A 72089-nucleotide genomic window follows, 5' to 3' on the forward strand; every position below is an offset into this window, starting at 1 on the left:
GACTTCCTCCCGCGCTGAGCAGGGGAAGGGCACGCTGTGTTCCGGGTCTGGGGGTCGGCTGGTGAAGCAAAGGCCTCCCACCGGCCGCGGCCCCTACCCCTGCCCCACCGCCGCCGCGGCGACCATGCGCTGCCAGGCCCGCAGCAGGCTGAGGGGGTGGTGCCGCTCCGCGCATGCGCCAGAGGCCTCCGCTGAAGGGCGGGGACACCCGACGACGCCCGCCGGCGGACCGTACCACACCACTGCGCGGCGTAGGGGTAGGCGAGGAAAGCGCTTCCGCCAAGAATTCGCTTATGAGGATTCCTTGCTGGCTCCTTCCCTGACTGTGTGTTTGAATGAGAGTTAAGGGCCAGGAGAAGCAGGATAGAGCCGGGTCTCGCTCGCACGCCTCCTCTCACTCTTCTCTCTCCCGCGCCGAACCCCGGCGGCGGCGGCGGATTAGGCACGTCCGGCTTGCTTCCCCCCCCCGCCTCGCTGCCGATGGTAGGGCCCGCTCGCGCTGCCCGTGGCCCGGCGTCGCGAGTTCCCGCTCTCCCGCGTCCGCCTTCTCCCGCCCCTTCCCTCCTCCGCCTCCTCCCTCCGTGCCGGCTCGGCGGTCGCCTCGGCCTCCCGTTCCCTCCCCCCGGCTCCGGCTCGGCCCCGGCGGCGGCCCTATGGCGTACAGTCAGGGCGGCGGCAAGAAGAAAGTCTGCTACTATTATGACGGTGAGCGGGAGTGCGCGGGCGCGTGTGTGCGGAGCCCTTCTAACGGCTGCCCGGGGCGGCCTGACCCCGTCCCCCGCCATTACGGCCCACCCCCCCTCACGGTACCGTGGCGGTCCCGGTTTGGGGTGGGGGGGTCCCCGCCGCCTCCACCTGCGGCGCCGCCGCCGCGCCCCGCTCCTGCCATCGGCCCTGCGCGCTCCCGCCCCGCCGCGGGGCTGAGCCCCGGGGGGCCGAGCCCTGGGGGGCCGCCGGGCGAAGGGGGAAGCGGCGGCGGGAGTGGGGGGTTGGGGGGGTGGCGGTGGGGTTGGAGCCAGGGGAGGTTGAGGTCGCGGAGCTGCCTGCAAGGCCCAGCGGGGTGAATGCGGTGTCTATTGTTCCCCCTTCCCCCCCCCCCCAACACCACCAAAAAAATAAAGAAAAAAGAAGAAAAGTTGAGACACTCCCCTCCATCCGCTAAGCACAGAGGCGTTTGGAGTCGCTGCCGCGTCTGGCTCCTCCCCTGCAAAAAAAAAAAAAAAAAGTCTAGGCCATGTGTAGCTTCGGCACCTGGTGGTCCTCGGCGCTGGGGCCTTGCCCTACTGCTGCCTCCCCTCCGGGGGGCTGAGGGCTCTGCCTCCCCAAGCCTCCCCCAACACGTATCAGAGCGGAGGTTCGGCTTCCACCGGCCCCTCCGCCCGCCAAACACGAAAGTTGTGTGCGTGGGTGTTTAATAACAGTGAAATGGGAGTCGCTGCGTGCAGGCCGCCCGAGTTCGCCCGCTCCTCCGGCGGGGACGCGGCGAGTCGCGATCTGCGTTGTCAGCCGCGGCGGAAAACAGTGCATCGAGCCCCCTGCTTACTTTCAGATATTTGCAGCGACTTGTTTGTGGTTCTCTCTGGCCACAGGCAGCAGCGAGAACTTTTGGTTTTCTTCTTGAGTTTGCGTTTGGTTTTCTTTTTTTTTTTTTTAATTGGGAGGGTAAGCTCATTGGTCAGATTAGTTAAGAGCTTTTATATATTTTTTTAAATTGCCTCGGTGGTGTTTTAGACTGGTATTGGTAGTATCCAGGAAAGAGTGAGGTTGAGGCTGTTCTGATGTAGGGTTTTGGTGTGTTCACCATTTTGGAAATGAAGATGAATGGTTAAACCCGCTAAGATATCAAAGGTGTCCGCTGCTGTAGCAAATCTGCCATTCTTTAGAAATGGCAGATCTTGTGGGGCCTGTCTTGGTTTGGTTTTTTTTACTACACTAAAGAAGGCCGAGTCGTGGTTGCCGCCCCCTTCTCTTTGTTGCTAGCTCTGGTTCTTTGTTCAGCCTAAAGGGGAAAGGAGGCCCCTGTTAGGGAGAGTTTTGGTGAGGCTGGAATCTTACTTTTCTTTGGGAAGAAGGATGACTTTTTGCTTTGTTGAAAGGAAGACTGCAGTGATAGTTCAGAAGCTTTCTCTCTGCAAATGTTTGCCTGAGTTTTTTTAATCAATAAGCTTTTTCTTTTTTTTATTTATTATTTTAAATAAAGTCACGTGGTTATAGTTTACTAGGTATCAATATCTTCAGTTTTTCTGTGGTCCCTTTATTTTCATGCTCAGTGCTAGTGTCAGAGTCTCCCTTAACAGCCAAAAAGCTATGCCAGTGAAGAGGGGGGAGAAACTGGAGAGGGAAGAAGTTTTCAGGTGGCAGAATAATGGCGACTTAAAAGCAGTTGTAGCTCCTATCTTGCTTGAATATGTAGACTAGGATAAATGTGGTTAAGAATAGTGTAGAGAAAGGAGTATCTGTTGTAAAAGCGATTTTTAAAAAAGTGCTTTCTCTGTGGCAGAAATTTAGCAGCTTTGGAATGGTTTTGATGCCTTTTTTTTTGTTGCGAAATACAACAGTTATTTTACACTTATTTTGTAAATAGCGCTATTAGAATACTTCTGTATTTCTATAGTAGGTAACACTGATTTGTGGTTCATCTGGCAATTCTAAGTATCTTGTAACTGTGTTGTACCGGCAAAGTCTTGAGTCAAGGTGAGGGGAGTGTTTGAAACCTTAAATAACTCAAACCAAAAAATACAATGATACCTCAAGCACACAACTGAGGCAGTGGTGTATCTCCAAGTATGTCGTAACTGAAGTAAATTACCATTTATTGTCATAATTTTCCCTCCACACGTACTTTCACTTTGTTTCTTTAAAAGTATACACTAAAAAGTGTTGAAAAGTGCTAGAAGGCATATATGCATATCTTTGGGATGCAATAAATTCCTACATGCTTTTTGGGAAACTTGGTGTGATTGTCATCTAAAGTTGCATTTTTAAAGTAGCCTGTAACTTACAAAGTTTTTTCAGCGTGTATTGCTTGTTAATGCTTTCTGATAATTAAAAGCTTTAATAACCTTCACACTGTACCTGGAACCAATAAACTTTGGGTAGAAGAAGCTTGATTTAATTTTCTGCAGTTTGTTTGTAATAGACTGTCAGCCATATCTGGTTTGCAGAATTTGCATTGCTCGTGATCATGCTCAGGTCAGGAATTTTTTTTTAATTTGAGACAGTATACTATAGGAAGAACTAAAACCTCACAAATTAAGACATTTTAGCCATCTTACCTAAAATATTTTTAGCAACTGCTTCTAGTCTTAATATATATGACCGTAGCTTACCAAAGTCTGTTGTTCATGCTCCTTACAACCATGCTAGATATGGAAAGATATTGTAGCATTTGTTTTAGCCTTTTACCATGTATCTTCAGGTTGTTGCCACGGTCTTGCAACAGACTTGGGTGGCTTGGGTACTTCAGTGGCCTCTTCCAAAATAGGTACATGTTGTACAGTTGCCCACAGCAATGAGGACAGGACCCAGAGGGTCTTTCCAACTGTGCTCCTGTACATCTAGGCACAGATCTAGAGAATCGTGCAGCAGCTAGCATGGCTACAGTTAATAAGTGTACTTATTCCATGCCAGTGCACTAGCAGTAGTGTATAGGTTGCTTCTTGTGCATAATTTAATGTGGGTGTTCAAAAGGCTCTACCTTCATGAAAAATGTCAGAGATCTGCATCAGAGTGTGGTTGGTTCCACCCATAACGGCGAGACGAAACCTGTTTTAATAGGGCAGTATGCAGCTATATTCAGATAGTTTTTAAGTACATTAACACGTACAGTTTAAGTTCATCTCTGCAGATATAAGCTTTACCTGAAGAGTGTTTCATGGAGACTCATCAATGTTTTGTGCAGTGGCTTCTGAACATGGTGGTGGTGTCCAACCTCTGCTCAGGGGTCAAAAGTCAGAACTTTGCTAGTCTTGTGATGACTGCTTAATTTTAAAAACCAGAACAAAACCCCCAACCCTTCAGATGATAGTGCAGTAATTCTAGGCCTGTTTGAACAGCTGTTTGTTAGACTGATCAAACATTGGCATACAAGTATCTAAAGGGTGGGTTGAAGGAGGATGGTGCCAGACTCTTTTTAAATGGTTCCCAGTGACAGGACGAGGGGCAATGGCCACAAGTTGGAACATAGGAAGTTCTGTTCAAATACACGGAAAAACTTCTTTACGGTTAGGGTGACAGAGCACTGGAACAGGCTGCCCAGGGAGGTTGTGGGGTCCCCTTCTCTGGAGATTTTCAAGACTCGCCTGGATGCAGTCCTGAGTAATGTGCTCTAGGCAATCCTGCTTTAGCAGGGGAGTTGGACTAGATGATGTCTAGAGGTCCCTTCCAACTCTGAAGATTCTGTGATTCTGTGATTGATGATCCTTTTCTGGATTAATCTTTACATGAGTTCACCTGTTTGTATTGCAGAAGTCAATCCAAATGTAACTACTGCTATTAAGATTTTTTTCATGTGGTTTCCATTGTAGTGGTTATGTTTCTGCACTTAGTACAGTTCTGAAATACCTCATGATTTCATGTTAACCGTACTTTAAATAAGCAGAGATATGGTCGGTGTATATCACAATTTATCTGTATCAAAGTTACAAAGTAATGTAACTTACAAGTTACAAAGTATCAAAAAAGATAAGTAAATGTCATATCTTGCCTCTTTGTTCAGGCTGTTAAGACTGTTTTGTAGTGGGTTAATTTAAAGATGCTATTTTTCTATCTATTTTAGTAACTAGAGAGACTAAGGGACATAGCAGCTTTTGTTACTCAGTTGTGTGTTTGTCAGATGTAATTGAAGTTCCTTTAGGGCGTGTAGCCTCTTGTATTTTTCTATGTATTAGAATATTTAACATCTGTAGACCTTGCAGAAGTCTCAGATAAAGAAGTTGAGTGTCTAAAACTTATGTTCACCAAAGGAATCACATGAGTTTATCTTTATTTTATAGCTTTCAGAATTTAGGTGAGAAACTTTTATGAATTGAGAAGTATTCCCCCCCCCCCCATATATGTATTTTAACCCAAAACGTAATAGTGTATTTGAAAACTTAATTTTCAGATAGGTCTTCTAGTCATTTGTTGGTATCACATTTTGCATCATGTGGTGAACAGTGCAGGACAATAAACTTGTGCTAGCATTAAACTGGTATTTGACTTGTCTCATTTTAGTTAAGGACTCAACTTTTCAGAGATTATGTTGTTACTTCTCTATGGGAGCCATTTATCTGATATTTTTACTGGTATAAAAGAGTAAATTTCGGTCTTTGAAGCCTTGCTGTGAAAGATAAGTATATTTGCCAACTTTCTGCATATACTACTTTGCATTTTTTCCCTCTGCTTCCTCTTTTCAGTTGCGTTCTGTTCTTTTGCACTTTCTGTGCGCACCCACGCTGGTGAGTGATACAAAATACACCTACAAGACTTCTGTATGATTTTTACCTTTGTATTGGCAAGTTTAGGATCAAGTACTCATACTGCCTGCAATACTAGTCTTGTGCACTTGGCCTCGCTGTACCTGTTTTTCGTATGTATGCGTACTGTTGTCAGAGTCAGTCTGGCACTAAGTGCAGAGCTTTTTAGCTCCATCACTGGGGGAGATGTCCCATCCCTGCACACATTAGCTCTTGGTACACCTTGCTTTTCTCCCCAAAGTACTCCAATAAGGCTGTAATATATTGGAGAAGAGGTTTCAGGATCAATGGATGAAGAGGTTTCAGGACCAGCGGAAGAAGCCTTTGTACCAGGAAGGGCACCTTCTCCTTCACTGGGTAAAGGAAGAGAGACTTTTGACACCTTTGCCTTCACCGGAGGATAATGTCTCCAAGATGGGTCCCCTTTGTGATGTGATGTTGGCTGGAAATCAGGGTGCTAATGAAGAAAGAGGAACCTCTTGCGTACCTTTTCCTTCCCACACCCCTGCCAAGATACACATTGCAGCAGTCCCTTGAAATTTAGTGGGCTTTTTTGTCCATATGATTGACTTTATTATTTTTTTTTATGATGCTAATGACAATACCCTTTTTTGTTTGTGATGCTAAGACCTGAAGGATGTAAATGGTATTGCCTATTGCTAAAGTGTATTATATTGATATCAGTTGTTAAGTCGTTATTGCTGACCTCTAATACTTATCCACAGATCTTCTGTTTGATTAAATAAACTCCCATTAAATTTACTGACATGCCAGTTCTTTTAAAAGTTTTCCTTTCTGGTAAAAAAATAAAGTGAAAGTTAAAAGGTGTGCTTAAGTTATTGATTTATTATTTTTTTTAAGTGTACACTGCAGTGTATGTATGGTTTGTAGAGTGCTTAATTTTGAATCTGTTTAATTGATTAATTACAATATATTGAAGGATATGTTGCAAGTATATATGGGAAACTCTTTTTTCTTTTACGTGAGGGAAAATAAGAGATCTTTCGTAAGAGAGAAAATCATTCTTAATTGTCCGCTTCCTTACCCATCGGCATTATGACTGTCAGGGACAATGACTGTACAAGCTGAAGTAGTTAAAATTAAAACAAAAGGTATGAAATATATACATGTTCTTTAAGCCACAAATGCATTTATAATGAAGTTTCCTCAAAAGTATCATGTTACTGAAAGTTACTATTGTCTTAAAAATTTCAAAATTTTAAGCTCTTACTAGCTTGAAGCTTTGTAAATCTGTGACTTAACAGTAACTTCACAAAACGAAGTAGGGCTAGTAAATGGTTGGTTTCCATCTTCCAGTCATTAGTTTCAAAGAGACGTGATAGGTCTTTCCTAAACACCAAATTTATAAGGTAGTGTTTTGTAAAATGTTTGGAACTGTTTTTGCTGACAGGGGTCAGCAGGGGTGTGGGTGTACTCTCAGTACCTTTTGCTCTTGACCTGCATGTGATCAAAAGTGCAGGCTTGCAATAAGTATCTGCAAGACTCCATGTAACTGCAAGACTCCTTAGTAACTGACAAGAAGTGCTAATCTTCGAGTTAAATACCTAAGTTAAGAGTAGGTCCAGGTTCTTCAAAGTTCTTGACTTAATGTTAAAACTTGGTATTTTCATTGCTGTGGGATAGCTAAGAGCTAGGTGTTGAGCGATTGTTTTTCTAGGTAACCTCATCTTGCAATACATGAGGTTATATCTGTTTTTCTTAAGTGTCCTCACTCTCCCTTTGAAAGCTGGATTTTAGAATGCTTTGAGACTTAGAATCTTACTGTAATGGCTGCTTTTCGTGGTAGTTGGAGATACTACTGCAACCTGACATTTTTCCTTCCTCCTGAGCTGGAGCTTGTGTTGAAGAAGCGAAACTGAAGTTGTTTTGTAGCAGTGCTGCTTCTTACCTCTGACTACCAGAATTTGTAAAATAGTACGACGTTTTGAAAATAGTATTGTTCCAAGTGGACAAGGCAGACCATGTTGGAGGATGTGAAAGAAAAGTAAAAATTTGGTCAAAAAGAAAAGAGATGCTCTTGCAAAGAATTGTTATGGAACTCTCCAGATGAAAGCCATTCGACAACTGGACATACCTTTTAGGCTTGTCTACGTTTCCAGAAACATATGGATTGCTAGTTCTGTTTAAAATGGTTTGTGTCTTGGGAATGTCAGTATTCAAAGTAGAGGTGTGTATGTTCTAACAGTACCTGAGCCGGGGAGAAAGCTTAACTAGCCCGTGATAGCAGCCATTCTTTTCTTGGAAGCGAGCGTCAAATTTGTTCACTTAATTGTGTGTCTAGTTGTTCTCCAATTAGATTACAAGGTTCTGTTAAACTACTGTGGATCCCTAGCAGCAGGTGGCTGGGGAATGTTAGTCTGTGTGGTTGCAGCAATGGATCTGAAGCTAACTTCTGGAATGTAACTGCTAGGGTTAGTAGTTAAGGGCAGGCTGACAATGGTATTCTAAAATCAGCTCCTGCAAAACGGCAAGTTTTACTACAGCCTCTGTTATGGTACAACGTGGCTACATCATCACTAATTTCTGCTCACCTCTTTATTCCAGTTTTGTTTCACATTACTTTATTCTTCAGTTCCTGCATGCTGTTTTCATCACTCTTGATTTGAAACCACTTATTGTGGGCTGCTTTGCTCACCCGCTACTGTCTGCTTGTAGTAAAGGTGTTAGATTTGACCTCCTTTTTGCCCTCTTGCTTCTGATGTATGACCTTTATGCACCATTTGTTTTCCTCATGGCCTTTTTGAAATAGACAGTAGTCGCTTTATCGGTTTGTGGGGTTGTTCTGTTTTCATTTGTTTTTTTGAATCATTGTACCTGTTTTCTTCTGGGAATGATTCTTTTAAGTAACAATGAAAAGTTGCTTTGTAATATGAATAGTTACTCATTTGTGTAATATTAACAGGTGATATCGGAAACTATTACTATGGACAAGGACATCCAATGAAACCTCATAGGATCCGAATGACCCACAACTTGCTGCTAAATTATGGCTTGTATAGAAAAATGGAAATTTACGTGAGTATAAGCAATAGAGAGTGTCAACTGAAGCATTATAAGTTATTTTTAAAGGGCTTCAAGTATTCTCACACAGATAAATGGAAAGAAGCAGAAGTGGAAATAAAAAAATACTTAAATAGTGTATTCAGAGCTTTCTTACTTGGAAATGAAGCAGTATTTTGTAGCTGGTGAGGGCTGCAGATTGTTGTCCATGTCTGGAAAAAGTGAGGTAGAGCCCCAGTAGAGACTTCTCACCAGTATTTCTATGACTGGGGGGGCTGGGCTATTGGGGGTACATTGGGGTAACTGCACAAAGAATTAACTAAGTTGTCTACTAACAACAGAGTAGTTCCTGCTTTCTGTAAAACAGCACTATTCTCAGTTTCACTGTTCTCCTTTTAGGGTAGATTAGATTTCTCTCAAGTTGTCTGTTTTAGACAATTGTTAGCTGATTTTGCAGAGCACTGATTATTTCTATAATTTATTCTTTGTTATCAGCGACCCCACAAAGCTACTGCTGAGGAAATGACCAAGTATCATAGTGATGAATACATCAAATTTCTCCGATCGATAAGGCCTGATAATATGTCTGAGTACAGCAAGCAAATGCAGAGATGTAAGTGTCAACGTTGGCTACTAAATCTCTATGTATGTGCTTTGATGGTTAGCATTGTTTAAAGCTAAGAATTCAGGAATACAGAGGTATGAATGTGACTTAATGGTGTTTGGAGGTTAGAGAAATACTGTAACAAAAGTAACATGTGCCTGCCTTTAGCTACACTAATTTTGGGGCTTTTCTATAAAAAGCAGCCATCTTGGCAAAAATGTTCTTTAAGCTTATGGAAGGATTTTTGCCTCCCCTTTCACAGGGTGTATTCTAGATGTGAAATAATACTTTCTGTAAGCTTAAGTTGTGAGCTGTTTGCAAAACTGTCTTAAGATCTGTTCTAATGCAAAATCTTCCTGAAAAAGAATAGCTTTTAGAAGAGTAGAGAAGTAAAAATCAATGTGTGAAAATGTGTTTAAGTCAAGAAGAGGAGTTGCTCATTCCTGTTGGAGGGAGATAGTAAAAAAATGTGTATTATTCACTGTTCACCCTTTCTGTTAATTTATTTCTTTAATTATAGGGATAAGCTCACAGTACTGTTAGGAATGCTGTTTGACAGCTATTATATCAATTTAAAAGGCAGTATTGTAACCTCTTTATGGTGCCTTATTCTCAGCAAGTTATCTTTCTAAGTAATTGTGCATTTCTTACCATGACCTATGTTAATCAGTACTTCTTCAAAAATCTGAAAATTATCTAATGTCTTGTTAATGAGGAGACAAAGTTTCCTGGGGAAACTAAAATAATTAAATAAATAAATTAGTTTGAAGTCATATTAGATTATAAAGACCTCACATTGTTTTTACTGCTTAAAATTTAGCCTGACAAAAATGTGGCAGGGGAGGTGGAAGTAGTTAAAGTGCTGAATGAGCTATGCATTGCATGTGTGTTATCCATGCGTATGACGATGCTGTTGGAATGATGTTTTTGAAAAGTATTGCATTTCTTACACAGTTAATGTTGGAGAAGATTGTCCTGTATTTGATGGCCTGTTTGAGTTTTGTCAGCTGTCAACTGGAGGCTCTGTTGGTAAGTATAGGACAGCCTTTTTGTAGCTTTATTACATTTATGTCGGCAACTTAAAACTTTGGTAGTATATTTAAAACTGAAGCAAATATAAGTGGTTTTTGTAAAGAAATGATTGTGTATCGGTTACTTGATATATCTCGTAATTGACAGTCTGTATTGGTAAGAGATCAGATCTAGGATCAACTTACTTAAAAAATACAGTACTATTTCACGTAACAGATTTAAAGGCCCTCAGAAGTTTCTGACTGCGTTTCTTCTCGTTTTTGTGTGTCTTTTTGCAGCTGGGGCGGTAAAATTGAACAGACAACAGACAGACATGGCTGTTAATTGGGCTGGAGGACTTCACCATGCCAAGAAATCGGAGGCATCTGGTTTCTGTTATGTCAATGATATTGTGCTTGCCATCCTTGAGTTACTGAAGTAAGTTCAGTACAGGGGATAAAGATAAAATTATAGAAACTGTCAAATTCAAGTATTTAAATGTTTGACAATATGAATTGTAATTATTTCAGTGAGTTTTCATAGCCGATGTTGAACTTGCACAGTTTCAATTAAGAAAACTGGCTTCCGCAAGAAGTTTAAAATAAAATACAGGAAAGCTGAAAAGATAAGGAATAGGAGACTCAGCCTGCAGAAGGCTCCAGGGAGACCTTATTGCAGCCTTTCAGTGCTTAAAGGGGGCCTGCAGGAAAGATGAGGACAAACTTTTTAGCAGGGCCTTTTGGTTAGGACAAGGGGTAATGGCTTGATGGAAGATTTAGACTAGATAGAAGTATTTTTTTTACATAAGCCTGGTGAAACACTGTAACAGATTGCCTAGAGATGTGGTAGATGCCCCATCCCTGGAAGCATTCAAGATCAGGTAGGATTGGGCTCTGAGCAACGTGATGTAGGTGGAGGTGGGGGGCTGTTGGACTAGATGACCTTTAAAGGTCTCTTCCAGCCCAAACTATTCTATGATTATATTCTGTGATTATATTCTATGATTCTATGAGATAGGTTTAAAAAAGATATTTAGAAGTACTTCTTTACACAGAGGATAGTGAACTTCTGGAACTTGCTGCTACAGGAGGCTGAAGGAAGCAGACAGCAACAGCAGTTTCAAAAAAAGAGATTAGACATAATCGTGGACAAGAGGTCTGTAAATAGATGTTAAAGACCTGAGCAACAATGCACCCTGTAAAACACCATATGCTGTAATTCTGGATGGTGGGGAAGTACTAGGGTAGCAGACTTCAGAAAATGGACAGGTTTACATGCTTTTTGTAAATGTTAATCTCCAGTTGCCACTCATGGGGACAAGATAGTGGGCTAGATGGACCACTGCCCTGACCCCTTAGGACAGTCATTATGCTCACAATCATACACCCATTTAGTTTCTCGATATGCCTGCTTATTTACTATCGTTTCAGTTGTTACTAAAGCAAACAGGAATATTTAGGGAAGATCATGCGCTGAGCTTCCTTGGATTGCTACATGAATTAATGTGGCTGTTATGAATAAACAATGAAATAACAGCTGTGCTGCTGTGACTGCAAAATAAAAAAATGAGAGGAGTAATAAAAAAGTGATGATAGAATTAACTTTTGAGCAGTAATGCTTCACTAAAATTTCAAATCCTGAGTGTTAACTTGTGCTGCTTCAGGGGACTGTATTCCTCCTAATAGCATACAAATCTCATTTTTTTTTACAAAAAAATATTTTAGGTATTTAACACTTGTGAATGGAGCAGCTGAGTCTGCTGGTGAGGGAAGGGAGAAGCAGCTGTAATTGGGAAGTGTTTTTTAAAGATGGAAAAAGTTTTGGAAAGACGCTAACAAATAGTTAATATTAACATATTAATTAAGACATTCATTTTAATGTACAGTGTGTATTTGGGATCTGTCTGCAGTCCAAGAAAAGCGATATGATTTTCTATGGTTGAATCTTGAAGTTTTTAGGTTAACGTGCATGTGAAGGAAGGAAACTTTCAGATAATTATGGGTTATTAACCATAGGAAACCATCCAGTTCAGTGTTTTGTTAAGTGAAAAATCTTAGCCCATCTGAAATTACGGCTTCTCAGACTCACTTTCTGTCACACTGTGCAAAGCATCATAAAAATGCATCTTCTGATGTTGATAGACTTTGTTCTTTACTGAACAAGGGATACAAAGGGATACTTACTGTTGTTTCCAGTGCTCTGAGGCTTCAAACAGCTGGTTTCTCTATCCATCTCAAATAAACTGATCTGAAACTTGCAATAGTTAAGGAAATACTAAGCAGTAACATAATAAATACATTCATGCTAATAGTAAGCGTGATACAATTGGAAATAAGAATGTGCCTATTTTTACAAGTTGCAGAGGTGAAGAAGAAAAGTTGATGGAAAAGAAGTATTTAAAATTATTTTTTGCGGGCTTATGGAACAGGGGTTATTCCTGCTCATGGCACTATGCTGTTTGAAGTGTGCACTAAGAGATGTTTTAGTGCAGGCTGTGCTGGTAATTACTGAGAAGGCAGAAAGAAATGCCCTGTGAAAGGAGCGAATTCAGCGGATGTGAACAGCAAAGTGGTGTGAACAGAAACAAGGTATAGCTTCTATGGAGTGAGACAACTTGATGTAACTACTGAATACATTACATAGTTTACTTATTTTTATGAATATAAGCTTATTTTCGTTATTATCCAAACTGTACTGAGAATTCTAAGAGCATATCGTTACTTCAACTAAAATCATCAAAATGTTCATAATCTTGGATTTTAGTGTTTGGTTGGGTTTTTTCATTAGGTTTTTCCTTGTTAGGCATCAGTATATTATGAACGTAACAGATAATGATGATTTCTCATACGTGATTTTCTTTCTAGGTATCACCAAAGAGTGTTGTATATTGATATTGATATCCATCATGGTGATGGTGTTGAAGAAGCATTTTATACCACAGATCGTGTCATGACAGTATCATTCCATAAGTATGGTGAATATTTTCCGGGCACAGGGGATCTTAGGGTAAGGTTGAACATGAAATTTCATTAGGTGATAAATTCCCTCTTAATCTCTTCCTTGTAGATACTGTTTTAGTAGTAGGTTACAATAACTGTATCCAGTAATACAATACAGCAACAAGTTTTCAGCAATTAGGTTAGTTTGGAGTGATAGATTTTTTGAAGAACCTTAGGAAAAAAAAACATCAAAAACAATCAGGATAGTGGGGAAGTGAATTATTCACTTCTACACAAAATCAACACCTGCACTTTTGTATAAATTGTCTCAGATTTTAATTAAAATGTATAATTAGTTTAGTTCACTCAGATTTTGGAAATGTCTCTAGGAAGATAAACATTATAAATAAACTACATTATCTGTACATTTCAATTCTGCATATACAGTGAAAAGTAGCTGTTTGGAGATCATCTGGCTTCAAAACTTATTTCAAATCATAGAATAACTTTATGTGCCAGAGCTTTAATAGTTGCAAAGCTTCAGCTGCAACTTGAATTTACTGTGTTTTATTTGCCTAGTAATACAGTTGGCTTGTTTTTTGGAATATTTCTTATGTTGTAAAGTGTTTTCAGTTCTCATGATGCTCACTGCTGAAGAACTTCAGTAAGTCCCACAGACAATTGTGTTCTAATCCTTATAGCTAGCTTGAAGGAGGGAGCATTGGCCTGTGAAGAATTATCATTTAAGCTGTTGTAGAATCTCTGACAAAGCTGAGAATGGCAACTAATTTTCTTGTCCCTTCATATTAATTCTAAGTTAGTCATTCCTCATGTTAGGCCATTAGAACAGGAAATTGTTCCACTTCATAACTTGAAAGAATATTTGAAGTATTAGGATTAATCTATTCCTCGTTTCAAACTCTTACATCACACCTCTTGTTTCTCAGAGGCACTCCCCAGATAAGTCAATCCTCTGGTATTAGCAAGTTTGCACATTAGTTTGTACACAAAGTTAATAATTTTTTTTAAAAAATTGTAAACACTTCTAAAGAGTTGACCTATAAAAATGCTGTGTTGGGAAAGAATTCACTGTGCTCCTACTATCTTTAAATTGATTCGAGAGATGCAGATATTTGTGTTTCTACTAATTTCTGGAATGCGTGCTCCCCAGTGTGCTAGTGATACGCAGAGGACACAAGAGCAAATGAAAGTTAAGCTTTAAATCAGTGGGGGGCTAAGCATTCATTTCAGTGTGGTTATTGGAGTTGAATGCTATTATGGTTGTTAGATTTTGTTAAACTGCATTCTAAATTGATTTAGGTAGAAATCAGATTAGGTATTGTTTTCATCCATGTGGTTTAACTTGACTGTCCACAAGGTGGTAGTGGTGCTTCAAACAAAAAGCAGCTCGGACCCGAATGTTTATAAAGACAAGCTGTTGTTGCTGAATTTGGCTAAAATTTTTTTGAAGGGTTAGATATCTTGGCTTTTTAGAAACGGCACTTCCCGTTGACAGAGAAGTTTATGGATTCTTCACCTCACCACACCCAGGACAAAGTTTAAAGATACACAGTTGAAATAAATAGAATATTGTATGTTATTGGGATTTTTTTAGCACAGTGTAAGTGACAAACAGTACCTCAGGCACGGTAACTTTTATTCTGTGTTGCTAGCTAGTATTTTGAAATTAGTATTGTCTGCATACAGACTTCAGCAGGCTTTATTGCAATTATTATATCCCCCATAGGATAAAAAAACCCACAACATTAACTTCTTCCTGCCTCCAGAGCTTGCAAAGCTAATTGAACTAAAGGGAGAACTAATTCTCTGAAAAGTCAGCGTTCCTTCTGGAGACCAGTGTTGTGCTGCTTGCTTCTGCTCAGCTTGATCTGCCATAGCTGATTTTGTACATCAACTTTAACAGTCAAATCTTATCTTTGTTTTTGTCGGTGCGTTCCATTCAAGCTTGTTTCTGTAATTCTTTAGTTAGTTGGTCTAGTTTGCTGATCAGGTTACACTTGCTTGATGTGGGAACAAATCGTGCATCAGCCGGTGATTTTGTGATTGCAGCTCCATCGATGTAGCTGAATCTTACAGAGGTTGTCTAGTTCAGCTGCATTCATCCATTTTCTGCTGAAGCTATTGTGCAGTCTTAACTTCCGGTGTCCTTAGTAAGTTATTTGACTTTCTACGCATCTTAGATGGTAGCACTAATCTTGTTTTAGATACACACAGGTAGGTCAGTTGAGACTGTAGAGCTACATAGAGGCCCAGGTTCCCTGAGGAAATTTGATCCGTTGATGAATGGGCAACTACCAGAATGCTATATTGTTTCTTTAGTGTTTATAACTGATGCAAGTATCAGTTACAAAAAACATCCCTTGAGTAGCTCAGGCTGGAAAGCAATTGCCCTGTTTAGTGGGAAGTAGCGTGAACATGTGTCTTTGCTATGGTTTAGGATAAGATTGATTTAATGCCTTCCCCCCTTCCAATCTGGAAAGCAAGGCACTATCACCTTAGAAAAATGAGCATCTGAAAGCCTAGGTGATTCACTTGAGAGATTCTGGATAATTGTCATGCCCCAAATCAGCCAGAGTTGAGTTCAGCGCAGGGGTCTTCAGTATCACTAATCTTGCAAAACTATGAAATGTTAATAATGTGTTGGAGGAAGAAAAAAACCCTTAGCTGTTAACATTGTGCCTATGCTACATTGGCCATTTACGTCCATGTTTCTTGCGCACACACCTACAATAAAAGCTAGTTACTGGAAGCGGGATATTGCTGTTGCATTCACTGCTAAGGAGGCCCCACTGTACCTTTATCAGTGGGAGGGAACTGCTCTGTAAACTGGATCAGTTTCTGTCTTAGTGGTGAGCTAAAGGGAAGTAACAGGAATGTGTGGCAAATCTTTAGGTTTTGAGCTGATCATCAGAACAATAATGGATGGATTCAGGGTTTATTCTCTTGATTTTTTTTTTTTTTGCAAAGAGTTTTTTCTTTTAATGCATATGTTGTCCAGGAAAGATGGTAAGATAGACTGATACAGTTCCTGCCTTGTCACCTGATGGAACTGGAAATAATCTACAATTCTTTTTTTTTTTTTTTTTTGTTTGAAGAGTCTCGATTTCTTCAAGAGCACCTATAAGTAGCCTCTGATTTTCTTGTCTCCCTTTTGCTGCAGCTTGTTCTTCATCCTATGTTCAGAGCAAAGAATATGGTTTTTAAAACCTCCTTAAATCCAAATCTTTTGTACAGAGCCAAAGACGTGGATATCACTTTGCTGCTTCTCAGTTTTCTTTCTTGATTTCACCCAAGTATTTTTACCAGGCTGAACTAATCAGTTATGTTTTCTCTTTTTGTCTTAAGTCTTTGAATTAAAAAAAGCAAGTGTACTTCCTGCAAATTTAGTCTCGGTGTACAATTCCTACACTCCAAAATGATTTTATGGGAGAATGGGAATCAAGTAAGATACTTTGCCTCTTTTCCCCTTGCAGACGTGAATATACAAAATAGCGCATCAGACTTGTGTATACTTTTTTCTGTGATACTTTCATGTGCTTCTGTATTTGGAATAAATCATTTTTCATCTTTGTTCTTAGGACATTGGTGCTGGAAAAGGTAAATACTATGCTGTCAACTTTCCAATGAGGGATGGTATAGATGATGAATCATATGGACAGATATTCAAACCAGTGAGTACTTTTTTTCTTTAAGTTCTCTGGAAAGGTACTGATTTCATTTTGTGTATCTATTTTCATAATGTGAATTAACAACTTGCTGTTTTCTACTGATTATAGATTATATCCAAAGTAATGGAGATGTACCAGCCCAGTGCTGTGGTATTACAGTGTGGAGCAGATTCACTGTCTGGTGACAGGCTGGGATGCTTTAATCTTACTGTTAAAGGTAAGCAGAAAAGTTCGTGTTTGTAACTCTTTATTTAATAGAAACCTCTATCCTTCATACTATTTTTCAAGACACTTGCATGATGAGGACTGGAGTCACAAAGATTTTGTTCATTACTATGATTAATCACCTCTTTCTTTGCTATACAGGGATGGCCAAAAGAAACCCAGAAGTTGCCTCTTTCTTTCTGTCCATCTAAAAAAGTTAAGAAGCTTGGTTTTCCATGTTCTTCCTAGCCACTCAAGTGATTCCCTTTCTTCTATGCACAGGCTTTCTGTAGCTTAAAAGCGATGTTCTGGAATGACAGGACGTCAGCAGTTGTCCTACTGCAGCACTTACTATGATGGACAAATAACAAAACTAGTGGTTCACTTAGTACGACTACAGATACTAAACATCAAACACCTTGTTGGGCGTAAAATAGGTATTACTGAACTGAGAATACTCACTGCATTGTTAAATTTATAGTGGTGTGTGTTATACCGAGCTTTATGTTAACATTCATTTTTATTAACTTGTATAGAATTAGTTTATTTTGGTATTATTTACATTTCTACCCAAAACAGTGATTCTCATATGTGAGATGAGATGTTAATTTATCAAACGTTATTATTATATTATTATTTTTTAATTATAATTATATGTTTTTTAATTAATATTATTTATTTAAGTGACAAAATGTTAAATGTATGTTGAACTCTTGTTAAGCCTTGAGTCCAGCCTGTTTGAATCATTAATTTTCTGGGTTTTCTTGTTTTTGTGTTTTCTTAATGAGGCAATTAGAGTTTTGTAGGCAACAAAATGCAGTATAGTGTCTGTTGGGTCTGCAGTGTTTCAGGGTTCTTTTCTTGATTTGCACCAGGTGGCAAAGCTACTTCAGTTGCCCATACAGCTCAGATTTTTTTCCATCTTACATATCTTGGAAACCAAGAGAGCTGCTGCCTCCTACAGATGCCTTTCAGTATGCTGTATCTCCCTGGAGTGTGTACTGTCTTGGCACCAGTTCACTCTGTAAGCAAGACTTAGCAACCTCTAATACAGGTTCAAATTTAGAAGTAGAAAGGACCAAGTACTGATTTACTGTTTTCCCTTTTTCCCTCCTTGCTTTTGACTGAGAAATTGTCCCTAGATTTGTCACTGTATATTGACATCAGTTACGAAAGAACGAAACACTAAACATTCTAAGAGCATTTCAGAACAGCAGCAATAGAGCATCATGCAAAGTCTCTGAAGACTGGGGTGGATAATATTCGATGTATTTTGTACGTTTCTTATCCGTAGATCTTGATTTCTTGTGAAGTTGTGCTTAGCTTTTGGGGGAGACAGTTCTGTTTTACTTGAATCAATTCAGTTCTCACTTGATAAGTGTGGCTGCATATATCTGATTAAATACTTCATTATACATTTTTCTATTTAGATATTTTGCATGTATTGTCAATTCTTTTTGTGTTTGACAGGTCATGCTAAATGTGTGGAAGTTGTAAAGACTTTTAACTTGCCATTGCTGATGTTAGGAGGAGGAGGATACACTATTCGTAATGTTGCTCGATGCTGGACGTATGAAACTGCTGTTGCCTTAGATTGTGAAATTCCTAATGGTAAATATTAATACCTAAATTAATATTTTATTAAGAAATAATCATGGGAGGGTTTAAGTGAACAGATAGCAAATATTTCTATAGCTAACTGTAATGCATCAGTTCAGGATAAGCTGCATAGAAAGCTATTGGTAGGATTTAGCCAATAAATTTTCAGTAGTTTATGCACTAAAATTTAAGCATTTGGGGCTTTTTTATGTCTTAGCAAATGCTTTGAATGATTGGATCATTTTAGGAAAATTCAAAACATGTAAAACTTGCAGAACCTTAATTGTAACTATTTTTAATATGAAGGTCATCAGTGTGATAAAATATATACTGCATTTTGATAATAACAGTGTAGACCTGTGTAGGTTGGGCACCACAGACATGGTATTCATAAGAAATTAATGAGCATGCAAGTGTACATTTTATGTAGTAAAATGTAACTCTTCTTCATTGTATCTATGACTCAAAAGTAAGTGAAAGTATATTGACGACTTTGCTTCCATTTGACTCAATTTTGACTATACAAGCTATCATAAAAAAACCATGAAAATAAAAAAAAGCAACAGTAGACTTCTTTCAAATAGTTGAATAGTGAAGTAATTTCTTTGAAGAAGATCCCCAGTGATCCTTCACTCCATTTACTTCTGGCCAATTATACTTCTGGACATGTTTTTGGAATGCCTTTTTATAAAATTGGTATTTGGACTGGTTTGTTGCACATCAGTCATTGGCAGTTTCCACATTGGACTGCAACTTTTGCTGATAACCTTTTGCTATTCATGTATGTCTTGCTGGATTCATAGTGTTTCCATCTGATTTCAGTGGAATGCTGCTGTCAGTGAGAAAAGAATATTTGGACTGTACCTTTCAAGATGTATATTTTCCATCTTGCATGCCAATATATATTCTTTGTCAGCCAAAGCTTTTGAAGAGACAGTAATATTTCTTTATCTTGTGACTTTTTTTTTTCCACTAGCATGTCCGATTAAATGTACATATATCAAGTTTTTTGGATATTTTTTTAACATTCTTCTCAAGTTTGTGTGTCCCTGTCATCTTTAATCTATTCTGAGAAAGAACAGTGCATTTCTAAATGTTGCAATAGCAAGTTAATCTTCCTGTCTCTTTTCTGTCCACCTAACAACATTGCATATCCTGTAAAAATTAGAAATGAAGAAACAAAACAAAGGGTTCAATTGGAGGTGGATTTCAGTGTCTTTTCTTAAGGGCTTCTGAGTTTTCTAGTTTTCTGTTACTTTATCTGTGAAGATACAGTCATATTACGTATAAAATACTACTGTTTTTCTGCATATGAAGTCTTTGTTGACTTCATTTTGGGGATTCGATGTTTCAGTCAGGGGACCATTATCTGTGAAAATGCAAAAAAGCAGGGGAAGGAGAGGAACGGACCGCCATGGTGGGCATCACTGAGCCACTGTACAGCGCTTACTGTGAATAATGAACTAGCTGTGATCTTCAGCCTAATGATACGTATTATATGTTTAACTGAAGAAATATTTTGAATAGCTCACTTAAACCTTTCAAGCTGGACTAACTTTGAAAACAGCTATAATAAATCATCAGCTGATCTTCTCTTTTCTGCAGAAGTATCATTTTTAGTTGTTATACCAAATTTGTTACTGGTGTTGTTCCAATGTATATTCTAACATGATTACAGTAGAATTTTCTCTTGCTCTTTATATTTTGCCAATATATTTAAATTCATCTATTGAATAATTTAGAGGAAAAACACTGAACGGTTCAGGCAGTACTTAAGTATTACTGCTTACCTGAATGCTTCAGGTTTGATAGTTCTCTAGCTAAAATCCTGTCAAAACTACTGCTGTATTTAAAATCTTTAAAATCTTCTTTTGGGTCACAAAGTTGTCTTTTATGTTTTGTTTATAGAGTTGCCATACAATGACTACTTTGAGTATTTCGGACCAGACTTCAAGCTTCATATTAGTCCTTCAAATATGACTAATCAGAATACGCCAGAATATATGGAGAAGATCAAGTAAGTAGTGATTAACTTACCTGTCAAGTAGGTCACGTGGATCACATTTCTCCAGAATTTTGTTAGGCAGTTTTGAAAACTGTACACCTTTTTGTTACACACTAAAAATGAGTACTGAATCCATCGCACATATTTTTCATTTCTCTCAGAAGAGATACTTTTAAAAAGTCTGTTCCTATAACAGTATGTATGCTTATGAAGTTCTATGACTATAAATATGAAAATTTAAGACCCAGCCTGGGTTTTTACTTTTTCCAGCAGCCAAAGAGATGACTGTTTTACTTGGCTTCCCATTCTAATTTTGCAGAAAGTTTATCCCGTCAGGAAAAAAGCTGGTATGCTGCGTTGATTAGGATTTCTAATTCTCAGCTCCACGTCTAAGCATGAATTGAGATTGTCTTTGTAGCAGTCAGCTGTGAAAATAAGTCACATGTGAGCTTGGACATCCAAAATTGTGGAAAGATAGTGATCCATATGCAGGCAATTGAGTGACTGTGGCTTGACAAATTCACAAGGTTTGAGACGCTCTCGTTGCCAAGCTTTAGCTATGTGTTTTTAGCCTGTGCTGCTTCTGATACTTAGTTTATTCCTCCTCACATCCTGAAGGTTTGATTGTAAACAAATGTTTTACTTCAGGGATGGAGTAATGCGTGCATACAATCAATTCTGTACTCAACTGATAAGAGATAATTTGTTATCCTGAAGTACTTTTTGCTTACTGAGGCTTGTCCCTGCTCTGGGTTTAAAAGAATAAACCCCTGCCCCAAGTTTAACAGGCTGTTAACAGTGCACAGGAATTCTTTTGGTTACTAAAAATAGCTGAATAAAGATGTGAAACTAGCTGTGTAAGTTTGCCAGTACTGCTATAACCTGTAAAATTGTCAAAGAGCAAAATTCACCAAAGCGGTAAAAATACTAATTTTTGAAGTGGTTGGTGTATAGACTGTGATTGGTGCTCCTAACACAAAGATATAAATCACAATCAGATGAAAGGGTTTTAGTTTTTAATAATGTGCAAGGGGAGGAAAAAAACTGCCTGTTTTTCACTGATGTAATTCTGCACCACTACTCTGCAGTAATAGTGCTCCAGCTGGTGGTCTGCCAGGCTGCTTGCTGTATATTGAGTGTTGCTGAGTTTTCATGGTGCGAGTAGGCTGCAAAACTTGCTTGCTCTTTAACACATCTCTGGGCGCGGATTCTGAGTGTTCTGTTGACAATCTCACATCCTCATACTAGCACCCACAAAAAGAGCAATGACCCATCATTTCAGAGAATCGTCCTTCAGTTGTTTGCTTTCACAGAGACCTAACTCAGGGGACTCCCTGGATTGGCAAAACTGGTTTCCCAGGTCGCACAGAATCACAGGTCATGTGATTTGAACAGAGACAGAGTCTGTAAGGATTCCAAAAAAGAAGCAGTTGCCATTTATCTCTTCAAATTGGGCAGAATGATACTGAGATAGTTGTTACAAGTGCTAATATTTGATGCTTGCCACACCTTTCTCTCTACTTGGACTTGTCCGCAGTGATAGTTTTAAGTCCCAAGAGAAGTCCATTGTCCTTCCTTCTCCTGCACGTGGTGCTTTGGAGTTGGGGGTCCATCGAATCAGGTTGCTCAGACAGGAAGGAACTTCTCTCTGTTCTCCCTGAAACATCCAATAAGGAATCTTATCCAGATGGATCACTTTTGACCCTGAAGTCAATGCTGCACACAGTGTGGAAATCTTCATGCTTTTAAGTGTTTGGTTTGCTTTCTAAGAAACTAGACCATAGTTTATTATCCTACTTAATACTCTAGCTTATTATAAACAGAGCAATGCTGTCACTTGATTCAGCCCAAGTGAGTAGTTGTGCTGACCCTGTGGGGAATTGGAGATTTAAGTTGATTGAAAGAAGTGTTTAAAAAGTTCAAAGAAAATGATGTTCAAGTACACTGTTGGATACTAATGATCTGTTAGGGATGTAACTATTTCTGAACTTGGCATGCTTTTTTTTTTTTAAGTGAAACTGACTCTAAAGCAAAGCAGGTTAACTTTGAATGCAGAGTTTTCAGAATTAAGTACAAAATCCAAGGAAATACTGCTTCTGTGTAGTTAAAACGTCCCTTGTCTGTTACTTGCAGGCAACGTTTATTTGAAAACTTGCGCATGTTACCTCACGCACCTGGTGTACAGATGCAGGCCATTCCTGAAGATGCTGTTCATGAAGACAGTGGAGATGAGGATGGAGAAGATCCAGACAAACGCATTTCTAGTAAGAAATACCTCTTCATGATAGAGCACGTCCAAGTGGAGTCTTTTTAGATTTAATTGTTCAGAACCTTAGTCCTAGTAGTGCAGTGTTGGAAGATTGGCAGTTTTCTTTCCTGAGTAAAAAACTTTGCCACTGCGCTGCCAGTTTTGCTGTCCTCAAGGGGGAATCTCTGCACAAATCTGAACCTGTTAAAGGGGTTTAAAGAAGTGCTGAAAGAACGTGGTTTTTTGCATCTTATGAAACAGTCTGGCTATTTCAAATCTAAGAATTCCAGAAGTCTCACATGAACTGTAACTAAAGGAACACGGGACTTAGCTTCTGTGTTTTGCTATTAATAAAAAATAATGTTCCAAATCAATGTAAAGTGAGATACTCTGTTTTTAAGAAAAATAATCTTTTGTTTGGGTTTTGTTCTGTGTTTTTTGGGGGTTTTTGTTTGTTTGGTTGTTGTTGTTGTGACAGATAGGTTTTCCATACTTGTGACACTGCCCTTAACTTTATTACCGTCAGCCCTTGTAGTAACAATGAGTTGTTCTCCAGCTATAGCTTAGGGTTTCCTGCTACACTTAACGCTTTTTGATGGTGGAGTAATTCTATAACCTCTTATTGGTGCACTGTCCATTTTCTGAACTGCTGAAACCATGTTTTCTCCTGGGATTTTAGTTTCCAGTATTTTAAATTCATTTGATATATGTTAAAATACTCCCACCCTCCTCCTGTGTCTCTGTAAAGCTCTTTGCGGAAGTCATTGTGAGAGTCCCAGAGTATCTTGAAAAGATAGTGGGTTTATCCATAATTAGTTCATCAACATTAAATGATTATAGTATATTATTACTCATCCTTAACTTGATAGTTCTCTTTTATTAGACCTATTGTAGTTCACTTTATGCTTAATTAATTTCATGAATCTAAATCCTAGTTCGAGCATCTGATAAGCGCATAGCCTGTGATGAAGAATTTTCAGATTCTGAAGATGAAGGGGAAGGTGGACGACGAAATGTTGCAGATCATAAGAAAGGAGCAAAGAAAGCCAGGATAGAGGAAGACAAAAAAGAGACGGAGGACAAGAAAGCAGGTGGGACTCTGGTGTGGTTTCGTCCTATATTTTATAACTGCAGATATCAGTTCTGTGAGGAGAAAGATGCATTTTCTGCTAACAGCTAATTAGCTGTTGAGATGATGATTTATTTTTTCCATCAAATTTAAAGCATCTATTTTAAATTAATCAGTTTCAATATACAGCTATTCACACTAGAACAGTATTTTCGGCCAAGGGTTATTGTTGCTTCCCCACAAGTTTGAAATCTTAGAGCCAGGGATTTGTATAGCTTAATGAAAATAAGGATAAAAAACGGTTCTTGACTTAAATACGTTAGACAAAGAGTTTTTTCTTGCTTTTTTTTTTTTTTGGTGAAGTAGAGCCAACTAGTTTTCTCTGAAACAGGAGCTGGATGTGGTTCTGGGCATAGTGTAATTTCAAGGACTCTTGACTTTTCCAAGAACAGACTACATCTTAGGGCCAGAGGGCACTCAGGGGATACCCAGGTCTTGTTACGGCATACCATACCATCGTTATGGCCATTCAAGAGAGGCCTGCCCTGAGGTATTTTGAATCACTGGGCTTTGTGCCCAGATCACTCCTTTGAATGGATGCATTTAACACTGTATGTTAATGTGTAACCAACCACTTCTTTTAAAAGCTAGTTCCCTCTGGCTAGGAGCATATACAAAAAAATGTGACTTGGTCATGCTTTTTTCTTCTGAAGTCTTTTAAGGTTTTTCATGCATCTCTTGGTATACTTAAAATCTTGTTATTTTTCAGATGTTAAGGAGGAGGATAAATCCAAGGACAGCAGTGGTGAAAAGACAGATGCCAAAGGGTAAACCCTAATTAATTAATAATGAATGTCACCTTTTTGAAAAGTGTTTATTAATTTAAAATATTATAAAGTATTGATTTCTGTAGAGATCACTTTCACTTCCTCATAATACTAAATGTTTTAGATTAATGACAGTAGTAATTCAAAATTGCATTTCTGAAACAGTGAATTGAAAGAACGAAACAACTTAACAGTTTAATTTTTGCCTTTGTACAGAGCAAAATCAGAACAGCTCAGCAATCCTTGAACAAAAGATAGCCTCTCATCAATTGCAGAACATAATACTAGAGTTGGAGAATACCTAAAAGAAGAAAAGTTTTCGTATCAAGAGAGACTGCTGATTTCATTTTGTACTATTTGGCATGGACCGTATTTATTTTCAAACGGCTTTGTTCTGGTTTTTTGGCAAGTTGTATTGTGAGTTTTCTAATTATGAGGCAGAAATTCCTTTCTTCACCATGCTTTATGTAATAGTATTTAAAAATGGATGTGAGTTATTATGTTAAATGTCTAAACTGATCTATTAAAGTAATTTGCCTTTCCTGAGCTGATTTTACCTTTTTTGTAATTTTATCTTTATTAAAAAAAAAAAATTGTACTTGGTTGTCTTTTGTCCATCATTGAACTACGTAGAGGGAAAACTCCAGGTAAATCAAGCAGACTTATGTTTGAGTAGCTAGTGGATTTAAATGGACAGCTGGTGAACACACAAGTTGAACTGTGTTGCTTTCATCGACTCCACGCATTTCAGTGGCTTCTGCATGGGGTGCAAACAAACGTACTGGAATACAAGTACGTGAGGTTTGAACAGGCTGAATAAATGGCTGAAGAGATGTTGGAATAAGGTGGTTGTATGAAGTGACATTTTAATGTAAAGCTTTAAAACTCTGTATTCATATGCTTTGTATTGTCCAAGAACCTTTTCCAGTGTCAGAATCTACCCAAAGACTGATTAGTTTGCTGTTCATTAAACTTGTATATGGTCGTTTTTCAAAGGTTGCAAGATAGGAAGTGAAAGTTTGGATTTTAACTTACAAGCCATTCTGACTTTTTACAACTATGAGCAACGCAAAACTTTGTCCCCCTTAAAAAGAAAGGTTTTTACTGCCTTTCTTCTTGATTCATTAGTTAGTTCTGGTGCCTGAATTGAAACAAAGACCTGGGTGCACACATTCCTTTTTTTTTCTTAATCTACAATAATTGTCTTATAGGTTGACATTTAATGAAACGTGCAAGCTTTGGTATCAAGACTTCAAAACAGTGAGGACAGAAGTTTGCAGAACTGCATTGCTAAACAATCTTTTTCTTTATTTTTTTTTAAATGAAAATCTTACTACTTTTTTCTTTTAAAACTATTCTCACTCCTTTACATAAAATTCTGGGATTGTCATCTTGGGCTAATTGATTCATTCATGCTAAAATTCCAATTCTGAATTACTTGTGCTTTTGTTTTGTCCAAATGGTATATTCACCGAAGGCTCTTCTGAAGGTGTGTCATGTGTTGACTAATTTTACTCTCTTTTCCAATTAGAATAACTTTCACTAAAAATAGGACTACTTGATATGTAGGAGGGGAAAAGTTTTGTTTTCTTAATGCCTTTCCAGTATGCGTGTGTGTGTATATATATTTCTTTTTTTAAACCTTTAATCTTCCTGAATATTCCGTCTGTCTTGGAGTCCTCCATTTGGACATTTAGACTCTTGGGTGAACTTTGTAAGGCTTATATTCTTAAAGGTGTGGGGAGAGATACAGTGGGATTTTTTCAGCACCCGTGTACTAGTGCTGTGTTCTTCCTTCTAGGAAAGTACCCATCAGACTGAAAATTAATTTATTTGAACTTTTGGTAGATCATAAATGCTCTCTGGACACCTCTTTGAGCATCTGGAACTTCAGCGATGCTTTTTGTAACCTGAAGAGATTTGGGGAGGACTTGCTGCATTTTTTTTTTTTTTTGTGCTTGATTGAGCCCTAGATTTGGAGGCAACATCTGGGAGCAGGCGTGCAGTCTCCCATGTAGATCTTAATAGCTGCCTGCTCCCTAGGCTGAAGAGGATAAAAGTTGGATTTGGGGAACTGGTAGAAGGGTTGTAGGATTGTACTAACAGGGTGGGAAGAGGTCAGTGGCATCGCAAGTGTCCACTGGTATTTGTAAAGAGTTTGGCACTCTACATTCTGTTACAGAAGTTTTGACTCTATAGAACTGAAGATAACATATATTTCTATATTCACTGTGTGTATACATCTATTCTTTTTAAAAAGTTGTTCCATACCTTGTTCATGTCTCTTACAGAGTTCTTGTTCAAGTAACCCATAATCTCTTCCAGCATTACACGTAGATCAAGAACTATCCTTCATTAGCCGGATTTCCCAGACGCAGGTATTGAAAAGATCCAAGCTTGTGACTTTGGCTCACTTCAGCCCAAAGCAGTAAAATGTAGTGACTTTAATATATGAATTAAATCCAAGAATATGCATAAGTGAAACTAAACCCTCAACTAACTCAAGATAAGCAAAAAGGTTAACTCTTTTGCTTCATCCTTAATCATTTATTGAAAATTACAGTGCTACTCATATCCAGTCAAAGTTTGATGAATATCCCTTCTATTATTAAAGGGAGGCGTAATATATAACTTTATGTCTGTATGTAGCCACAGGAGGGAATTTTCCTTCCTTTGTCCTTAAAAAAATGATCCATATTTCAAGCGTAATTTGCTTTTAGCTTTATCTGGCCAAGGAAAAGATTTTTGCTTATTCCAACCACTGACAGTCCCCATCCAATTTTTAAAAACCCGAAAGTTAAGAATAACAATATAGACTTCATTTGAACGTTCATGCTGGCTATCAATGCTGAAGGTTTTCTGATTATTATTTTCTTATATTTCATTTATTACTACCTTCTCCATTCTTTCATGAAGGACTTTGTAAAACATCTGATGTTGTCACTTCACAAGGACCTTGTGAGTGGTTTGTCATGGGAAGAGAATGGAAATACTCAAGAGTATTCTCGAAATGCAGTGTTCAGGTATTTTGCAGGCTGGTTTTTGCCGTAAACTACTACTTTCTGCTCACGTAGGAATAGGAGATGTTCCTGTTTCAAGAGCTGCAGTACCTGTAGCAAGACATTCTTTGAAACACTTGCTGCAGAACTGCGTACAGACTAGAAGCAGATTTAGCCAAATTTTAGCTGAATTTTCAGTGGGATTTAGAAATCTGTGTATTGAACCGTATTAGAGAGGATTTTTATGTATGGTTAATAGATGTTGCAAAGGTACCAAAGACACAGCCTGTAAGATAATGTTCAGAACACGTCAGCAGAAATAGTATGTATTATCAATACAGTTACCAACCATGAGGTGTTTGATTTTTTTTTATTTTTTTTTTTTAAAGAATGTAATAATTACCTACTCGTGAGGCGAAGACATCAAAAGAAGACTAATGTGTGATCATGTTTGGTCATGTTATCGTTCACTCCAATGGATTGAAAGTTGATTTCAAGAAATATAATTATAAATGCAAACGTACGCAGCTGTTCTTGGGTATGGTTGAAGCACAGGCGAGAATGATGGGTTTGCAGAGGGAGGGGATTAGGTCAGCTACGGCCGTTGCCCCCTTTCCCTCTGCTCAGCACTACGAAATACCTTATTTCTTCCTCATCCCGTGGCAAGAGAGAAGCTCTAACATTTTGCCCCTCTGCGGCTGTATCTTGATTTGACCAGCTCTCTTTTAGTCTCTCTTTTTTTTGTTACAATGAGATAGTTTTGCACTTGAAATTAGTTTTTTAGCTCACTGAAACTATGAATGGTTGCAGCCATCTGAAAATGTCTTCTAAGTGACGGTTTTGCTACTTTTTTGCTAGTAAAAGAACCCTTCAAAATCTTTACTTTTTTCTTTCTGGCTCACTTGTGTCATTCTGTTTAGTTATATCACCTCTGTATAAGAGTACCTGCAAATGGAATAGGGAATTATGAGCTTAATTAAGAAGAGGTTATATACGACAGTCAGCAGCAAATTTAGTGAAGTGTTTAATGCTTTTCAACTTACCTGAGAGAGTACCGTATCTTTTTGAAATGGCATTTGTTGTAAATAGATGAGCTGGCAAAAATAGCTATTGAAGCTGGATAGCAGCAGGCAGAAATAAAGAATAACTTCCTAGGTTATAAACTTGTATTAATAATAGTTTAGGTCTAATGTTTTCCATGATCATGCTGCCAGAAGAAGGAGGGAAAAAAAAAAAAAGAAAAAAGCTGTGGGCAAGCTTTAAGTAATTCCATGTTGCAGTTGCCAAACCAGCTCCACATGGATAATGTGTATGCTGAATTGCTCTTTTGTTTTTTAAATCTATTTTAAAAACTTTCTTTATGTGATGCTGCTTTTGACAATATTTGATTCCATAAAATGCCCCAGAGACTTAGCTGGTGGAGGAAAAAATTCGGTATCACTGCAGATGGTATCATGCTGCTGTATTAAGCCTAGGACAAAATTGACTCAATATTTTAAAAGCAGTTACTCTTTTCTTTTTCAGGCTAGCGAGCAATTGAAGACAGACAAATCGGCAATCGGGCCTGAAGGAAGGGGAAGATCAGAGTGACAAGAAGGGTTATGAGTCAGAAAACCACGCTATTGTGTGGCTGACTGAGACCCCGTTCGGTCGGGAAGGTTTTTAAACACAATAGCAACATTCTTTTAAAGTTTGTACTTAGTACCTTTCTGTGGAGACTGAAATTATGAGGGAGATTTCTGACAGCTCAGATGGGAAGAAAGAGACTTAAACGCTACGGATTTTTAAATGGAATCTTTTTCTGTGCTAACAGTCTTCATGTTAACCTTTTCATTATGCCAATGAATGGGGCATGCTTCCCTACTTGCATCACTGTGCAGGGTTTTTTTGGTTGTTTCCCTTCCCTCCTTTTTTTTTTTTTTTTTTTCCTTTTTTTGGCACTGTTTTTTCATTCCATGGTCAGTGAGTGGTAACACACTAAAGGAATCTGAACGGACAGTGCTGCTGTAACTGCAGATACGTATGTAAAGAGTCTAAAAAAAAATTGTTCTATGCACCTTGAGCATCAAAAACCCAGATACTCTCATTTTCTTTCCTTTTTTTTCTTTTTTTCTTTTTTAAGGAAAGAAAAAAGCCACATATTCCTAGAATTGCCCTGCAGAATCTTATATGCTTCTTCCATCTAAAGGGAAATATTTAAGACCAGTAAAGGTGGCATTTTCTCATCAGACCAGGGGCTGGTCTAAACTATTGGCAGCACAGGAACGAAACGTAAATGCCTGTTCCCTCTGCCCACAACCAGCGGGAGCCCGTGAGTCCGTGGGCGCACAGAGCACGAGAAGAACAGTGCCTTGGTCACTGGTGCTGAGATCACAGCTCTGGGTTTTGCACAAGTAAGGGCTTGTGCCATACGTGTTCAACGTACGGGATGAGGAAGGAGCACCACTACAAGGCTGAGGTGCTCTGCAAACCCTAGTGAAGGTCTCTTGTGGGTGGTACCCTTAAAAGAGTTTGCTCCGCTTTCGGCAGCTGTCTGAGGGGGATAATATGGGTCTCTTTAGCCTGATTTAAACTTTCTCTTGTTGACCCCTTGTAGGCTGATGTTCCTTACCCTGGACCACATGCAGGGCACAGCTCTAAGACTCCCATAAGCTCCTAAACTGGTTGTTTGGAAACTCGCTTTGTTCTTCACACCTATGCCTAAAGCTATGTTTTCTGTGTCAGAGGGAAAGGAGAAGAAATCTAACTGTGGAGCGGGCTTGGAGGCAGGAAAAAAAAATCCCTTGGTATCTGTAAACTTTGACGAGAGTTTTCCGTTCTGTTTACTTTAGTAGATGTTTCCTATTCCCAGATGAATGGTGCCTTAAATCTTAAAATGATGGGTTAAATTTAAGATATGAGTTATTTTGGGTGCCTAATCTGAAAGAGCCATTTGGGATTTGATGTTGAGAGGCAGATAAACAGCAGTTCTGCAAACCAGTACCTCCAAACTAAAGTTGCTATGGAGAACGCGAATATCTTGTAGTTTCTAAATTGATGAACCGAAATTTTGGAATGTGAGTTAAGCCTTTATGTGGCAGCAACAATGATTAGTTACCACATACATGCCTCTTCTGCTTTCTCTGTGCTACATGATGACATGAAAAGTTTCTTTACAAATTTCTATTTTTAATGCTAAAAACATTTCCAGTGCTGTTACCAACCCACTTTGGTATGGCTTCGTTGTTTGTTTGCTTTTCTCGGATTGCCAAGTTCTCTTCAGAAAGCAGGCTAGGAGAATTGTAATGCAGGTCTTGGCATGTCCCTATAGTCTCCACTGTTAGTGTGTGGTAAGCATGTCTAGGCACGCTACAAAAGAGCAACAGTGCATGATACCATGACTGGTTTGGCTCTTTGAAGCCCGGAGCAATACAAACCTTGACAAACGGTTGGGGCAGCTCCTGCAGGAGCAAGCGTTGAGAGACACCGCAGCTAAAGGTGCATCTCTTATAACACGCTGGCTTGAAAGGACCTTGCTCAGCTTTCAGTAGCAGTTTTGCCAGGACAGAGTTCAGCTCAGGTTGATTTAAAATTGGGTCTCAGGTAGGCCGAGCTTGTGTATAACTGAAACAATGCTTTTGAGGTGCTGCCTGAGCACATTCCAGCAGCGGGGAGTTGAACTCTAACGTTAAGGCTGAAACTAAGATATGCGATAGAGAGGAGAGAGATAGAAGGGAAACTTGTTGTTGTTGCTGATCACATCAGAGGGTGCAACAACAGGACTGGAGACCTTGTCTCACCGGAGCCTCCCTCTGTCCCCCAGCAGTCTCATCTGCGCTCGTTTTAAAACAAGCAGATCCTGCCTGTGCAGTCCCAACCGTGGCATTTCCTACTTGAGCTCTCCAAGGAGAGGATATGGGAGTTCCCAGGAGCACTGAACCCTGCAAGAGGGGCCTTTGGGTAAGGTATTTACAGAGTTTCGGGTGTTGCGAGGTTAGCTAGGGTGCGCTCCTCTGTTCCCTTTCTTTCGGTTGATCACTTCTGTTTGTGGGCAGCACGCAGCTTCGTTCTGCATGTGCTGTACAAGCTGGTGGGCACGACTAGTTGATTGTGCCCAACCAGAACCTGGACCTCACTTCTGGGAAGCACGAATCCATGGCCCTGAGGGGGTGGGAGCCAGAGAAAGAGGAATTGGGGGCTCCACCTCTTCCCTCCTCCCCATGCAGGAAGTTATGTGGGAGTTTGTTGGGCTGTCACCCTCCCTGGGACACTGCCTCCAGGACAAACAGAGGAGGTATGACCTCACTCAGCTCTGCTCCCTCCCAGTGAAACGCCATAAACAAGGGCTGCTTGCACATGATAGTTCTCGTTAATCTAAACACAACTAATACAAAAGATGTGCAAGGCCCTCCAGAAACTGTTCAGCAAAACATCAGAGCTGAAAGCCTCATTAGCAAGCACTTAACTGACATACTTCTGATTTTGAAAAGAAGCTCAGAAAATACCCGGTGAGCTCCCGCAGCCTCTTTCCTGAACTCCTGAACAGTCATTAAACCCGGTGTTGTCCCATCTAAAAAATTCGAACTGTGCTTCTTAAGGCTAAAGTGTGTTCATTCCAGTGAAATAAAACCAGATCCAAGACTAAGAGCACTGGATGAGCTTTACTGTCCGTAGTGTCACCTCAAGTATTGCTTGTGTTCCTTTTCTCTTGCCCTCCAGCCCCTCACCTGTGCCAGTAACCCAGCCAAAGGTGACACAACAGGCTGGGTTGGGGAATCGATCTGGCACTTGGGATAACCCAGCCAAAAAGGTCCTGCGGGGTCATTCCTTCATGAGGTGGCACCACTGTGGGGCTTGTGTGGTGGGGATGGTAGGCGGGAAGAGGCAAACATTAGTTAATGCAGTATGAGAACTGCGAGAAGGGCTTATCAAACAGTTTTTCTTTGGTGTTCTTTCTCCTTGTTACTTGTAGGGCTTATTTTTCAGGGTACAAATTACATTGTTTTAAAAAAAGTATTTTGGAAGTATTCATAATATGGAAGGTGCCCCATCTTTTCAGTATTAATGTTCAAGTAGTGAGTAAATTAGTCCTTGATTAATAAGACAACTGGAAAATATTATCTGATTTTTAAAAGAACAGTTCCTAATTAAAAGCAAACTTGAGCATTTGACGCTTAACTCCCGTTGAGTTCCGAGGCTGCTGCTCTAGCAAGGACATCCTGTTAAGTCAGTGATTCAAAACGTGACTGCTTTTTCAGGGTAAAACCTTAAGTGCTACGTTAAAGAAAGCAAACAACAAAACTGAGGTATCTGCAAAATACCATGTCTGGTTTGATCTCTTCACTATTTCAGCTCTTTTTTCCTTCTGTCCACGTTCCCCGACCCCAGGCAGTGAGGCCAGTGAAATGCTGGTGTCTGTTACCTGTGTGCGTTGATGAACTTGGCACTGAAGAGCTGTCACAAACCACTGTTGTGGTCCTGCCACTACGCCTAGTCTTATTTATTGTTTCACTTCTGCCTGAAGTTTTGTTATGGATGGAGGGTTTGTTTGTATATTCCTTTGGAGTTTCTCAGCTTGGTGAGATCTGTAGGGGGTGGGGGTTTAATGCGTTACTTCTCTGCCAAAAATACTTGGACGCATTCTTCAAATGTTCTATTGTCTTAGGCTTCTTGCAGCTGCTTTAAAATTTTGTTGTTATTTTTTTTTAAATTCTTTCTTACTATCCCTATTTTCACAGTTTGCTGAGGTTTTTTTTCAGATTCATCATGAAATCCCAATTTAAGAGTCATGGAGACTGTGCAGAATTATTTACCTACTAATGTAAAGTCCCTTCTTAAACACATTGTTGCTTTATAAGGCTTGATGGGATGACCTGGCACTTGGCAAACTTCTCAGAGAGCCCTTGTGAGTTAGGTGAGCTCTATTGCTTCCTTCTATTAATAGGAACAGGGAGGCAACAATTAGCAAGTTCTAACCCAGTGCAAATTAAAGACAGTCTTTTGTTTGGTTTTTTTTCTTCTTTTTTTTTTTTTTCCCCTCTCCTCCCATCTCTTTAAGTTTTCATACCACCACTCAGTCTCCTTTCTATGGTCTGAAGCAGACAATAGATAAAGATCCTAATGAAAATAGCTGTGGGCAAGACAAATGCCAGATATTGAAAGAGCATGTGTAGCACAGGGTAAAATATTAGCAACTCATACATTCATGTTGATCTTTGTCCTTTAATGCCAGAATACTTGTGCTACTTGAAAGCAGTGTATTGAGAAATAAATGACTTCTTATTAACCCCACCCTCATAAAACAAATCAGGCAGTTGTAGCACACTGTCACTGTCCTGAAATGGAAGAAAAAGCCCTTGTTACAGACATGGCTAGGAATGCTTTTTTTTTTTTTTTAAAGGCCTGATTTAGGCAATCTGAGCCCTCCTCCCAAGCCCCTAAGATCACTAGTCTTCTGGAAAAGTCCTATTCAAATAGCTGTCAAATAACCCGATGTGGAATAGCGATCACAGAATCCCAGAACGGTAGGGGTTGGAAGGGACCTCTGGAGACCATCCAGTCCAACCCCCCTGCCAGAGCAGGGTCACCCAGGGCAGGTTGCAGAGGAACGCGTCCAGGTGGGTTTGGAATGTCTCCAGAGACGGAGACTCCACCACCTCTCTGGGCAGCCTGTTCCAGTGCTCTGCCACCCTCAAAGGAAAGAAGTTCCTCCTCATGTTTAGGTGGAACTTCCTGAGCTCAAGTTTGTGCCTGTTACCTCTTGTCCTTTCACTGGGCACCACTGAAAAGAGCCTGGCCCCATCCTGTTTGTGTGGCTTGGGTCCCTCATTTGGAATGCTCTAGTGAAGAAGTAATTCCCTTAAAATTGTATGGATGCTATAAAAAAAAAAAAAGCTTTAGAAAGATTTTGCTCTTTTAACTCTGTAGACTTTTATCAGGTAAACTTTTCCTTTCTACTCAGAAGACAAGAAACTCTGCTCTGCACAGGGTAGCTGGGGGTTATATGGGTAAATTGGATCTAAGTGTTGTGAATGTTAGCATCCCTGTACCTAAGTTTTGGTTGCCTGGAAGAATGCAGATTCTTTAGTGTTTTTCCTAAATTTTCTGCAACATAAGTGAGGCAATTACACTGTAAGCCTACTGAAGACATAGCTTCTTAATGTAGGCCTTAATAAAAGCTGATGTATGTTTTTAAACTACCTCTCAAACACTCCTTGGCAGATGCAGACTGAGCAGTGCTCCATTTCCCTCCAGTTTCTCTACTCTGGACCTTCTGAAAGTAAATACCTGAGTCTTGAATTTTAAAAAAGCAAGAAATTTACTTTTCTTCCCTCTCTGCAAATCATAGTTGGTCAAAGGCTAATGCTGCTTCTTGCACAAGTCACTTTAGCTTTGGAGCTGTGATTATATCATGCTTTCTTTGAGGCTGGCTCTTCTACAAGTCAGAAACTGTGTGGGGTTGAATTCTCTCAGGAAGAAGAAAAAGAGCTAAAGTTTCTTGCATCTTGGGCGAGTTTCCTAACTGCTGATCCATAAAAGAAGACACAGCCTGTAGGTGTCCTCATGGGATGCATACAGAAGAACACTGGGCAGGCTCCTGGGTGTTCACCTTACCTGGATGCACTCCATGGATCCAAATTCCAAAACCCAGTGTGCTTCTGCTACTGCAGTGTTTTCAAGACTGGATAGTATGTTAGCATTGACTTGGAAGATCATGGGATGCATAAATTCCTACATTGATATGATTTTCATTCTCCAGTGTATTGGATAGCAACAGAGTCTATGACAAAACACTTTATTCCATACATCTGTGTCTGTATTATTGCCTTTACCTCCCCTGCCAGCCCGTGACATGATACCTTATCATAAGGCTTACTAGATGAAGCTCCTGTGTATGGTAGTGATGTATTGGCAATGCAGAGAATGGATAGGTGCTCATGGTATTCTCCAGTATCTTCAGGCACTGCGTATAAAGCAAACGTGCTGGCTGTGCTGCATTTCAGAAAGTAAATCTGCTTAGAAGTTGAAAAGGGATAGGACTGGAAACATGGAAATTCTTGAAGGGTCTCTAGTTCAAGAAAAAAGTTTAGGATATGTCAGCATGACGTCCTGGAGCGAGGACGAGGACACTCCTGAGCTGTCTTTGGAACTAGATGTGGCATAATCGCATTGGATGGTGTTCCCCTGAATTAAGTTCTGCTGAAGGACAGGACCTTTCAGTGTAGAACCATATGGACATGGCTGGTCTCTATTTAGCTGAAAAAAACACTGTCTCCATGCAGTGCTGTAGCTGCACATCTCTGTTGTCACTCCATTGCACAGCTGATAGGATCTTTCAGTTCATGTTTTAGACCAGAAATATAGGTATTAACTGCTTAACGCACTTAAACAGTCACCTTTAAAAGCCAGTTTCTGAAAATCATTGTAGCAGTTTGATTGATAAAGTCCTTAATCCTCTTTTCTCATCCCAGGAATGGCCATGCTGAAGAAGATTCTAAATCTCTTGTCAGATCAAGACGGAGCAACCAGTTAATTAAATTATCTGTGCCGCTCTGACACTCAAGTTAAATCCACCCAAAGGGCACACATATTATTTTAGCATACAGGATGTTCTGCATTAACAGATCACACTGTTTCCAGGTAACTATCCGTAAAAAAGGGACAAATCATTCAAAATTAAGTAGCTGGGCAATACAGAAACTGCAGCAAAACATCTTTTAAAAGGTCAACCACAGACGATGAGGAAGTGCCTCATTCAGGAAGCAGTGGTAAAAGTGCATCGAACAAACGACATTGTGGAAAACTCTCAGCTGATGTACACAAATGTGGCGATACTGACATCAGCCCTGTTGAATCCTTGCTATTACTATACAGCATTCACAAAAGAAGAAAATGTATTGACACATTTGCTCGCTAAATAGTTATTCACTAGCTACATTCAAATATACAGGTCTTTTCCACTTCGATAGCGGAGTTTGGATGCATTGTTTTCCGTAGAAGACAGCAAAGCTGCATTATTCAAGGTTTTCTATAGGCAGAGAATATTCTCCACCTACGTGTTTCAAAGTTGGGTTGAATGTGTTGGGTTTTTTTCTTCCTCTTGATGCACCATGTGCTAATTCCTCTCCATCAGTCAGCAGATGCGTTTGATTCTAGGTATCAGTTCTGGTCTCTGGATTAGCTCAGGATTATTTCATTAAGACTTCTTTTTCTTCCATGTGGAAATTCCGTGGGTGTCTTTGCTCACTTCATCTTGAATTCAGTGGGAATGGCTTTGAAAGATTACTGTAGGTCAGGGTTTTAAAGGACTGGATAAAAGCTTTCATTATTTTATCAATCCATCCACCAGTGGTCTGGTTTAGCAGAATGCACAATAAGCTGCATTTTTTCTGACAAGATTGAAAAGTTTTGTTTGTTGTTTTTTTTTTCTTTTCTTTTCTTTGTAAGGCCACAGCAGACCATTATTTTTTTTTGGGAAAAATGCTTTTTCTTAACACAAGACTGTATTTTGATGCAAATACTTTTTGAGATGCTCTCAGGATGTTTTAGCTCTTCTGGGACTGATGTTTTTTTCCAAGAAAAACTCAGTACCTGGAATGGCTTGTATGTACAGACTGCATTTTCCTGTTGTGGGAAAATAAGGCCGTGAGGCTGCATACACGTGTGTTGGTCACAAAGAGTACCTCGCAATTATCTTCAGTCTGTTTTACACACAAGCTTGAGCTAGGTAGGTCCTGAAGAAATATTCGTCAGTCTGTAGAACTAGTATACCCTCTGTTTTAAGGAAGAATGATCTACGTATGGTTTGAGGCTACTGGTTAACATGGAAATCAACATATCTGTGGACAGCATCTCCTCTCACGCTAGGAGTCTTTACACATAACTCAAGGCTCTGAAGATGCCAAAGTCCTACTTCTAGCCTTCCCCTCCATTTGCAAAACATGTTTCTCCCTCTTCAAAACCAATTTATGTTAGCAAATCTTAAGGTCCTGGCACAATCCTGAAAAACATCGCTTTCCTTTTCCATTATTTTTCTCCTTTGGCTGAAAGTTGTAATTCTTTCAACCTTTGGCATTCAGTGCTTTGCCAATCTATCTGAGGCTCTCTGTTGTTCTCTGCCAAACAAAACACAATATCCTTCTTTATTGCCTGGCGACTTAGCACACGCTGTATATTACCTTCTGCAGCCTTGCATGGGAAATGAGGATTTGTACATTTTTGGAAGACGCAAGTTTTTTGTAACTGCATAACTATATATATATGTGTGTGTGTGTATAAATATATTTGTAGCCTGTTAATCATGCTATGGCATTACTGAAGCAGCACATCTTTGATCAAGTTACAGAATTCTCTATCAATTATTCTATATTAGCATGAGGAAGCTTGATTCTATAAGAATTTCAAGGAGGATCCTTAAAATGATGGCTTTGCTTTTTGGGTCATCTGAACATCTTCACGACTGTTTCTTCCTGTTGTTATAGTGTTTGTTCTTGAAAGGAAAAGCATGAGTGCTGTGAAACTGTTTGATGTATTAAAACGTGTGAACTGTGTGTTTTCTATGGGATGCTTTCTGTTTGACAGTTGATTTATTTGCAGAGCACATCACGTGCTGCAATTGCAATTTTCCGATATCTGTGTTTATAATCTCCACTTAAGCAGCAGAGTCCAGAATTCTGTGTTATGAAAAGTTTTGTGTTCTCTTTCATTTTTATTTGTAAAATCAAAAATGTTTTGCAGTCCCTTACTGCTTTGGAGCCAAATCTTTTCAGGCTTTCTGCACTCTCAGCAGCCTTCTGCTTGCTATTTCAAGTGGATGGGTTAGACATGCAAAAGTTACAGATTTCAGACCTCTGTACACAGCAAAGCTGTTCCCTTTTTCTCACTGCAGATATCATGGCCTGCTAGACTTATCCAGTCTCCCAGTCCTTACTTAAGCTCTTAGACTTGTCAACTGTTTCCAGATTTTATTTTTTTTTTTTTAATCCTGGTTCTAACTGTAAAGTAGATCATTCAGAGTTAGAGTAAGATTAATTTTTTCAGATCTTATTCCCAAAATGTCACTTACGATTGACTGAAAACATTTTGAGCACTTCCAAAAGCTAAAACTATGCAGAATAATCAAATATTTCATTAAAAAATATTTCCTTTTATTTCTTAAATCTTTTTCCTAGCAAGCTAACTTGCACAGCTCTGGTGCTGGAGGCTGTAGACTTGTCTCCCTTTTCCCTGCAGCGCTGGGGTCATTTCTGCTTCTGTTCTCTTAGTCAAGATTTGAACACATTAGGCATATGGGGATCTATATAAGGGTAAATATCATGCAATATTGTATGCAAGATGTGAGTATATGGGTAGCGAGTATACGGGAATCTCTATGCAGCTGCACCTAGGCTCCAGGTTGCTGTCTTTATTCACTGCATACAAATATATTAGCCCTCCAGATGTTGTTGAGCTGGCCCGTCTCTCATGTGGAAGGCAGACTTAGGAATAAATATTACATGGTTACATGGTTTCTATATACTACGTAATCTGTTGATTTGACAGCTGAAAATCTGTGCTAGTATCTGTAATAGGATCTTTCCTTGAGGAGGGAAAGGAACATTTTTATGGATAGGTACATACTTTTACAGTTACATTTGTAATTAGCCACCTTGAAGAAAAAGATACGAATCTCAGAGGAAGGGTAAAACTCATTTGAAATTAGCTCCATAGTGGAATCCTGAATAGTCTTCTGAGATCTGCTTAAAGTGTGTTCATTTATCCTAACGGTAATTTATTGGATGGATTTAATATTTCCGAGAGTAATGGGACTTTGCTTTTTATAATGCTGGAATAGATCATATTGCTTTTCTAGCAAAAGAAAGGAGAAGAGGCTAAATGTAAATCTAATCCGCCTCTTGAGCATTAAAAAACACGTCAGGACAATAGTGAACACGGAAGAAATATTTTGTTCATGACTATGCTTTTCAAAGGAGTGGCATAGATCAATGTTTTGATCACTGGAGGTTGAAAGTTTAAAAACAAATTGTAAATAGGACTTACAATTTGGACTGAAATTCCATAAACCCTTTGCAGTTGCAACAAGTGGTCACGATCACTGAAACTACATTTTCACAATCTCCTTGAGCTGGTCCAATTGCTGTGGTTGAGCAGTGGTCATGCACATAGCGTTCCTCTGCTGCCCTGTGTGGAGTGGTAGTCGTGCTCCTTCACGTGCACTGGCTCTGGCATAAATCTGACCCTACAGAAAGCCCACACTTCAGGGACTGAAGCAGAGAATAACCTGTTTGCTCTCCCACATAGGTCAGCTTTCTGTCAACTCAGGTTTCTAAACTGACTCACCGCAGAGTCACATGAGTGATGCCAAAGCCAACGTGAGTCTTCCAGAAGGACCTCCAGGCTTGACTGGGACACTTCATAAAGTAGAAAGCCATCTTCTCTTTGACTATCTCTTCTGGTGGTCAGTGGCCCTACCTGAAGAAGAATCGTGTCGTATTTCCTGTTTCCCCTATCCAGTCTACCTCACGGCCATTGATTTGCGCTGTGACGTGGGTCAGGGGGAGTGTGAGAGAAGCAAGATTTTACGTCTAAAGGTCCCAAAAAGGGACATACAAAAAAAATATGAAAAGTGTGGCAGCATGGCCCTTTCTAGCTCCCTCCTATTATATTTTGCCTCCTCCCCTTTCCACAGAGTCTGGCACAGTGACTCTGAACGCCTGACAGTATGTTCTGCAGGAATACAGCTAACTACTTAGACATGAGTAGCCGCCTTTTTGAGGCTGAGCAGGGACCACTTCTGGGTCCACGTGCATTAGCACTGCTGCACTTATTTCTGCGAGACAGGAAGCTGAGGTGAGCATTTGCAAAAACGGCCATTTTGCTGCTTTGTACATAAACAGTTGGTTTAAGTCTCTTAATTCCTAAATTTCTTCCAGAAAAAAAAAAAATCCTAGCTGCCCCATTTCCGCTGGAGGCAAAATTTCCCAGCATTCAGCAGTGCTGAGTAACTTAATGATAACCATAAACCTATACCTTCAATAAGTCGTTACCCTATCTGGCTTCCAGTTTCTATGGGTGCCCACAGTAAAGCTATTCCCACAGAAAGGCGTGAGAAATGAGCAGCATCTTGCATTCATGCTGCCCATATTTAGATGTTTCAAACCTTTACATCAGGCTTGATGGAGATTGAAGTCAGCTCTCCTCTTAGAATTGGAGTATATTTATTTTCTCTTTTTGACACTAGGCTGCTATACACAGAACACTAAAGTAGTTTATGGAATAAGGCTGGAATCCAAGTAGCCCTGGTGTGTTCAGTAACCACCAGGCTCTCTCTGAGCTACTGAAGTTCACCTATCCATCTGGCTACAAGGGTTGTGACTGTCCCATCTGCTAAAGAGAGGCTGTAATGGTTAGACATATACGATGAGAGGGCTGGTCATTTAACATCTACATGTGTTGAATTTAAAAGAAGGCTTTCACACCTTATAATTGCTAAGGCAAGGATCGAGTTATCTGTAGAGATCTTTAAGCATAAATCAAGAGTATATGTGTGACACTGAATGTGGAGTTACAGATAAATCAGTATTAAAATGAACAAGCCAAATTCATTTCTTATACTGATTAAAATCTAGGAAAAAACCCCACCTTTTGAAATCCAGTGACTATTATTTGACATTATAATGTGTCAGGGCAAGGAAACTGAACCATTACCACTGACTGGCTGTTAAACTGACCCAAAGGTGTGACAGAATAGATTCATTATTTTCTTTTTGAAAGCATAAAATATAATGGATTATTACAGTTCCACCCCCCCACAACCCCAGGGACCAGAATGCCATCCTCGGTCTTTGTGGAATAACACTGAGCTTGGAGAAAAGCTTACAGCTTCAATAGTTCTTTCCAAAATCCCAGAAGTGTACAATAGTCACACTTTAAAGAGCTTGTCATAGTTCTCCTTTTACATGTGTAAACAGAAATAAACATTTAAACTGTAGAGACAAACTCTGTTGTAGGCAGACCCCAATAGAGGATTTATTTTTATTGCTTCTTTTATTTCCCCCTCCCCAACATAAAGGCTGTCTACATGTAGGTGACAGGAAACGTTCCCTACCTCTACAAAGACACAAGAGGAAGATTTCAAAGATTTCAGTAACTATGAAGTTTTACTTACTTTAGCCTTTCAAACTGTGCGTGCCTCTGATTTAGCTGAAAATTAAGAAGTCTGAGGCAGGCTACAGTTTCTTCCATTAAAGAGCCCTCATTCTGTTTATCATGTGGAAATAGAGGAAGGTCATCTTACCCTAAAATATGCCCTTCTGGATCAAAGCCCTGTTGCTTTTGAGCCCTGGGAACGGCATATTGCCGTTGACCAGCCTCCAAAGCGCCAAGGCTTTTTCCTTTAATTCCAGCCATACCCACACTGCAGCTAAAGTCTGACCTATAAATTAAAGATAATCTCTTGTTCAAGAATCACCATTAGCACAAAAGGCTTGGGAAACGCCTGTTTGCTGTGAAAAACTGTAGTTACATACATTGCAGCCCATCTTTGCATCTTCCTGCTTTTAATTTCAGGAGGGTGCCAATATTAGTCATAGTGGCGACATATGCAGAAGGTCCTGGTGCCACCCTTGTCCCCCAGACATCCCTCAGTGTGCTCCTGCTGGGGGCTTCTGTAAAGCCACATGCATTTCATAGAATCACAGAATGGTTTGGGTTGGAAGGGACCTTAAAGATCACCTAGTTCCAACCGCCCTGCCATGGGCAGGGACACCTCCCACTAGACCAGGCTGCTCAAAGCCCCATCCAGCCTGGTCTTGAACACTGCCAGGGATGGGGCATCCACAACTTCCCTGGGCAACCTGTTCCAGTTTCTCACCATCAAAGCAATAGAAAAAGCATGGTATTATGAATGAAATTTTAGTCATCCATATACGTGTGTGTGTGTGCGCGCGCACAACGCAAGCACATGCTGCTCTCCTAACACAGTCAAATTGGAAATGGTTATTTCAGCCAGGACTGCATTGTTGTAAGAAAACCTTTTAGGTGAACAAGTTTAAAGTTTAATTTTCTATAATCCCAGTAAAAGAACTGAGAGAGAAATTACAAAACAGAAAGAAGAAAGCTGGAATGGAGTAAGCCTGTCGATGCAGCTCTTTTCAGCAGCACCCAGATTGACAAGAAAATCACTTATTGATCGACAGTTTAACAGGTATGAACCTTCCCAACATTGTCAGCACTGGCATTTTACCCAGGTATGTAACAGTTATCATAATAGTGAAGCTGGAACTCAGAGAATACAGTATTTCTTGCAAATGGTGTGAAACTGTATTTATATGTGGTGTGAGGCTAGTAAGTCTGTGCTACTAGGATTGATATTTATGTCTGCATTTACCCAGTTAAATGAACAATGTGGCTTTAACGTTTATGAAGAGACAGATTCTGTTCTCCACCTAGAGCACTAGGAGGCATTTGAAAGAAAACAATAGAAATTAATCCGTATTGTGCTTTAGGTATACCCATGCTCTATTTTGAACAGGCTGTGCTCCACAACAGCTATTTTGAGCTGCTTCAGCTTATTTCATAAGGCTGTTCCTCCTCTCCATGGGTTTGCACGCGAGCAACCAGCCCCTAGGCAGCCTGAGAACAGGATCACCCACCCATCAAACCCCTGTACAAAGATCACAGCTGGAAATAAAATCTTACGGCCCCCTACCCCAGCGAGCTGCCCGTCTGTGTTGAGGGACGGACTGAAAAAGAGCATGTGTTTCTCAGATAGATGTATTTCCTCTGGGAGTTAGGCTGAGCACATCCCACATATTTCATCTAAGCTGCTGAAGAGCCCTCACTTAGTTAAGAGCCCTGAGTGGTTTGCTGGAGGGGTAGGATCTAACTAGCCTGAGTGCAGGTGGGCATCATATCCCATTCCTACCTCCTAGATTCTCCCCAGGTCATCCAGACATTCACTTTTTAACGTGTGTAAAGCATTATGCTAAACTGGATTCAGGGGCTGTATCTTCAGAGGGTAACACATAAAGACCAAAAGCCAAAGGAAGAGAACAGGGAATCTCCTAAACTTCCCACCCAACCCGAAGAACCTCCTCCAGGCCCACCAACAGCAGCCTTCAACAAAAACACAAACCCAGAACTAAACAATGATCACAATTATGTTTTGTGCTTGAAAAAACAATTAGATAAGTGATACTTCCAAGAAAGTAAACTTCTTCTATAAATGCTTGCTACAGACCTAAACACTTTCTGAAATACAGCAGTTTGCAGCTGGAGAAAGAGAATGCCACAACATTTATGTGTAATCATTAAGAATTATTTTAAACAGTTTGATGGGGAGAAAGCGCAGTTTTCCTCAAAAAAAATTTCTGAAGAAAGAACTCACAACTTTTGGAAACAAGATCCAGTGTACCAGATATCTCTGATAAGAATAAGTAATTTCAAATGTTTCTTACTATTGCTACAACTTGCTCAGCTTCATGGGGGTTCAGCAAAAGCCAGCCTGTTTGCACAGAGAGACTTCCACGCAGCCATCAGTATCCCCATTACAAGTTTAATCACAAATCTACTGAAATCTAGATGACCTCTCCTCATTTTCCAGTGGGACTGAGTTGGATGGGACTTTTTATGCAACTAGAAACAATGGCCAAAAATAAAGCAAAGGTTTATAGAGGATTTCTTAGGAACAAACTATGTGGCACCATACAGGACTGAATCTTCATCGTCAAGAAGAGTCAGCATCTTTTAGAAATCTAGGATGAATTTTTTTTTACACTTGCTATAACATCAAATACTCCAAGTTCTTGTATCCCTCCGATGTTATAACCCAGCCCAGTCCTTGGAGTGATGCTATCATGTTCCCTTTTGGCTTCATTTCCCTTGCAAAGGACAGAGGAAAGAGGACAGAGATAGCAACAGAAAGTAAATAACATAAAAGGATGATATTAGTAAATATATTTGTTTCCTGTCAATCTCAATGCAAACTGGAGAGAGGCGATAAGAAGAACCACTGCTCCTGTCTCCAGCTGGAGCCCTTGCTTCCAGCTGAGGCAGACAGAGGGAAAGAGTAGATGTCTCCATGGGTACAACAGAGACAGGACAACTGACAGTTGCTTCTTCTTATGATGCACTTCTTTGTAAACAGAAGTTATTTTCTTTTACAAAGCACTTTGCCCTAAGATATTTCTTTTCTGGCACAGGAGCTTCCTGTTTAGCCATCAGGTTTGTCGTACTTCACTCTTCCCAGCTTGGTGGCTACCACCAAAGACCCCAGTCAACAGAGGTTTAAGGCAGACTGGTTTTCAGATCCTACAGATCCTATTAGTGAAGCCTATAAGGAACCAGAAAAGACTTCCTTTGCCCAAGCCCTTGTTTGCTGACTGAGCGCACTGTGTTCTTTCCCTCCCTGCATGAACTGACACAGTGCTCCCTGGAAAAAACACAGGACAGACAGATATTTGGACTGTCTGTATGTATCTGTCCCCAGGCCTTGAAGACGATTAAATTTAGTCCTTGGATTGCTCAGCCACAACTCTTCTTTGGAAAAAGAAAAAAGAAAAAAGAAAAAAACAGAAGTTGGGGAAAAAGATTCCTTGAAAAAGAAAACTTATTCAAGAAAGCGGTTTATTCTGCATATAGTACAGAACTGACTTTGACATGCAGTTATTAAAACAGTCAAATAAAGCATAATCTGGTCAAGGCAAAAATAAAGATGGGTTATGTACATATTTCAAATACATAGTCATATTACGTGGCATATCCTGTCAAAGGAAAAGACTGTCCGGCTATGATGGATAGATTTCTGTTACCAAAATGTAGCAATGAAATAGTTAACAGGTCTGGCTTTTACATTGTCATAAGCAGACTTCATTGCTAGCATCCCACTGAGATGAATGAAGGCAGCTTATGTCTAGTGTTATTGTTTCCATGTGTTTGGCTCCAGACTCAAGCCAGCATTCCCCTCAGTTTATACTTGAAAGGTTATCTTCACAACCAGAAAAGACAGAAACTTTCTGTAAATATATGTATGTGTAAAGAGAAGGGCAAATACAGGTTAACTCCACTTATTCGGTTCCAGCTTTCCTGAATTAACGTTTTGATAGTTATAGTGAAAAGAATTTTGTTTACAGAAGCTTCTGATTATCTGAGTGGCTGAGATGTCCCTTACAGCACATTTGCTCTGTTTTAAATATACAGGGCAATCCGATCGGTACTAACGTAATGTTATCTTGTGGTTGATAATTTTGGGTCTTTTAGGCTGGGCAATGAAGTACCAACTAACAACGAACACAGCAAAGCATGCAACAAGGAATTGCAAATGGAAGACACAAAGTCTGAGTATAATTTTGAAAGGGGTGGGCAAACAATCTGCGTTTAGGCAAATGAAAATACCGCTGGTAACAATAGTGCTCCAGAAGGAAAATGCATGTAAAGGGTGGAACTTGTCTTGAGTTTCACCATGTTATTCTCTCTAAAGCCTGGGTCTGTGTCCCTTTCTCCATCAGGAATCTACCACTGAAGTTTCTGTAGGGAAGAGTACACGTTATTGTGCATTACCTGTGCTTCCCTAGAGACAAGAAGGACTCAGAAACAGCTTATGCAGATTGTTATTTTTACCCTACCTTGAAAATTATCCTTCTTCTCTGAATGACAGGATTCAGATAAAGGATAATTATTGAAGTATTTCTCTTAGGGAACAATAAAAGTGCTAAATACAGTGTCTCCAACAATATCTATTTTTGGTTTTTGCTGAATCCAGAATTCTTCTGATACACTCTCATACATTCTCCCTAGCTATAACACTGTGTGGTTCTTATTTTCTGTAATACTAGCTAATAGCTCGGGATTTTTCCTCTTTAGAACATGAGATTTTTATTTTATTTTAAAACTGATCTACGAGGATATCATTCCACAGACTGTTTTATTAGACATCTGGCGAGAAAGGAGGTAATCCATTGACAAGGGTGATGTAGGAATGGCATTGCAGTGCCTAAATTCCAGGCACCCCGCTCTTTTAAGGTAGTAAGAGCCTCACACAGCTCCATCAGAGTCGTATTTAGGTGGCCTCAATTCCAGCCTTGTCCTGAGCCTGCAGTTTCTTGTCAGCGAGAGGCCTCTGAGAGCTTAGCACTCCCAGGAGGAAACACGGACTTAGGTGGAATTTAGGATGTCTAAGTATGGTCCCTGGGAGCTCAGAGAATTAGATCTACAAAAGCCAGTCTGCAGACTGGGATGCAGACATGTAAGCCAATTGGAAATGGGAAAGACGGGGGGTTATGACTTAAGCTTGGTCCTTTTCAGGAACAGATCCAGAAACGGGACTTTAACACTTCTGTTCTGTGGGAGGTCCTTCTTTAGGCACCTTAGTCCAAAGCTGAGGTCAAGATATCGTTATTCATGTGCTCAACAGCAAAAGCATAGGCTCCCTCAGGGGCTCTATTGCCCCAAAAAATTAGTTACTCAGATAAGTTAGGGACAGGTAAGTAATTTGAGGATTACAACTCTTGCTGTAGGCACCAAATGTTCGCAAAGGAAGGACTAAATCTACTAAACATATAAAATAAATTAAAATATAAAGCCCATACTATTAATTATGGTGCTTTTTCTTTTTTCCTGTAGAATTATCTTTTTCATGGATTTCTAGTTTCCATGACTGAATTTGCTGAACAGCCAGGGACAAGGAAAATTTTTAAAGGTACAAATGTTCTAATAAGCTTTTGCTAAAGGAAGCCTTTGGCCACTTCAGAATTGAAAGCAGCAGGCCTGTTTCCCATCCAGCCTAAAGTGACAGGAGTGCTACACTGATCTACACTGGAATGCAAGAACCTGTCATACAGAGAACAGTTCCTCTATTCAGCTCAATCGCATTGAATTTTGCTAACACTAACCCTACTCAGGTCCATTAGCAACGTCAGTCCTCTGGTGTTAGCATGACAGGCTTCAGCAATAGCTGTTCAGTGAAACTGTGTGCGACTCGTATCCAAAAATTCACCAGTTCGTCATTACAGTTGGCTCAAAAATGACATTTTCTGAGAGTCATTATGCAAAGTTTGAAAGGTCTTGCAGAAAGCTTGTGAGGTCTGAGCAGTGGATGCAGATGAGGTGTTCCAGAGAAGCCAAGGCAAAACCAATGGGGACAGGGTGACCTGGAAATGTCCATCCTTTCAATTGTTGTTATGGTGGCATATTGCTTGAGCAACCTTAATTGTCTCTTAATGAAGGTTTATTTTGATGGAGGAAGCAGGAGTGAACATGACTGTTGTTTTTTTTTTTTTTTAAGAGATACTGAAAGAACAGCCTACAATCAAATTCTTGTCATTAGTTAATGACAACAGAACAGAAATAATGAGGTTAAAGCAGCGGCAGAGAAAAATTAGCCTAAATGGAGAACTCTTCATCTGTAGAGTTATACAGAGAAGGATTTTGGCATAGCAAGTTGTGTAAACATTTTCATCAAAACTATAGAGGTTTATATTAGATACCTTTACAATGATGATGGTTCCTAGGATAATGGGCTCAAGATGCAGGAGAGAATAAATGCCCTCCTTTTTTCAGCTAGGTCTCAATCCCTTCTTCTTTATGTACATCATCTTCCTGTCCTTGAATGACTCAAGAAAAACTTCAAAAAGTCTTTGGGCTATTTTATGACCCAGCTTCTACTCTTTTGTTTCCATGACCATCCCTTCTCAATCCTCTGGGATCACAAGCTCTGTCTCCCTTGGCTGCAGAAATTTAATAAGAATGAAATTTTGATCTTGGTTGCATCTATTCAGTCCCAGTATAATAAATAGCATTATGTGAGTGAAATGGTAATTAGAAAACACAGCTAAGGTTAAGCGTGAGGGGAATCTTTCAGCCTCTCTCACGCTCTTAGGGCTCAGGTTCTCCTTTATGGCTACATACCAAACAATATTATGTTTCCAACAAGAAGGCAGTAATCTTGTCTGGGATGCAGGCTTGGAGCTCTTTTGGCTGCTGGGTGGGGAATGCAGTGGCTTGGCAGCACGGAGCCAATGCAGCAACAGTTTCAGCCTGAATCATCCTCCTGGGTTCCGCCAATATCAGCAAATTTTGCCCTTCAGCTCCCAAATTTGAAAAGATCTATTTCAGCAGAAACCGACCCAGAATAGAAGTGCATGCAGGAATGAAAATAACATCAGGAGGGAAGAGAAGCGATTATGAGCAGGTAACATTGCCTGAATCTGTGAGAGTCTCTAGTATGCTCTTGCTTGTATTTGCACCTCATATTGGCATTGAAGAGCATAATTATATTGAATCTGCGCAGCGCTCACATGAGCGGCCAAGACACAGTCACTGAAATCAAGGGAGTCAAGGTGTTCCTTAGCACTACCTCCTGAGGGACACCCATGTCTACAAAGTAAACTATAAAAAAAGGCAGAAAACTGGGTCACCAACCTCAGTGGAGTGAGGAAGGGTGGACAGCCCATAGTGGCTTATGCAGACATGGATGGGCTTTCCCTCTGCACAGGGCAGCTGCAAAGGCAGGATCTGTTCTGCACTGAGGTGTTAGTAGGGCAGTAGAAACTAATGAGAACATAATTTTCATCGTGCTAGCACTGCGCAGCAAACACTGTGGAGAGCTCTCCTCTCATTTCCTTATCATTGTGCTAAAACCATCAGTGTAACAGGGGTGGGAGGTACATGTGAACGATAACCTGGAGCCATTTCTCCAGGTGCTCACACACACACTCACCTAGGCTGGCATGTTGCATTCACAAAGCTACCAGCAGGAAACCAGACCAGCGAACACTCCACCATGGGGAAAGGAGACCCCTTCCAGCTGACAAGGCAGTGGGGAGGCTGTTTTGCATGTGATGGTAGACCCTGCAGAAATGCAGATCCCCTTGGGCCTAGAAAATTGCTATATGGAAGTTTCATCTGTGTTTTCTTCTTTAGCTATATAAGATGTAGGGTGTCACATTTGGTCTTCAAAATCTCTCTCAGTCATGCCTCCATGTGAAAAGGCTTTCCCAGGGACCGCAGGCACCTTGTATTTACTGTGCACAGACCTCCTAATTCTTATACTACAGATGTAGACGGACATGGTACCTTATTTTTCAGGTCTTCTTATCTCTTATGAAGACTTTCAGCAGTTGTCATAAAAGTCTGGTCTTCTTCCTGGAAAAGCAGATTTAATTTGTGGCTGTTTCCCTTCAGTTTGGAGCACAAAGATAGGATCCTGTCAGCAGCTGGAAAGAAATACTTAAGGATTTAATTACCTTTCCTGCCTCTGATCAAATGGCTGTTTGGAAGACAGCTGCAATGGAGGCAGTCTTGTGATAGAACATTGCTGTGAGGAGTCTTCAGGTCAAGAGAAAATGTATAAATTTATGATGATTAGGGGACTGGAACTTCTCTCTTACCAAGAAAGGCTGAGGGATTTGGGTCTTTTCAGTCTGGAAAAATAGCAGACTGATGTGGGATCTTATTAACACTTATAAATACTTAAAGGGTGGGTGTCAGGAGGATGGGGCCAGGCTCTTTTCAGTGGTGCACAGTGACAGGACAGGAGGTAATGGGCACAAACTTGAGCAGAGGAAGTTCCACCTAAACATGAGGAGGAATTTCTTTACCCTGAGGGTGGCAGAGCACTGGCACAGGCTGCCCAGAGAGGTGATGGAGTCTCCGTCTCTGGAGACATTCCAAACCCGCCTGGACGCGTTCCTGTGCAACCTGCTCTGGGTGACCCTGCTCTGGCAGGGGGGTTGGACTGGATGATCTCCAGAGGTCACTTCCAACCCTACTGTTTCGGGATTCTGTGGTTCTGTGAAGACAAAACTTCTAACAAGCTGAGAGTTTAGAAAATAGGAATATATGGTCCTTTTTCTGCTTTTCATTGAACTCCTGGTTTGGAATCTGTAATGGAACAACAGTATTTCCCGAAAAACCTGGAAAGTTTATTTAGGTAGAATTTAAGATGTCTAGTTTACTATTTGGGATTTATGGATATTTGTGTCAGGTTTTCCTGGACAAATCACTGCTATAAATAGCAGTGTTTCTGACATACAGGATTCAGGCAGGCAACATGTGTGGAGTGTCCCTGTGGACTGAAGTCCCTGTGCTTGTGCTATGCAGAGAAAGTATGTGTGGTTTTGTATGCAAAATTCTGGCTAAAATTACAGTGGTGCCTACCTGACAGAGACTATGTGCCTGGGTTACTCTAACTCTCCTTTCTGACTGTCAGCAGTCAGGGCAGATGGCAATGCTGTTGGCATCCTTTGTCATTTTGTGTGCTTTGAGGAAGGAACAAGAGGGACCCAAGCAACTGGGAGGACCAGTTGGAGTACTTGTCCAGCCCTGGAGCCCTCAACACAAGAAGGACATGGACCTGTTGGAGTGGGTCCAGAGGAGGGCCTCGAAGATGATCAGAGGGCTGGAGCACCTCTCCTATGAAGACAGGCTGAGAGAGTTGAGGTTGTTCAGCCTGGAGAACAGAAGGCTCCAGGGACACCTTATAGCGGCCTTCCAGTACCTGAAGGGGGCCTACAGGAAATCTGGGGAGGGGCTGTTTGCAAGGTCATGTAGCAACAGGGCGAGGGGCAATGGTTTTAAACAAGAGCAGGGTAGGTTTAGATTAGACATTAGGATGAAGTTCTTCACAATGGTGAGACACTGGCACAGGTTGCCCAGAGAGGTGGTGGAGGCCCCATCCCTGGAGACATTCAAGGCCAGGCTTGATGAGGCTCTGAGCAACCTGATCTAGTTAAAGATATCCCTGCCTACTGCAGGAGGGATGGACTAGAAGGTTTAAAGTTTCCTTCCAACCCAACAGATTCTAGGATTCTATGATTTTACGACCGGTCCCTTCTCTCCATCCATCCCCCCCATGTAAGTCCTTGACAGTTCTGGGGAGAAGGAAGGGCAGCGAAGATAATCTTCAGGGACCAAAGAGGAGCTTGATCCCATGGGACTTTGGAAGAAGGCAAAGAGCAGTGGGGACTTTGTATGTGATGCATATGGTAAGGCAGGAAGAACTTCCCTACAGGCATTTTTTTTCATTAGGAAAATAAAAATTATAGAGCTCTTGCATGGTCATTAAGAAAAGGTCAAGCTTAAAGCCTGTTGTGTCGTTAATGTAAAAGGTAGGCAAAAAATTAAAAGGAGAGTGCTTTGGGAGGAAGGAAAGGACTCTGTGTGTCCCTCTAGCTGTGCATGTAGACTATGAACAAGATACTAGTTCGAACAAAAATTTTTCAAGTTGTTACACTTTAGCCCCCATTTTTAAAAGCCATTTGCCCTTACAAGGAAAACATACTGAGAGAGAATTTGGTGACTGCCTGATGAATTTTCTACACTGTTTCAGAAAAAAAAAATAAATCTGCAATTTCATTATTTGTATGGAGAAAAACGTAGCGCTTTGACAACTGTCAGAGTCTTCTCCTGTTGAAAATCACTGGAGATTTTTTTTTCCGGTAAACTGAACTGGAAGAGGCTCACCAATGTGACTTGTACAAAATGGAGTGGTTAAGGAAGAAAAGTAAAACAGATGTCTTTGGGGTCTCCCTTGTTTTGGGCCACCAGAACCGAGTTCCGAGTGATGCTGGCTGCTTTGAAGTGGCTGGCTGCAGCTCCCGCCCGCCTTCTCCATGCTGCCTGCGGGAGGGTCTGGTGTGGAAGGAGCAAGAGGAATCCTCCCTAGCCTGAGGATGGGTCTGTTGATGGCCAAGACAGCTTGATGCTGGGCAGTGACAGAAATCTTCTATAATGCACCCTAACATCTGGCCCATGTCATCTTTTTCTGGTTCAGCTGATGCCTTTTATCATGTGAAAATGCTAAAAACAGATCCAAAGCCTCCATGTATAATTGAGGCTGTAGCTGTTGTTTCTTTTTTTTATTATTATTTGAGAAAACATTTATAGCTCCCTTTAGATTTTGCTGCTCATGAATTATGAGTCGTCTCTTCAAAGTAGAGGAATGCAGCTTTCTGGCGCTGGGACCTGTCACATCTCCTCTAGGAAGGTAGACAGTTTGACTGCTCCAAGCTGTGTAATTGCAACAGCCAAAGAAAGGGTTCACTTCTTTTTCCTTTCTGGGGCACACGATACGAAAAGACAGACGAGCTATCTTTACACTGTCCCTCAGAAACATATTTCCATGCTGTACTTTCTAGCTAATCCCATTTCTCCATTGAATGCTCACAGAGCAAGGGTAGGAGCAGCACAGATCTTGCCTTGTTCGCTGTCTTTCCTGCAGAGCGCTTTGCGTGTTGCCTCCAGAAAGTCCAAGCTCTTGTAGCTGCTACAGGGGTCTACATCCACTTTCTCTGGGCCACTTGGAAGGACAGGCTAAGCGTGAAGAGTGCAATCTTGGACTCTAGCAATCACAGGAAGCAGATATAAGGGTTGTTACAGGGGTGTTTTGGGAGTAGAGCTCCATAGTTTTGCTAGGAGGAGGGATCATCCCAACGGAGCCTCCCAGCATGTCCCCTCTGCAGCTGGTGGGCGGCTGCAGTGGTGGGACTGCCTGTAACTTTGCAGGAGCTGTTGGGAGAGGCTGCAGCTTCCTGAATGCTGGCAGCGTGCCCCCCTGGCCACAGTCAGATGAACCAGTAGCTGCAGGGAGCAAAGGAGCTCATGGCTGTGGAGGTCAGAAGAAGAGTGTTATAGGACCATTGTGGGATGTAAACTCTTCCTGGGCTTTTTGGTTTTAGCTGCTTTCATCTCTAGGGGCATGGTGCCCTGTCTATGTTTTCATAGTCTGTAACAACAGATGCTTTTTAATGAGCGCATGGACAGACAGCCTATTGTCTGGATTTGTGCCTCAGAACTGCAGTGTGGGAAGGACTATTGGCACTTGCTTTTGTTTACTCTGTTTCTAAGGACATGTGGTCCTTAAAAGGATGGGGGCATTTCTGTCTTTCAGGTGTTTTTATGGGCCAGGCCTGAACAGAGCTTGTTTTTGTTATGTTTGTTTTTCTCGGAACTTCCCAACTCATGCCACCGCCTGCGAAGTACCTCTGCGGACGTTTAAACTGAAAGGACTCCGAGGCTATCCAAATGGCCCCAACAAACAAGGGTGGCCTATCTGAAAATATTTTCTGGTTGTGAACATTGCAATGTAGGCTGAGCCTAGTTAGAAAGCCTGGCTTGTGTGTACATATTTTCTCTTCTTTTAGTGTCCCACTGGGGCAGAGAGTCCCTGGAAGGCTATCAAACATGGACTGGCTTTCAGAGCTTACTCCTTGCCAGCAGCCTCTCTGTGTGAGGCCAATAAAATTTGTTTGCACTTGACAACAATAGAGTATTTTTGCGCTTCACAGTGTGTCTCCTCGGGACTAACTGCTGTTTGGGAAGGCCCTTAGGTCTATCCTTCCCCTTCATTCCATGCAGGATGAAGACACCACCCTTCCATGCCCTGTCTCTAGAAGATGGTGAGTGCTATAAACGGAGGGGTGGGCTTACAGACTGACCGGAGAGGAGCTGCTTCCAAAGCACAGGCCTGGGAGGGGTCAAAGGAGGGATAAAAAGCTGGGGAAGTGGAATTTGTCTCTGCAGCCAAATAACCCATGGGTGAAGGGTTTTCTTTGACGAGGCATTGAGATGCGGTAGGAATGTGGGGCAGCTAGCTGTTCCTCCTGCACCAGGCCACGCAGAGGCCTCTTACCTTCTGAAATAGTCAGCCCTGGTTTGATCACCTCCCGCCTGGAGGGTAGCGTGGTCCCAGGAGCACACTGAGTGCCGGGACCCCTAGTGCCTAGGAGGCTGGGTGGCAGCGTGCCCCAGCAGCTCTGCCCTCTTCTTGGTGCCGCAAAGGGTGTTCCACCAGCCTCGCGTAACGCTGAGAGGGGTCAGGCACTATGCACTGCAAGAGTTTTTCCTCCCCCTCTCTGTGGCCATCAGGGAAGATTTTGGATCCTTCTTTCTTTCTAGCTTTATGAGACAACTGCGGATGCTAAAAAAAACACACGGCATAGGCTGGAAAATAGGTCATGGGTTTGTGCATAGGGGTAATAGCATACAGCAAATGCAAAGGGGCAGAGCCTTCCCAAAGGGTGCCAAAATGGGCTGAGAGACAGATGTTTTGCCTGGGACAACCCGAATTCTGTGCAGCAGGGTCTCGCTTGTGGCAGTCTGAGGTGCCTTACAAATTTGTGAGAAAAGCTCCTTCACCGAGATGTGACACCCTTGCTGGCACAGCAATCCAGGGAGCAGCTGGGCAGACCCCACCATGAAGGAGAGACTCACGGGATTCCCACGCTTACGGGATTGTGAACCCGACAGTTTGCTGGCCATGGATCTTCTTGCACTCACAGTGTATTCAAAACCTAACGCAGACGCCTTCTGTTGCGCTGCACGCATCGGTTCTAAAACCCTTATAAAATGAAGTAATGTTCCTGAGAAAGATAATTATTGTAGGTCTTACAATCCAGAAAAGTTTTCTAAAAACTCAGATCTACATTGCCTAAACTATTTTGTAATGCTAAGAAAATGACAGCGTCCCTATTTAAAAAATGGTCAGACAGGGTTATATTTAATACGGTTGTGTAAAGTACTACACAGTATATTTTACTACCGTGCAATAAAAAAAATAAAAATAATGTGAACAGTGATATCTTCCCCCAGTTTAGCAGATGGATTTTTTTTTTAATATTAAGAGCTTGATTTGCCCAGTTCTTGTGAGGGAAAATTAAACTTCATGATCTACACTTCAAAAAAGTGACCTGTGATTTTGATAATTTTCATTTAATGGTTTCCCTACTTGAAATATGTCAGTAGTGCTTTATTTTTTCAAACGGATGGTGTTTGGTGGTTTTTGAAAAGCAAAATGGAAACATCTCAAGCAAACAGAGCCAGCTTTTCCCATATAAACAGCTGACATAGAGTATTGGGGCAAAGGCTTTTCTTACGTATGCATTCACCTGGTGGTTTGAATATGTATAACTGATTGCAAAAGGTGCTTCATCGAGTTTTTAAACAGGAGACCACAAATTTTGGAGAAGAAATGAGTATTTTAGTTAAAGGGGAAGTAAAATCAGATGCTTCCTAATCTGCACAATAGCATGGCACGACGTTTCCATTGTAGCTGTTTCACTTCCATAATAGATAATTTGTACGGTCAGTTTGGTAAAAATTAGAAGCTTTAATTGAGTTTTCTGTCTCACTTATAATCTGATGCTTTTTGTAAGATTTCCAACTGCTGACAACATAGAAAATCTGAAGGGGTAAAGGAGAAAAGGCAGTAGAAACCATCTTACAACTTGCGCTTTTCATTGCACAAACGACACATTTCTTTCAGGAAGTAGTTCATATACTTATTTAGTTTTGGAAAGGATTATTTGTTTGAAAGGGATACAGAACAGCTTTGGCTGCCTGTTCCTGATAAATCAACTTTTTCTGGACGTTGACTGACTCCTTTGGAGCTTTGAAATGTGTTTGCTTAGCTGAACGAGATAATGAAAAGCAACCAGTCTGGCCATTAATTATATCATTAGTCATATTTAAGTCAGCATTTACCACACCACAGTGCTGTACATGAGAATTAGCTCTTGCTCCTGTTGCATGCAGGGGCTCTGTATACTGGCACTGAACTCAGTTAGATGGTTCCCACGAAGCAAGCATGCAGGATTCCGACTTCCACAGGGGACAAAACTCAAGTCTTGCTGTTTATTTCAGGCAGTCGTAGCAAAGGCTGAACAAAGCACAGCAAGATAATATCAATTAGAAGTTAAGGCGTGCACACGAAATATTTTTATGCTAGGGATTTAGTGCAGCGCTCTCCATATAAATACCATGATTCGTTCCATTCTTTAATAGAGTTAAACAATGGGTGTTCCTTAACAAGGGACGTCCTTATACACGCTATTTTACGTGTCTTGGTAAGTCCAGGCAGCATTCATTCTTGACAGCTATAGATCAAATTACAAGCAAGCCACAGAGAATTATGTTTCTGCAGAGGGAACCCTTAGTCCCCCACTGGGCTCCTGTGAAAGAGGTGGCCAAAAGCCAGCTAACTTTGCTCCCCAACTGCAAGGAGCCAGGCTGCATTACACTGCTGGCAACACTCAGCATCCCCGAGGAGGTTTTTCTGAGCGGAGTCCAAGAGCAGCCACCACCCAGGGCTGCAGGGTCTGGTCTGCAGCTGCGGGAAGCTCACGCTGCAACTCGTGGCTGGGGTGGTGGCTGGGAGAAGACCCGGCCAGGGGAGCTGGAGCCTTGCCTCTTCCAGCCACCAACGCAGCTCCTGAACAACGTGTCAGTGTTGGTGCCACCACATCCATGCTTACCTGCTCATGATTGTCCCCACAAGCTGGGGGAACACTTGGCACAGGTGCTGCCTACAGCGTTGTCCTCATGGTTACACCATGTGAGCATCACTAGCCTCCTTAGGGTGCAAAACTTCGTAGAATCACAGAATCACAGAATGGTTCAGGCTGGAAGGGACCTTAAAGATCATCTAGTTCCAGCCTCCTGCCATGGCCAGGAACACCTCTCACTAGACCAGGCTGCTCAAAGCCCCATCCAAGACTTCCTCATCTTGCTTGCCCATTCTCCTCCTGCCTGGGAGCACTTGGACTGATGTAAGAGTACATCCCCCCGGCAGATCATTCTTCCATAGGAGGAGAGTAACTTACGCTGCAAAAACTTGCTTCACATGGGTAAAGCTGTGCTCTCACCGTGGATTCTATAACTCATTTGGTAAAATCGGCAACCCAGCGATACAGCATACAGAGGAAATTTATAAATAAAACTTTTATTGTGTACAAATGACAAAGAGATTGTAGTATTATATAAGGCCATGATTTAAATGGGGGTGGGGGATGGCTTTACTAATTTCAATTCTGACAGTTACCGTTTATAATTACCGTTTCCATTGTTCACTAAAACACTTGCAGCCATGCTTAATATTGATTTCAAAGTTGCAGCTGATGTTGATTTGTGGTCTATGCCAATACTCATCTCCTGCAAGACATATGGGGTTATATAAATATATATATACATATAAACTGTAAAATTGGTATGTCTTTAAAGGCCTGGTGGAAGATCTCAAATTCTAGTAATGAGCTTGGTGAGACTGCCCTTTAAAAGATTAATGAGTGACCAGGGAGAATTTTTGTGGGTCTTTTTTTTTTTTTTTCTTTTTAACAAAGTACCCAAGATGGCTGCAGCTCTATTAAAAATCCATCCTAATGACTGTTTAGGTAGAGCTCTGTGCCAACTTTCATTTTAGCTTCATCTTAGCACCTCTCATTAATTTCTTACATTCTTCTGGGACTGAGGATTTCCATATTTGGTTTTACTCTTGGATTATGTCAGAAAAGATAGAAAAAAAATGTTTCAGCTAAATGAATGTGAAAAAAAAATCTTCCATATGTTGTTATCGAAATCTTCTGCATCTGTTTAAGTCAAAAATGGCAGGCCAGAAATTTTTTGTGTTGGCTTATGATATAGCCTCTTCAAGAAAACACTCTCGGGTTGAAGAAAATTGGCTAAGTAGTTTTAAATCAACTTGTCATTTTTCTTCATACCATGTAGACCTCTCTCATTTCTCCCCTCTCCCTTTTTCTTAATTTAGTTTTAAACCCTTGTTTAAAATGAGTTTGCCAGGGATTCATTTACTAAGAATATCTTTAATGACATCTCAGTTATGAATACATTTGTCAAGAACCCCAGCTGTTAAGGCCAATTGACTTGAAAAAGCGGGAGTGGATGCCATTGCTTCAGTACATGAGGGATGAAAAGGTTTAGAGTGTGCTGTCAGTTCTCTTCCCCAGTTCATACCAGTTTAAGCTCAGACCTGATGACCTTCCTTAAGTGAGTACAATGACAAAATTTTGCATGTGTACAGTCAGACTGTTTCTTGCCCTTTTTGTCTAAAACATAGAAATAATATACAAAAAGGAAGCTAAATAGAAAAGTTGACAAATGCCCACTTGAAAGTCAGAAAATCACGAAGCCTGAGGTTGCTACAACAGTGCTAAGACTTCACACCCTCTTTATACTCTTATAAAGCTTACAACCCGCTTTGACAAAAGCCCACATTTAGAAAAAGAATAAGCCTTTAAACTCAAGTACTTAAATCCAGGAAAAAGTAAGATTTAAGGTAGCCCGTTCTCCCATCCACTAAATATCTAATAATTTGGAGCCCAGTGGGATGGCCTCAGCGAGAGAGATATTAAACTCTTCCTTTCCTACGCCTTCTCTCCTGCAAGAGGGAACACATTGGGGAGGGGGGGGAGGACTTTTCTGTGAGATGGGTATTCAAATCTCTTCAGCCAGGCTTGTAAGCTTGCCAGCAGTTCCCAAGAGCACTCTAACTCTCAGCTATTGTAAAAATAAGTACATAAAAACATATGTAGAAAGTCCCCCACATCCTTCCTTTCTCCTCTTTGCTGTGTTTCCCACTGGCTAAACAGGGCAGCTGGGAGCAGGGCATTGGAAATGTCTTTCCCAGGTAGCTAACTTTCTCCAGACGGTATAAAGGGAGCTTAGACATCAAATCCATGTGTGAAGTCAAGGATTTATGTTATTCCCCCTATATAGGAAGAACTACAGTGCAGAGCGATTAAAAACAAAATTTCTAAACAGTCCACTACTTCTGCATTCCTCATTCTCATGTAGAAAACCTTAAATACGAAAGTTCCCATTTTGTTAGGCTAGACTGGCAAATATTCAGATAATCTGAAAAAAACCCCACAAAGTACTTCTAAAATCTTGGACTAATCATTCGCCCAAGGTTGTATGGCAAACCAGTGGCAGAGAGCGTTTCCTTGGGACTCCAGTTCAGTGCTTTGAGTACACAACAGTCCTTTCTACTTTGCTACCTGAACTATAGGGATGTAAGATGCAAGAGATGTCAGCCTCATTCTGTTCTGTTTTGAGGAACACTGCATTACTGTTTTATTTGCTGATCTACTGCAAAAATAACCATGTCTCAAATGATTACAGGCATAGGAGGGGTAGGTACTACTGAAACCCATGTGCTGGCTGAGGCAGGCACATTACAAAAAATCTTTCATGTTTAGGATGACATTATTAAAGTTTCTATGAAAACTGTGTTTGTTAAAAGGAGCCAAGTTCAGTTTTCATGCATAACTTTATTTTTGACAGTTTCTCAACCTTGGCTTTGTACTTTGTTTGCATTTCCTTGTTTTAAGAGGAAACAGGGCTCATAACAGATACCTGAAAGTCACATGCAAGTTGTTTTAGTGGATAAATGAGAAGTTTTGATACTTTAAAAAGAAATAAAGGGGCGGAAATGTTTGTTCTAAAGTTCTCAGACTGACAGTGGCCTGAGATCAGGGAATCTCAGTCTCCACCTTGATGAGTCTGTGGTGATTACTGCTCATGGAGTGATGGGGAAATCTACCACGCTCCCTGTTAGCACTTGGGTGATTAATGAGATGACATGCACAGAAGCAGGTGGCTGAATTTCCCTTGAAATAAGACCAATTACATTCATAGAAGAGCGTTCAAATGTCTACACTAGAAGAAAACATCAAATGGAGTAGTGTGTGTCCTGGGTAGACATAGTATGTAAAGACTGAAATTGTGATGGAGCACCTAACACAATGTCCCCTAACACAATGTCCCCTAACACAATGTCCCCCTCAGGTTGTCCCCACAACCTGTTCCAATGTGGTCAGTACGGTGAGGTAAACAGCAAACATCATGACTGCTGTTGTTTGTCGACTGTCTCTCTATGTGTATATGTATATATATGTGTGTGTATATGTATATGTATACACACACTACATTATAGTGTGTGTGTGTATACATACATATAAGACGTTATAGACTATGAAAAGGTGGATCTGGTTTTAGCAGCTGAAGGGAGAACCCAGTGAAGAATGATGAGCATCTCTCTCTCTGACGAAAAATTTCCTGATTAATCTCTGCTGCTGGTCAGCATGTTACAGATGTGCTTGCCATTGTGTACAGTTGCACTGTACAACAATATTTAGGTACATAACACATTTGCTGCAGGTCTATCATAGACTATAATATATAGCTATACTTGTAGATATGTAAATTACTACATTTAGCAGATGGTCTTTATACCTTTGGTCACCGCAGACACTTAATTCAAGTGGTTTAATGCCAAAAGCTAAAGGACTGCGACACTCTCACTGGTAAAGAAGTTCCTCCTCATGAAACCAGAATGGCAATACTTCAGTGCTGTTTTGTTTGCAACTCTAAGATATACAGTCTCACAGACTATATATTTTAATGGGGATCTTGTTTTGCTGTGGGTCTGTAATACCTAACTCAATTGAGTCCAGCCTTTAGACTGAATAGTTAACATCTAATGGAATATTATACTATTATTTCATAAAATAAATGTTAAAAGCGATTGATTTATTTCCATAATCTGTTTCTGCTTGGAGACCTTCCTGATAACTGCATTAAGAATAATATGTGGCTCTGTTAGTGCATGTGTATTTTTATTTAGTTGGATGTTTATACATATGTATCTCATGAGGTAAATTCTGGACAACTGTTATTGTACCCTCCCTTTCCTGTACACCAGCTTAACTTTTACTGAAACAGAAGACAAAGTTTTCCCAGGTCTCTCAAGACCTTTTGGAAATCGCTACGTTGAACAAAACCAAAGATATATAGGTAGGGAAAGGACCTTGAGCTATACTTTTGACGACCACTGACATTAAAGTAGGATAAAGATAGACTGTCCCTTTCAGATTATCTGTTCTAACCTCAAGCCTCCACAGGAAAGAAGGTTTTCCACAACTTTCCTGTTCTGTAATCTGTTAGACCATTGAATTTTGCTTGTAGTTAGAAATCCTTTCCTAAAACTTAAGCAATATCCTCTTTCTTACAAACTGCACTAATTATTTTTGGTCCTGTCTACAGCCGACACAGAGAACAACTGTTCGTTCTTTATTATAACCTTTCACATGTTGAAAATCAGAAAAACCCCCAAAACACCTAGCCTCCAAACCTCTCCTTACCTGGAGTACACCCCCCCCTTTTTTTTCTTCGTAAAGCCTGGGTGTTGCTTTCCTGTGAAATTTCCATATTGCCTAAGATTGTTCTTAAAGTCCCAAAATGACCCTGTTGAGCCCTTGCCTCTGCACTCGGAAGGGGACTAATGCTTGACTGATACTGCCTGTGAGCCACCTCAACCCCAGGCTCCTTTCCTGTAGCCCCCATTTTCTGTTTCTCAAATGGATTTCTTCTCTTTCCTGAAGCATAGCCCTTTGCTGAACTTCTGCTTGATTTTTGGATCATGTCTCCAGCTTATTACCATGGGAAGTCCAATAGTATTCTGTGTTCCCTTCCATGTACACTTCCAGTCCCCCCAGTAGGGCAGCAAACTATTGACTGTTATACCTTGAGGTTATTTTTTTCAGCTGATTTTGCTCAGCACCTATTTTCCTAGTTCTTATTTCCTTGTCTGTGCTTGTGATAATATTGCACAGGACAGCATCGAAAATATTAGTCAAGATCCATCACAGCTCCTGACTCACACTGAACCACTAGGCTGGGTATACTGTCAGAAGAGAAAATTACATTGACCTCAAATGTTTTATTCTTGTGAAGCTTATCTTGACCACTTCTTACCATTTTATTCCCCTATAAATGCTTTTACTCTAGTGTATTTTCAGTTATCTATCTTAGTTGGCTGCTTTGTCTGTCATTTCCCTCGTCTTTGCTTCATAGTGTTATGGTTCCACTCAGCACCCGTGTCTCTCTGTCCTTCTGCCAGTCCCTCCCTCTTTTTTTCCTTTTTTTTTTTTTTTACTCCCCAACCTCTTCTCAGTCCTCTTTTACCCCAGCTCTTTTGTGAAACCATACCTAAAATCAGTATTGCATTTGCCTTTCTCCAGTCCTCCAGGCTATCCCGTTTCTTTTGGTTGTCAAAAGCTCTCGCAAACGGCTCAGAAATTGTTCAGCCAATTTCCTAATGCTGTGTGAAATCCTTTGGCTACTATTATTTTTTTTTATTATTAACTTATTCTTTCCTCCTCTTAGTATGTTGTAGATAGAGTTTTTACCAAGTTTAACAGTCTTGGTAGCGACAAGTGCTAGATGTCTCAGTGGTTACATTGGCTATAACAATTTTAGGGAAATTCCCTCCCATAGCTCTCCCATGCTGCTAGCAATACAGAGACTATAAATATAGCCAAAACCACAAACATTTTTACCACTTTAGCTGATTTATGCAACATGATGGTGAAAATGTCATCAGACCATTCCTGTCTACGTTACAGGAAAAGCTGGAGAAGTTTTTAAACTTGTGATTTGTGGTTAAGTGCCTCTGATAAATTTGGCACAGTGTGCTAAAAACAATAGTGAGTACAATCAATTTAACAAGCCAGTAAGGCCATTTTCTTTCAATGCCATGTGCAAATAAATACGAAAAATCTTTAATAGATGTGGTCTTTCTTCTATTTAATGCACAATATACATGTGTATCTCATCGGGCTGCTGGCTCATGAGGACTCACAGCATTTCAGGTGATGGGTCTGAATCAATTTCCCAGTAGTTCTATTCTGCAGTAAACAGCTGCAACACATACTTTTTCTTCTGATAGCTGCAGTTTTAATATACAATTTGAACTGCACAAACTTCTTATTAACACTCTTAGGAATCACAAATGATAAGTGGAAAATTCAGGGTGCTGGGGCACTTTCTTAGAAAAGAAAATCCACAAAGAATCTTCATTTCTGTACTTTAATATGCCAATATTTAATGAAGGCGAGGACATATTTTGATAAAGAATGAACAGACCCAAAAGAAAAATCATATATATACATGCAAATATTCTCCCTAAGCTAGGCACCTCCTTTCCCTCTTTCCCAAAAAGCCACACTACTCCCAGGGTGGGAATTGCTGCCAGTGCACAAAACAGCCACCCGAAGGACTGAAACGTATTTTAGTTTCAGTACATGAAAATAGCCTCAACGTGTCACTAGAGAGCTATCGATAATCTGGTTCTAGCTACATTTTAAGGTTTTGGGGCTTTGTGATCTTTTCACTCCAGAGCCACTTCTAATTTAATCCTTCTTGTTGCTTAAAATGCCCATCGCTACGTATGACCATGAAAACGCTCTTGTATGTGGTTGGTAAGTCTTTCAGTATCACAGTTCAGGTTTTATGAAGGCAAAAAGCATGAAGTGAGAAAAGAAACTTGCAAATAACATAGATCTTCTTAAAAAAAAAAAACAAACAACAAAAAAAAGGAAGTTGGTAATTAATTCCCTCCCCCTTCATAATCTTGACCAAGACAAATAGAAATGCGATTTTAACAATGGTAGGAAGTGAAAGAGCCTAACCTTTCTGCATTTAGCCTGGAAGCTTTTTCAGAGCAGAGACTGTCTCTGGTATATGTTTACATAGTGCCCGGCACAAGCAAGGCTCGTATTTAATCTGGGCCTTTTGAGCCCGTATCACAATATAAATATTTCCTAATAGTAGTTCTTACGGGAACGACCCTTTGTTTGTGCTGCTGTTCAGAAGTGGTCCCCGTCTGCGCTCCTCCTTCGGGATTCCTTCCCAGCTGGCCACGTCACTGTCATCTGCTATTCAACTGCCTGTAATGCAGCAGATTCATACGAAAGGAAGCCTGCAGTAAAGATCATGGAAGATTTTAAAATGTCCAGTTTTGCTTGCAAATGGTGCTTTTCTTCCATGCCTGTTGCTTCACTCAAGTGCTACTGGGAACATTTTGTGTTTGGCTCCCTTTCACAGTGTCATTTGAACTTGTGTGGCTTTCCTGAAGAGTTACACTACGCGTGCTCCTCATTTTATCTTTGTCACAAAATTTAAAAAGTCTGTTATTTCTCCTAAAATCCTCAGGAACTTAGCACTTCCATCTTCTGCATCTCTACATGACAGAGCCATGCAGAACGTTTCCAGTGACTGCGCCTTGCAATTACACTTGGCGTGTCTACTATGAAGTATTTAGGAGGAGAGAAATTTCAGAAGTACTATTTTGTTTCTACTTCGACATACCCACAGATTATTAAACTAATGACTACCATAACATGTATGCAATAACAACAACAACATGCAAGTCAAAGCCCTAAAGCCTCTTTAGATTAGATTAGATTAGATTTGCACTGGGATTTAAATAGAGAACAGTTGGCTTTGAATCTCTCTTCTCTGTTTATGAAAGTTGATGGTCCTATTCTAACATCACTGGAAAGGTATTTTCCCCTTCTTTCTCCCCTTTGGCACAATTTACAATAACTTCAGAAGCTTCATGGTCTTGAAATGACAACTTTCCATGTAGGCAACACGGAGGCAAAAAATTTACCAGGTAACACAGCATTCAGTGGATATCAGCAATCACCAAAAATTATTTTTTTTTTTTTTACATTAAAAATAGTGAACTTTTCCAATGATTTATCCACATGAACTTTTAAATACGTTTCTGCATTATCACGTCAATGTACAGGCTTGTCAATATTAGACAGACTCCGTGTGGTGGCCACAGGGGAAAAGCTGGGCCTGATGAACCTCCAGGGTATAAACTCTCGCGTATATAATAACGAGGGTAAGTTTTCAGTGGCATTTCTTTTTTGTTACTTGTGACAGCAACACGTGAAAGTGCTGCTGCCTGTCTTGCCGGTGTGGTCCTGGGTGTCTTCAGTCTCTTGACGCACTTTTCTTCTCCTTTTGCTGCACACGCCCCATTCCGGGTTGCAGGTGGATGCTGCGGGGAAGAATCAAATCCATTTTTCTTACCATTAGCAATGTTTATGGGGGAATTTTAGAAGCACTTTGTGTTGGTTAACTTCCCTCTCACGGATCTCAGTGACAGAAGAATGAGGCCAAAACGAGTCCTTCACAAAATTCCTTATCTAATTTAGTATACATATGCATTATTTCTCCATGTGAGCACTAACTCGTAAAGTTAGGTGTTAAATAGCAGAATAAAATATTAAAACAGAATTCAAATATATCTGTAAAAAAACATCCAGGGAAATGGATTCAGAGAAATTTTGGAATTATTCTGTCTCCACTGCTTTAAGTTTTCTTTCTGGACCTTTATTAGAAACCAAATACATATGCAGGACATGTAAAAATAGAACCAGGAGAAAAAAAAAACCTAACAAAACAACATGTTCTTTCATGTACTCTGAGTATCAGTTCAGTTCATGATTTCTGCCATTTTGTTTGATTACTGAGATGGAAAATATCTGCTGCCCAGTCTCCTCAGAGGTGCTGTGTCTGGTAAGCTCGCTTTAACAGCCTCCTGAACTGCCATGTAGGGCTTGTGACTGACCTAATGATTCATTCCTGAAAAAAGTTACCTTCATCAGTTTTGGACTCGGTTTCCTCCATGGTTTTTGAAAGGGGCTTGGCTTTGTCCTCTGCTGGAAACAGTATCTCTTGTAATTAAATTATATTTTTTAAAGACAGAAAGGGGGTACTTTATACCCATGACAGCCTTGCTCCAGAGGGCTAGAAAAAAAACCAATTCCTTCCTTTAGTTCCTAAAGTTTTGTGGTTTTTTTTCCTCTCGTCCTCTTTTTGTAAAAGTCCTGCCTATGCAGGTCTTCACTTACTGGTCCAGAACGGTTCTTTTCCAGCAAGGAGCAATAGCTCCAAGATGGGTTTTGTTTCCTTTGAACAGCAGGTCACCCTTGTAAGCATGGCTTTTGTGTTATCAAATTAATTTAAAATATTCAGGTGGGTCTACATACCAAGTTTCAGAGAGATAACTACTCCAGTATAGTCCAGTGAGTCACTTCTTGCAGCTATTAGAGCTACTTGGCAAGTACGATTTCCCTAACCGATAGATTCATAGGTATTTTATTTTCGGTCTCTTCTTTAGAAACTAAGCTGTGAACTTCAGGAGACAGAGTCTAGTTTGGACTGTACCTAAAAATAAACCTTTAGTCACTGTGGTCTCCCCTAAGAGCAACTATCAAATACTTTCTTACCAACACTATCAGCTGCGCTGCTGGAAAGGACCTCGGAAGGTAGCGTTGCTTGGCTTGAAACAATTCCTCTCCAGCGCTCTTCTAGCATGGGTTATCACGTATACGGCCACAAGAATTAACCTAAGAATCCCAAGTCCTGGAACATTTACCTACTTGGTGATAACAATGCATACACCACCAGCAGTGTTTCCCCGTTCTTGCTGTTCTGAAATCAGAATTGTGTTAGGCACCAAAAAAAAAAAAAAGACAAACACAAAAAAGAGAGAAGGACCCCCCCGCCTTTTAACTGAATAATGGTTTTGCCTCTTCATCTAAATTCATCATGGCTTTGAGAACTAATATTCCACTTATCTTGTTTGAGTCTTTCTAACTGCAAGTATTAACGTCCTGTTTCACCTAGTACCTTGGTAGTCTTGTTCTGGACAAAAATGTCTTCCTATAACAAAGATTGAGGGCCAAGATGTATAAATAATACTTATAACCCTCCACAAGATTTCAAAATGTTCTGAAAGCGTTAACTGAAGTTTTATGTCACCTCTACCAGATACCTTTAAAGGTCCCTTCCAACCCAACACATTCTATGATTCTATAACATTATCCATACCCTAAAAAGGGGCATTCTGAAGCCAAGTCTCTTGCTTTCACATAGAAAGTGTACTCAATAATATAGCCCAAATTTACATATTCCTAACTCTTGATTTTACTCACGGGGCAACACTTTGGTCACTCATCTCCTTAGCCATAATCATCATCTTGACCCCATTGCTGGCCCTCCTCTGATCTTCCCAACAGGCAACGTCCCCGCTTCAGAGCGATCTCACCTCAACACTTGTCTCAGTAAACGCGTCAGGAAACTGGCTGTCAGAGCTTCCCTTTCTAACTCCTCAGACAAGCAACAGCCCTGAAAGGTTCACCACCGCGCTGGCTCTCCCCAGGACAAGCTAACACACGGACTTTCGGCGGCCTTGAACTTCGCCATAGCAGCAGCACCTCTTACATCCCTTTATTGGCGTAAGAGGAGCCTGCCTGGCCTGCTTGCCTCTGCCCTGCCGGACTCGCAACAGTTCCCATTCAGCGCCAATTAGCTGAGGTCCCCGGAATTGCAAAGGGGACAAATTAACCTCACTGTCTACAGTATGTTGTAAACACAATATAAGGATTTTCACTTGCTGCATACTCCAGGAAGGAAAGCACCTGCTTTATTCCGTCCCAGTGACCTAGGCAGGGTAGAAAAATTTGCCATAACCTAGAAACGGGATGCTTTAAACTAACCTACATCATTATGGAAAACACATTTTACCTCCGTCTCGTAAAACCCAACAAACGAACGCTGAGATGAGTCAGGTATCAGCAATGATGACCTTTTACTACTCTTTTACTGCACAAACAGCATAAAGACTGAATTCATGGGACTGATTTTGCAGGAAATCATTAACTGGTATTACAGCTTCAGACTAGAACGTGTATTATTCTAGATTTTTTTTAAAAAGCAATATAAAAGGACTCGCAACTTAGAAAAACCCAGTCAACGCAGATGAAAACCTTTGACCTAATCATCTGCAAGTGAAGCTCAAGAGTTAGCTGTTTCACACAGTATTAGATAACAAAAAACATTCTTAAAACACAGACAACATCGTCCCTCATAATAAAGGAATAAAATACTCGTATATGCAACGTTTGCATCACATACAACCAACAGGATTTTTTAGGTATGTCAGAAGTCGGTACAGGGACACTGGATTTGTGTACCCGAGCGGGAAGGTGAAGGCGCCCCAGCAGAAGCCAAAGCCTGGGCTCCATTTCCCTCCCCCCAGCTTGCCTTGCCCTGTTCTTGCCTCCCTTCCTTGCCTGAAGGCAAAGTTTCCACAATTTCCCGTTAATAACTATCGGGACCAGATACAGGACTCGAGTATGTGACATCTGACATCGTGACTTGGAGAGTCCAAAATTAAGTTTAGGTATTGCCAAGGCAGGCATGAAAATTGAAAGGACTTCTGTACAACCAAGTTTTGACCTTGAACGAGGAAGACTGTTGCCTCGGTCTAAGTAAATAAACATAAAAGAAGTAAATCTCTAAGAGCCCCTCGTCAGGCAAAATTAGATTCCAGTGTAAGTTTTACCTAAGAATATGACACCATTTCAGTACAACAGAAGTTACCTTGTTCATAGCAATAATAACATTCGGCTTAAAAAGGACCACAGCAACCCACAAGATCGGAAAATCAGCTTGAAATCACACATTTTGAAAGTCACATGCATTTCAATTCTGAGAGAATTTGTTGAAATTACAATGATTATGATTAGCATTTTCACCGAGGCAACAAATGCAGTTAAAGGTATAAAGCTTTCTCAGTCAGATTAACCATCTCACCAGTCACTAACACCCAGCCCCTTCATTTTCTTTGTACATAAATAAGGGTATTCTACAATTGCGTGGGAGTGACCACTCAATCCCTCGGGGAGCGAGGGAGGAGGGATGCTCTTGCACAATTCTTTGGCAGGAGGAAGCAGCTCAAAAACTCCTCCGTTTCCACTATTCCAAGCCCCCTGCGACTCCCGCCTTCTTAAACCGCATGCTGGAAAACTGGTATCATCGAATCTCACCCGACTGCTGGGACCAGAAGAGTAGACCATGCAACTGGTCTTCTTAAGATGTATTTTTGAAACTCTACTGGTCTTAAGACTTGGGAAGAGATTTCAAGTCAAGCCAAGTCATGGAATGACGAAGCCCCCAGGCCAGCAGCCCGGCTGTTGGGGCAGAAGCGATTCTGCACCCCCAGGAACTGGAAGCGCTTCAGAAACCACCACCAGCTGGGCGAGGAAAGGGCATAAAAGTTTTGAGGAGAGCAGGCTGGGAAAAATCTGGAAAAGAACTTTACTGGTGATTATTTTCTTCATTTGCACGCATACAGTTTAACAAAGAAAAAAAAAGGAAAGAAGAAATTGAGACTTCTCTTTAGGAATCCTTGGATTTAAATATATATATATTTATTAAAAAGAGACATTGACTCTATGGCCAAGACATCATGCGTCTCAGAACAGGTTTTTACAGCCATGTTATAAAAACCCCTTAGCAAAGCAGTTATGCACTAGACTTCAAACACATGTACTCCAAGAATGACACTGGTGTGGAGGATCTTGTTTTACATCCATTTATTTTTGTCCCTCAGCAATTATAGCATAGTTTCATACATTTCTAAAGCTATAGAGAAATACCAGGGCAACTAGAGTACATACAAGCCAAAGTTAAAATGGTAGACAGCTGAATTAAAAAAAAAGAAAAAAGAAAAAAAAAAAACAAACAAAAAAAAGTACGCATTCAGCAGGAAATCTACTATACTTCATTCAGTTTAGGCTTTGTTCTTTAGGGAACAAGGTGCTAACGTGCCATTTTCTCATAAAATGAATCATAATTGCTTCCAAAGTTTCTGCTGAAAATTTAGGTGGAAGCAAATAAGTGTAACACTAAACTTTCTCCTATAAACTTAGAAGCAACACTTTCTTGAATCAATTTCCACCCTCCAAATACCACTGCTTTTTCTTGCATGAGCCCACTGTTTTATTAAGGCATAATATGCCCTGAGCAATATGCTGGAAATTAGCCAAAAAAGCCTAACAATTAAAGGCAAGCACCAAGTGATTATTTTTATAGACAAATTTCGAAATCTGTTTTGTAACTCACCTGTACTTGGGAATAGCACTTGAGGAAAAAAAGAAAATATTGCTTTTGATTACTTTGAGCAAAATGGCAGTGTTAATTCCCCCTTTCTCCCTCCAGGCTCAAATTTTCAAGCAAATCGTCTCGGTACCTAAGTAGGACCAGCATACCAAGACGTTAAGTGGGACATCCGTTCAAGAGCTTAATTTTTAAGCAACTCGGCATGGAAATTTCAGTGCCCCACCCTAAGCGATTCAAATTAAATCTTATTTTCCTCAAGAGGCAAGACTCATATATGCTGGATACCTCTGGTCTTAAAAGCAAGATGGAGCCTGGACAAGAGAACCATACACTGTACACGCTCAGACTGCCTTCCAGTCTTCTTTTTAGAGCCAGAAAAAGCCTACAAATGACCTGCCCAATTTCTCTAACAGATACACAGTTATTACAGAGTCCAGGACCTAGGAAGGTAGTTTTCAAAGCTAGTGCTAACAGCACACATGACTTTCTCTATACAAGTTTAGGCAATACTGGCTAGTCCCTTTAAGCTACCAGAGTATCCATAAAAGAAAGACAACCAAATTATACATTTTATTCACATTTATTTTTCGCTTTTAGTGTGCTCACAGAAAATTAGAACACCTTAAGCAGGAGTTTAATAGCAATTTTTGTAAGCAAAGTTACATTCCATCTCTAAGTCAAATTGGTCAAAGCTTCTCCAGTATTTACAAAAAACATGATAGACAAGATGCTACACAAAAAAAAACATTGCATCTGAAGAGTTTTCCTTTATTTTCAAAGACAACTGGAAAAGAAAGCATTGTCTGCTGTAATCAAAAACATACCACAGTATAAACAGTAACCATTCCACTTATCACAGCTTGGTTGAGTTTAAAATTTGTGTTTAAAAGGTCCAAGATGACTGCAGTTTTACAAAAAATGGGCAGGGTGGAAAGAGTTGCAAACTTCATGTGCTTCTGGATATCAAGATTTGTTTTTGTTTTTTTTTTTTTATACAATAGTCACAGTTAAAAACACCCTGCTGGTAATACATAATTACACTTTATTAAGGTCATAAACCAGCAATAAACAATAAAGCCTATACAACTTGTATTTCTACTTAATCACTGACTGATACAGCTAACATGAGATAAGTGAAAAGTTCCTATGGTTTAAATGAATTCCTAAGACTATGATCTCTTTATCTGGGTATTGATTTTTATTTTTATTTTTTTTTCCTTTTTCCTTTCCTTCTTAATCAAGACTTGTAGTGTTGTAAACCTTATAGAACATCTGCCTCACAAAATACATCGTAATAACTTTCTTTTAAAAAAAAGACTAACCCCTTACATCATTTTCTGGCGGGGAGTGCTCCCGGGCAAGGGCTGCGCGCCCCGGGGTTCCCCACTGCGGCCCCTGTCACTTCATTTGATATCCCTTATTGACCCACCCATCTCCTTCATATTATGGGCATGTCCATAGACCGATCGGGAAAAGTTTTATAATATGAAGAGTTGCAAAGTATGAAAAAAAAAAAAATCTGAAAAAATAATAAAAAAAGAAACCGAAAAAAACCCGAACCAACCAAAACAAAACATTAATACTGATGAAAAAAAAAAACAAAGAAAAAAAAAAGACCAAAATATAGAGGGTGGGAGAGGAGGGCGGAGGGGGTCCCCCCTCCGCCCGTTGGAATGGCGGCAACACACAACGATTTGAGATGGGAGGTTTGAGGAGGGGGTTTGAGGGAGGGAGGAGGGGGCGGGGGGGAGAGAAAAAAAAAAAAAAAGAAAAAAGAGACATCTTTTAAATCAATCCCTGGTTGTAGACAAGTTCTCCGAGACCAGTACCTGGCACCACTCCAACAAACAAACAGGGGGGGAAGAAAAAAGTCCGTCGGCGAGGGGC

At 40.4% G+C, this 72089-nt stretch overlaps 2 protein-coding genes across 3 annotated transcripts in view; one reads left to right on the forward strand and one right to left on the reverse strand.

Annotated features, from left to right (window-relative positions):
- The first annotated feature begins 248 nt into the window (after positions 1-248).
- Positions 249-25228, forward strand: HDAC2 (histone deacetylase 2). Its single transcript, XM_074580920.1, has 14 exons — positions 249-705; positions 8380-8492; positions 8973-9090; positions 10036-10110; positions 10392-10530; positions 12957-13098; positions 16631-16723; positions 16829-16937; positions 18395-18535; positions 20432-20540; positions 22662-22792; positions 23712-23867; positions 24615-24672; positions 24889-25228. The coding sequence occupies exons 1-14, from the start codon at positions 336-338 to the stop codon at positions 24917-24919; spliced, it is 1785 nt and encodes a 594-aa protein (XP_074437021.1). The 5' UTR covers positions 249-335; the 3' UTR covers positions 24920-25228.
- A 44258-nt stretch (positions 25229-69486) lies between these two features.
- MARCKS (myristoylated alanine rich protein kinase C substrate) overlaps positions 69487-72089 on the reverse strand; it is a 5918-nt gene continuing 3315 nt past the window's right edge. For both annotated transcript variants that reach the window (XM_074580922.1, XM_074580921.1), the window contains one exon: positions 69487-72089. This exon is cut by the window's right edge and continues 786 nt beyond it. The gene's annotated coding sequence lies outside the window, so the exon portion shown is untranslated.

This window comes from Larus michahellis, chromosome 3 (assembly GCF_964199755.1).
Source record: "Larus michahellis chromosome 3, bLarMic1.1, whole genome shotgun sequence".
Classification (NCBI taxonomy): Eukaryota; Metazoa; Chordata; class Aves; order Charadriiformes; family Laridae; genus Larus; species Larus michahellis.

Coding starts and splice junctions, on each gene's coding strand:
- HDAC2 (XM_074580920.1), top strand. CDS start 336: ATGAGAGTTAAGGGCCAGGAGAAGCAGGATAGAGCCGGGTCTCGCTCG. Junction 8,493..8,972: donor ATAGAAAAATGGAAATTTAC/GTGAGTATAAGC, acceptor CTTTGTTATCAG/CGACCCCACAAAGCTACTGC. Junction 9,091..10,035: donor CAGCAAGCAAATGCAGAGAT/GTAAGTGTCAAC, acceptor TTTCTTACACAG/TTAATGTTGGAGAAGATTGT.